The 70,604-nt window shown below is 31.8% G+C and overlaps 5 protein-coding genes and 1 non-coding gene across 14 annotated transcripts; 2 read left to right on the forward strand and 4 right to left on the reverse strand.

Annotated features, from left to right (window-relative positions):
* Positions 1-3,152: 3,152 nt before the first annotated feature.
* On the reverse strand, positions 3,153-3,259 carry LOC133032833 (small nucleolar RNA R71). Its single transcript, XR_009685421.1, has one exon. It is a non-coding gene; the product is annotated as a small nucleolar RNA R71 (small nucleolar RNA).
* Positions 3,260-8,892: 5,633 nt separating this feature from the next.
* Positions 8,893-14,948, reverse strand: LOC115702162 (probable LL-diaminopimelate aminotransferase, chloroplastic). The gene is made up of 10 exons (XM_030629619.2): positions 14,426-14,948; positions 14,285-14,316; positions 14,075-14,142; positions 13,864-13,980; positions 13,562-13,624; positions 12,762-12,866; positions 11,969-12,019; positions 10,531-10,857; positions 9,443-9,649; positions 8,893-9,344 (listed from the first exon to the last, which is right to left on the reverse strand). The coding sequence occupies exons 1-10, from the start codon at positions 14,500-14,502 to the stop codon at positions 9,051-9,053; spliced, it is 1,341 nt and encodes a 446-aa protein (XP_030485479.1). The 5' UTR covers positions 14,503-14,948; the 3' UTR covers positions 8,893-9,050.
* Positions 14,949-21,058: 6,110 nt separating this feature from the next.
* Positions 21,059-27,296, reverse strand: LOC115702171 (uncharacterized). The gene is made up of 14 exons (XM_030629626.2): positions 27,140-27,296; positions 26,865-27,028; positions 26,664-26,751; positions 26,461-26,560; positions 26,301-26,374; positions 26,108-26,179; positions 25,750-25,827; positions 24,960-25,084; positions 24,675-24,747; positions 23,483-23,544; positions 22,952-23,326; positions 22,325-22,427; positions 21,666-21,867; positions 21,059-21,262 (listed from the first exon to the last, which is right to left on the reverse strand). The coding sequence occupies exons 2-13, from the start codon at positions 26,957-26,959 to the stop codon at positions 21,670-21,672; spliced, it is 1,443 nt and encodes a 480-aa protein (XP_030485486.2). The 5' UTR covers positions 26,960-27,028; positions 27,140-27,296; the 3' UTR covers positions 21,059-21,262; positions 21,666-21,669.
* A 4,520-nt stretch (positions 27,297-31,816) lies between these two features.
* Positions 31,817-36,640, forward strand: LOC115702180 (uncharacterized). The gene is made up of 7 exons (XM_030629633.2): positions 31,817-32,013; positions 32,889-34,210; positions 34,322-34,377; positions 34,751-34,981; positions 35,079-35,370; positions 35,988-36,184; positions 36,318-36,640. Exons 2-7 carry the CDS (start codon positions 32,990-32,992, stop codon positions 36,469-36,471), a joined length of 2,151 nt encoding a protein of 716 aa, XP_030485493.2. The 5' UTR covers positions 31,817-32,013; positions 32,889-32,989; the 3' UTR covers positions 36,472-36,640.
* Positions 36,641-52,768: 16,128 nt separating this feature from the next.
* On the forward strand, positions 52,769-56,020 carry LOC115702189 (transcription factor TGA3). 9 transcript variants are annotated; one of them, XM_030629678.2, is made up of 10 exons: positions 52,769-52,963; positions 53,261-53,353; positions 53,593-53,775; positions 53,868-53,945; positions 54,038-54,091; positions 54,261-54,338; positions 54,439-54,490; positions 54,597-54,871; positions 55,168-55,395; positions 55,539-56,020. In XM_030629678.2, the coding sequence occupies exons 2-10, from the start codon at positions 53,351-53,353 to the stop codon at positions 55,692-55,694; spliced, it is 1,107 nt and encodes a 368-aa protein (XP_030485538.1). In that variant the 5' UTR covers positions 52,769-52,963; positions 53,261-53,350; the 3' UTR covers positions 55,695-56,020. The 9 variants fall into 9 exon arrangements, with proteins under 9 accessions (XP_030485538.1, XP_030485512.1, XP_030485499.1 ...); XM_030629652.2 differs by having other exon boundaries at positions 52,770-52,963; positions 53,586-53,775; positions 54,032-54,091; XM_030629639.2 differs by having other exon boundaries at positions 52,770-52,963; positions 54,032-54,091.
* Positions 56,021-59,626: 3,606 nt separating this feature from the next.
* On the reverse strand, positions 59,627-64,000 carry LOC115702238 (phosphopantothenate--cysteine ligase 2). Its single transcript, XM_030629692.2, has 10 exons — positions 63,774-64,000; positions 61,752-61,899; positions 61,507-61,630; positions 61,380-61,424; positions 61,167-61,252; positions 60,979-61,031; positions 60,751-60,810; positions 60,528-60,629; positions 60,196-60,315; positions 59,627-60,089 (listed from the first exon to the last, which is right to left on the reverse strand). The coding sequence occupies exons 2-10, from the start codon at positions 61,897-61,899 to the stop codon at positions 59,841-59,843; spliced, it is 987 nt and encodes a 328-aa protein (XP_030485552.1). The 5' UTR covers positions 63,774-64,000; the 3' UTR covers positions 59,627-59,840.
* Positions 64,001-70,604: the final 6,604 nt, after the last annotated feature.

Raw genomic sequence — 70,604 nt, forward strand, 5'->3', positions numbered from 1 at the left:
TTATTATATGGTCTAGTATTTGGATAGCAAGCACAACCAAATACTTTAAGTGTGGAATAGTCAGGTTTCTTATGGAACAATTTGTTAAGAGGAGTGTCATTGGCTGTGACAGGTGTGGGAAACCTGTTGATTATATAACAGGTTGTTCTCACAGCTTCATCCCAATAAGAAAGGGGCATAGAAGCCTGAGCAAGCAAAGTGAGGGCAGATTCAATTAAATGTATGTTTTTTCTTTCAACTACATTATTTTCTTGGTGAGTAGTTGGACAAGAGAGCCTATGAGAGATACCATTTTTGATTAAGTAGGGTTCTAAGGCTTGAAATTCATCCCCAATCAGACTGGACAGATACTATAGGTTGATTGAGTTCTTTTTCTATTTGAGTTCTAAAGTTGATAAAGGTTGGTAGAGCTTTTGATTTTGCTTTGAGAAGGAACACCCAAGTGTACCTAGAAAAAGTATCAATAAAGTGAATATACTACCTATAACCACAAGATGATAGCATGGAGAGGGCCCCCAAATGTTAGTGTGAACCAACTGAAGGGGTTTAGTGTACACAGTGGTAGAACTAGGAAAGGGGAATTTATGGATTTTGCCTTTACAACAAGCTTCACAAAAATCAGTGACACTTTTATTTCTTTGAGAGATATTACATTGGGCCATTATGGCAGATACAACTCTAGCAGAGGGATGAGCTAACTCTTTGTGCTATAAGATAAAAAGAGATTACACAAAGATGTAGAAGTAGAAGCTACATTTGCATTAATAACAGTGTGCACTTTATTGGAATTGACAGCGGAAATGGGATTGGATTTGGTGAGTTGTGAGGGATCTATGACATAGAGAGACCTTGCCTAAGTTGACCTTCCAGCAATGTCTCCTTTGAAACCTGATCTTTGATTAGACAATGGTCAGGATAAAACTCAAAATAGGCATTATTATTAGTAGCAAGCTGAGACACAGAGATTAAATGTTTTTTAATGTGTGGTACATGTAACATTTGGTTTAGAAACAAACTATAATTTGATGAATAGAAGAGAGTATTACTAATGTTTTGAATAGGAAAGTCAGCACCATCACCCATGTGCACCTGCTCTTGACCAAAGTAGGGTTGTTTCTAAGAGAAATTTGCAGCATTGGGAGTACAAGGAGAAGTGGCTCCTGAGTCTGGATACCAGGCTTCATCTGAGACTGTGTCTGCAGTTGCTATGTTAGCTATTTGTTTGGTGACATTGGTGTTAGGCTATTTTTAGCCTATGTTATGGATCCGATTTATGTGCATTCTTAGCTGTGTTGGGACGGAATTACGCTTGTTTTCTATGTTTTCAGGTTCTTTGGAGTAAAAGAGGTCTCGGGTGCAGAAATTCACTGAAAGACGTGCTGATGCCGAAGAAAAACTTCATATTTTGAGTTTTTGCATATCTGGCCGCGGCGATGAAGAGTCTCGCCGCGGCGAGATACGAGAAACAGAAACTGCCTAATTTTGGCACATTCTCGCCGCGGCGAGAGGAAGTGTGGCCGCGGCGAGATCCCGTACGGACCGGGGGTAATTTCGTCCATCGAACCCTAAAAATTAGATATAAATAGAAAACTGCGATTGGAAGTCAAAGGAGAGCGATTTGGAACCCTAAAACACAGCTGAGAGCGGCAGGAAGAGCGTAGAGATTCAAGTGAAGATCCAGAATTCACCCTTAAACAGTTCTTTTCTTTATTCCTCTTTAATTTATTAATGTTGAATATTGCTATAGGAATGGTTATGGATTTGTTTCTGAACTAAATTTCCCATTTAGGGAGGATGATGATTGTTGTTTAATGTTTTCCTAGTTAATGTTTAATTACCATTCCTCAATTCTTGTGTGTGTGAAATTATCTTAATTTGTGTTTAATTTCATGTTTAAGATTGATCACCTTGTGCATGCTCTATGATCTCAATTCAAAATCTGAAAAGTGAGAATTGAGAATGCTAAAATTAAGATAATCGATGTTCTATGTGAAACGAAAGTATTTACATGACTTATGTGACGAGTAGATTATTGCTTAATGCTGATTTCATGTTAGTTTAATTAAGGAATTAATTAGATAACATGTGATTTAGAATCTAGAAGATCTGAAAGGAGCTAGGTTATTTTATAATCTGTCATTCACCCCAAGAATAGGATAGTATTAATCATTAACAATTTGGGTAAACAACAACAGGATTCTCCTCCCTATTGTCTCATCTTGCTCAACTTTAAACTGTGTTATTAAGTTTTCTGAATTTCTTTCAAATTTTACTGTTTTTAAACCATAATTACTTTTGATTTACCGAATAGAATCATAAGTATAATTTAGTGGTACTTAATCCAATTCCCTGTGGGATCGACCTCACCTGTGTGAGATTTTACTACTTGATTGCGTATACTTGCGTAGCGTTTAAAAATATAGCAACAAGTTTTTGGCGCCGTTGCCGGGGAATTGTTAAAGATTAATATTACATAAAAATTATACTAACTTCTACTTTGGTATATTTTCTCTTGCTGATTTTTCTAACCTTTTTCTTGCAATAATTTTTTTGATCTATTTCAGGAATCCTAAGTGCATGCGCCGTCAAGGACAAACAGTCATATTACCAGTTGATCCTGAAATCGAGAAAACTTGCAGGAGGAATCGAAAGAACAAGAGGCAAGAAAGAGTTTCAAAGAATCGCCGAAACATCAGAAATCATGGCTGCCAATGTGAACAATAATGCTGGAAACAATGGGGGTAATAACGGTAATAATGGAGGTGCCGTGGAAGATCAAGCTAATGGCCGTAGCTTGAGAGATTACATTCTCCCTACTCTGACGGGAGTGCAACATGTATCGAGGCCACCCGGTGGATGCAAACAATTTCGAGATTAAGCCTCGCCATCCTTCAAATGGTGCGGTCTTCGCCCGGTTTGGTGGTCTCCCTTCTGAAGATCCTAATTTGCATCTCTCTAACTTCATGGAACTTTGTGAAACTTTTAAAGTTAATGGAGTTAGCGATGATGCCATTCGACTGAGGTTGTTCCCATTCTCGCTCAGAGAACGAGCCAAGAGTTGGTTGAATTCTTTGCCACCTAATTCTATTGCTACATGGAATGATCTGGCAACAAAATTCTTGTCAAAGTTCTTTCCTCCAGCTAAGTCTGCAAAGCTAAGAGGAGAAATCAATAATTTCTGCCAACAAGATAATGAATCTCTCCATGAGGCTTGGGAGAGGTTTAAAGATCTGATCAGGAGGTGTCCTCATCATGGTATAGAGAAGTGGATGCCGGTTCACAACTTTTATAACGGGCCGGGTTGGTAATACTAGAACTTTAATAGATGCAAGAATGGCGGAGCTTTTATGAGAAAAAGTGCTAATGAAGCGTATGATCTATTGGAGGAGATGGCTCTAAACAATCAGCAGTGGCCAACTGAAAGGAGTCAATCTAAGAAGGTAGCTGGTGTGTTAGAAGTTGATGCCATCACAAAGTTAACAGCTCAGGTTGAGGCATTGACAAAGCTGATTGCAGGGCAAGCTAAACAAGCCCAAGTTATTTGTGAGATATGTGGAGGCAACCATCACTTTTCAGAGTGTCAGGCAGATGTGGATAATTTGCCAATGGATCAAGCAAAAGCCATTGGGAACTACTCCCAAAATAATAATTATGGGCACAACCAACAGGGGTTCTACCAGCAGAGAAATCAGCCCAACAAAACCAACAACAAAGTCCTAGTGGCTCCAATATCCAAGCTGATTTATTGCTCCAATTCATGATGGAAACTAGAGCCTCTATTAAAACTCTAGAAACTCAAATGGAACAATTGGCTACTCAAGTGGCAAACCAAGCTCAAGGAAATTCAGCTAGCACTAGTGAGGCAAAAGGAAAAGAGCAATGTAAAGCAATTTCCTTGAGGAGTGGAAAGAATTATGATGGGCCTGATGTGGTACAACCATTCAATGAAGAAGTTAAAGATCAATCAACACCAACTCCAACATCAATAGAAAAGAAAACTACTGATAGCCCTGCACCACCACAACAAGCCTCCACCAATCGGCATTGATCATCATGTGAAGATACCTTATCCTCGTAGACTCCGAAAGACCAATCTAGACAAGCGCTTACAAAATTTCTAGAGGTTTTCAAAAGACTACACATCAACATTCCTTTTGTCAAGCCTTGGAACAAATGCCCCGTTATGTGAAGTTCATGAAGGAGATATTGTCTAAGAAGAGAAAAATGGAGGACTATGAAACAGTTGGCATTAACCGAGGAGTGTAGCGCCATTTTGCAAAAGAAACTACCGCCCAAGCTTAAAGATCCGGTAGTTTCAATATTCCATGCTCTATAGGGGGTTCAAAGTGGAAACTAAAGCTCTATGTGATCCGGGAGCAAGCATTAATCTAATGCCGTTGTCCGTCTTCAAAAGGCTAGGATTGGGAAAAGCAAAGCCCACAATGCTGACTCTACAACTAGCAGATCGTTCTCTAACTCATCCTCGTGGCATAATTGAAGATGTACTGGTGAAGGTTGGTAAGTTTATCTTCCCTGCTGATTTCTTAATTCTTGATATGGAGGAAGATTCAACTATTCCCATTATTTTGGGAAGACCATTCTTGGCCACGGGTCGAGCATTAATAGATGTTCAAAAGGGGGAGTTAAAGTTGCGAGTCCAAGATGAAGAGGTCAATTTTAATGTTTTTGCCCCAACTGACATTCCTACCTGTTGCAAGATTGAGGTGGTGAAGGGTTCTTTTGTTAAACCGATAAGAAGAAAGCAAAGCCTAAAGAGCGACTTCGAACGATTCAGCGTCGTTGGAAAAGATTGATGTGTGGTAGTTCTGAAGGTGAGCTTACTCTTGTGCAAAACTCTGAAATCAACACTATTGGTGGTAAATTTTCTTCATTTAGTGCGAGGGCTCTTTTGAATGCAAAGGGTGGACTTGATCCCTTCTAAGGGGCTCAGGTAAGTTTCTCTCACCCTGGTTTATTTTCACACATTGGGGACAATGTGCATTTTAGTTTGGGGGGGGAAACTTAATTTTTTTTTCGCGTTTATTTGTTTTAGTTAGTTTGTTTTAGTTTTTTTAGTCTTGTGTGATAGCTAAATTGAAAGATTGATTGAATTGTTGTTATTCACTTGTGCAATGGATTAAAACATAACTGTGTGCTTGACTTGCAACTGTTTGAATTAAGATGGATGTGTGCTAGGAAGTGATTCATGTAGACTTAAAACATTTGCTATTCTCACATATCACCTCTGTTCTATTTGGTTTGTGGAATGATTGATTGAACATGGAATAGAATTTGTTTGACATACTCTCTTGAAGCGAAATCCTTGATGATTTTTGTTTGGAAAGTGATTTAGGCAAGTTTTCTTTGGAACGATTGAGCCTTTCAAGCCTGCCTATGAATTTTTTACCATAGTATACCCAAAGTTGAGCCTTAGCCTGTTTTAAATTTTTTTTTTTACCGCTTAACTGAGCTGAATTCGTATCTTAAATTCTTTTCACCCTGAACGTAACTTATTATGCCATGAGCCTTGAAGCAAGTTTGGGGGGATAACTGCTGTAAGTGGAAAAATAGAGTGTAGGAATGAGAGATTGAAAAAAAAGAATAATATTGTGTGTTGTGCCTATGAAAAAGAAGAAAGAGAAAAAAAAAAGAAAAAAATGTGTCTTCTTGAAGAAAAAAAAAAGTTAAGAAAATTATGAGGTATACACATAAGAAAAATTGCAATCTCTTATTTCTGTTTTTGGGATATATGGAAAGAAAGCAAAATAAATGTCTAGGCTTGCTTGGTTAATAGTGCTTATGGTATAGTATAGCCTAAATGACTTCTCATCTACCCATGTACCTAAGCCATGTGATTTTAACCGAAAAAGACCTATTGATTCCAGGTAGAAATTTGTCAACATTAGTGGAGAGAGGTATGTCATTCAAACTTATTGATCATGTGTTAGTGGGATGTTGGAAAGTTAGAACAATTGTGATATTGATGGGAATTGCGATGCTTTATGTTTGTATGAATTACTTACTTGTAAACTGCACATTCAACTTAGTTCTTAGAGTTGGCAAGTTAAAATTCTGGTTATTGAAGGATTGAAGTTGTGCAGGTGGTGGTAACAATTTAATTGTTGGAAAGTTCAGCTATCATTTTTAGTTTTTTTTTTTTAGTTTAGTCTTAGTTTACTCGGGGACGAGTAAAGAGTCAGTTTGGGGGAGTTTGTTAGGCTATTTTTAGCCTATGTTATGGATCCGATTTATGTGCATTCTTAGCTGTGTTGGGACGGAATTACGCTTGTTTTCTATGTTTTCAGGTTCTTTGGAGTAAAAGAGGTCTCGGGTGCAGAAATTCACTGAAAGACGTGCTGATGCCGAAGAAAAACTTCATATTTTGAGTTTTTGCATATCTGGCCGCGGCGATGAAGAGTCTCGCCGCGGCGAGATACGAGAAACAGAAACTGCCTAATTTTGGCACATTCTCGCCGCGGCGAGAGGAAGTGTGGCCGCGGCGAGATCCCGTACGGACCGGGGGTAATTTCGTCCATCGAACCCTAAAAATTAGATATAAATAGAAAACTGCGATTGGAAGTCAAAGGAGAGCGATTTGGAACCCTAAAACACAGCTGAGAGCGGCAGGAAGAGCGTAGAGATTCAAGTGAAGATCCAGAATTCACCCTTAAACAGTTCTTTTCTTTATTCCTCTTTAATTTATTAATGTTGAATATTGCTATAGGAATGGTTATGGATTTGTTTCTGAACTAAATTTCCCATTTAGGGAGGATGATGATTGTTGTTTAATGTTTTCCTAGTTAATGTTTAATTACCATTCCTCAATTCTTGTGTGTGTGAAATTATCTTAATTTGTGTTTAATTTCATGTTTAAGATTGATCACCTTGTGCATGCTCTATGATCTCAATTCAAAATCTGAAAAGTGAGAATTGAGAATGCTAAAATTAAGATAATCGATGTTCTATGTGAAACGAAAGTATTTACATGACTTATGTGACGAGTAGATTATTGCTTAATGCTGATTTCATGTTAGTTTAATTAAGGAATTAATTAGATAACATGTGATTTAGAATCTAGAAGATCTGAAAGGAGCTAGGTTATTTTATAATCTGTCATTCACCCCAAGAATAGGATAGTATTAATCATTAACAATTTGGGTAAACAACAACAGGATTCTCCTCCCTATTGTCTCATCTTGCTCAACTTTAAACTGTGTTATTAAGTTTTCTGAATTTCTTTCAAATTTTACTGTTTTTAAACCATAATTACTTTTGATTTACCGAATAGAATCATAAGTATAATTTAATGGTACTTAATCCAATTCCCTGTGGGATCGACCTCACCTGTGTGAGATTTTACTACTTGATTGCGTATACTTGCGTAGCGTTTAAAAATATAGCAACAATTGGCAGCACCAACACCAGGAAAATCAAAGTTGAACCGTTGGTAGCAACGAGCTGGAAGATGACTAGTTCTGGAACAAAGTTGACATACTAGTTTGACTCCCATGAACATATTTGGAGATGCAGGAAAAGGGAGAAGAAACTCCATGACCTTGATTGGAACTGTTGTTCTTATATGGAGAGTGAGATTGTGCAGATCTGGATGAGACAACATATGGATTCCACGATCCACGCCCTTGATGAGAAGTATTAGTATCTGGATTATTGGAAAAAGGTGGAGTACTTTGTGGTTTTGGTCTAAAACCACGATTAGTAGCTAAATTAACAGAATCAAGATCCTTGTTATGACTCTCCATTTTGTGTTCTTGAGACAATAACAAGGTCTCTATTTCAGCAACAGTATAATTGTCATTTCGAGAATTGACAGAGATAACAAAGGTATCATATAGAGAAGGCAATCCTTTAAAGATTGCAGGTATATGTTCTTTAGTAGAGATTTTGTGACCAACATATCCAAGTTTATCAACAAGAGTTTTGATTCGAAGAAGATATTCATTGACAAATAGAGATCTTTTCTTACAATTCTGTAATTGAGTAGTATAGAGATCTATTTTGGCAGAAGTTTGAGTTATAAAATATACCTCCAAAGTTTTCTAGACTTGAGCAGAGGTTTCAGTTCCAACTATTCGAGTGAGGATAACATCGAACATGGACGACAGTAGCCATGAATACAGAAGTTGATCATGGACCTTCCACTCGGTGAATCGAGGATTTACTTGATCAAAAACTTCATCTTCTTGTGTGAGATATTTGCGCGGAGGTTGAAAGGATTCAGAGATGTAATCTTGTAGACGATGACCTCGGATTGCAGACAAGATCTGAGGTCGCCATAGCAGAAAGTTAGTATCATCAAGTTTAACAGAAATTTTGTCAGCCAAGACAACGGGATTGAATGCTTGAGTGTTTGGAGCAGCCATGGAAGCAAAGAATCAGAACGAAGAGGAAGAAAGCAGACACAATCACATGGATGAAAATGGCGAAGCAATAAAAATGCTCTTGATACCATGTTAAACAGAAAGATAGAGAACGAAGAAGAAGAAGAAGAATAGTGAAACTGAATCTTGAATATTTACAATTAACAATGAGTTCTATAAATACATGATACAAGAGTGTACATTTTAACTAACTAATAATACAAAACAGTTAAAGTTACAAAAAACAGAGATCCTAACTAACACTAACAGTAATAACTAAATATTACTTGACAGTTTTAATTGCTGTGTTTGTGAGGAATTTCTCTTGATTTGTAATTCGTTCATTTTGATTAATAGAAAATATTTTCTTGATAAAAGAAAAATGATTTGATCATACAATATTTTTTACAACATTACTAGAAGAACTGAGAACTTTTGAGATGTGATAATATATAGAAATATATTAAAGTACTTTATTGGAGTAGGTGGAGATATTCTAGCTAGAGAGCAAAAATAGTATGAAGTTTAATTTTTCAATAGAAAAATCTTATTACATTAATTGCATATGGGAAACTTATCTTATTGAGCCATGTACAGGACCACTTACACACAGAGTAGTGGTTATGACAATAAGAATAATATTATGTATATAGACTAGTACTAGTATAGTATTTAATTGTAAAGATTTCTTAGCCTTTGGGAGGCTTCAAGCACGGTTTGTCTATGGCCAAAAGCACTGAGTCTGATATAGCCTTGACCAGCAGGACCAAATCCAGTACCTGGAATGGTCATTATGTGTGTCTTGTTAAGAATTTCAGTGAAAACATCCCAAGAAGTCTGCCCTGGAAAATGTACCCAAATGTAAGGTGCATTATTTCCACCGTACACTTTCATCCCAAGTGATCTCATAGTTTCAGCTATTATTTTTGCATTTTCCTTGTAGTACTTAACCACATCCATCATTGCCTGTTCCAATTTTAATACAATATTATTATTTCATGCAACTAATTAATTAATTAATTATAATATATATGGAAATGCAATTAATTAATTATTAATATTACCTTGTAACCTTCTTGAGAAAGGCATGCGAGACCACCAGCCTGAGAAACACTGGCAGCACCATTGAAGCAAGTGCACATAATTCGATCAAAATCCTTTATGACAGGAAACCCATTGGAGTACTTTAACTCTTCTGGCACAATCGTCCAACCCAGCCGAACACCCGTGAAACCAGCACATTTCGAGAATGAAGAAACCTCTATTGCAACCTATACATACATACATATTCAATAATTAAATAGGTAATAATTTGTGGCAAAATCTTCTTTTGTTTTAGTTTGTATATTCTTAACCTTATGATCTTTGTTTTTCGCAGTAATACCTTCTTGATCTCACTTCAATTTGCAAATATGAAGTGTGGGTTAAATTTTACGAATAAATGTCAATTGAGATTGTCTATCATATTTTTATTAGCCTAACTAACACCTTATATTTGCAAACAAAAATAAAGTTAAAGAGTTATTTTATTGCCACCAAAAAAAATATTATTACGGGACACCAATATGTGATGTGAGGTGGTGTCATGAATTTTTTTTATAATTTTTATTAAAAATAAAATAAAACAAGTGAAACTTAATATTAAATTAAATAAATAGCGATATTATAATTTTTAAGACTGCTAAGTGCCTTACAAGAGTATTAGACATCATGAATGTCCTTTAGTATTTTAAAGAAAAAAAAAAAAAAAGAGAGAGAGAGAGAGTTAAATATTTTACAAATTAAAACAAGCATCTACAAACCATGCTCTCTAAATAGATGTCTTAACTAAAATAGGAGTGAGATTTAAAAAAAAATAAATTCCAACTATACAAAAAAAAAATACTCTCCATAATAAAAAATAGATAAATAACTCTCTAAACATAAAGAGTTCTTTATTTTTTTGTTAAAAGTTTTTAATAATAAGTACTATTACTTTGTTATTAATTTATATTTAATAAATTTAAATTATAAAATATTAATAAAATAATTAAATTGAGAAGCATTATTTGAGCAACAATAATAGAAAGAAGTCTGTATTTTAACTAAAATAATAAAGAGTAGGTAATTACTGATATAATAAATATGGAGTGAGAGAGAGAGATGGACGGACCTCTTTTGCCCCGGGAATTTCATAGATGGATCTGGGGCTGTCGTCGGATATAAAAGCAGCATACGAGGAGTCGTATATTATGATGGAACCGTTGGTTTTTGCAAATTCCACAAGTTGTTTCAGCTGCTGACGTGTCGCAGCGTTACCCGTTGGATTGTTTGGGGAGCAAAAGAAAATGACATCAGTTTTGGGTGTGTAATATGGTGATAGGTTGGGGAAGAAATTGTTCTCTGGACAGCATTTCATGTACGAAATGTTCCCATACTGCCCTGTTTTCTCTTCAAAATTCCCACCTCGCCCAAATATCACACTTGAATCGATATATGCCTGTCAATAATTGCCAATATATATTAATCATATATATTATAAATAAGCTAATAAGATTCATTCAATATATACTATTACAAACAAAGCACTATCTAACTAGTATAACACAAGAATTATCTCAATATATAATATTTTATGGTTAACATACATTATGTTATGATGATTTAGACATACAATAGTTGTTGGCAAAGTCGTATTAGACTTTTTTGAAATTTTCAATCAAGTATTGTATCATATCGAGTAAGTTTAAAAGAAACAAAGATAATTCATTCAAAGAAAAAAGAAACAAGATTACCAAATCAAAACAAAGTTTAGACAAGCAAAGCTCAAATGACAAAGCTCTCCGCGCGCGGCAGAGATAATAACTTATATCATATAAAAAAAATAATAAAAAAACTTATATCATATGATTCATATCATATCATGTCAAGTTTAAAAATTATTAATTCACAGTACAGTTATATTTTTTTATACATAAATGGTAGAAGTTATTTCATTATTTATTGTTTCTTCTCTACTCAAGAATCTAGTTTCAAGAAGAATCAAGACTGTTATTGAAATGATTTTAATTAAAATGAGTCACTCCTCTGAAGAAAAAAAAATGTTACTTTAATTTTGAAAGTATATCTGAAATTAATAAAATTATTTTAATATTTATACCCTTTTAATTGGATACCCTTTAATGGATTATGTATGGGCCAGATGGCCAACCAAGCTCATTTGCCTCAACTCCACATAAATTGATAAGTCATAATAATATATATGATATGATTATGACGGGTAAGAATTATTACGGACTTTGCTAAACCACTTATTTTTCTTTTTCATTCGGTCATCCTTGATAACTTATCATTATTTATACTTGCAAAAATAATATTTTAATTTTAAAAACTAAGCAGTAATAGGGACATGATTTTGTGCGTAATGTACTTTCACGTGATATATGTCAACCGTTAGAGGAAAGACTTATTTGATTTGAGAACTAAAGTTTATCCAGAGATAATTAGAGTTAAAAAAAAAATGAGCAATTTAAGTGAAAGAGAAGCTAGCAATGAAAACCACCCAATACATAAATATATAAATAAAACAAAAACATCTGAAACAACATTACCGGAAAAGACGGATCTTGCACAGCCACCGTGACATCAGATCCAAAAAGCATCTACAAATATTGTAAAAAATTAATGATAAATTATTATAGCCACAATAATCGTAAAACATTATTTTAATAATAATAACACTAATAAATACATGAAAAGAACAATTTTATTTTATATTTATATATTTATATATAAAAATTTGTTATCTAATTAATTTTATTAGTTTAGCAGAATATATTTTAAAAATAATTAAAAAAAATATATTTTATTAAATTTAACGGTATTAATAAAATTAATTTTATAAATAAATATAAATAATATTATTTATTTTAAATTAATTAAAAATATATAAATATTAATATATTATTTATAACATTATTATTTTTAATATTGGGAGTGTGTTTTATTTTAATATTTTTAAATTTATATTTATTTTTCTCAAATTTTTAAAATTTAAAAAAAAAATAAGAAATTAATAAATAGTTTCTTTTTAATTTATAAAATTTTAAAATACACATAATAAAAAAAATAAAAACTAAAAATATAATTAAATTTAAGTACATTAATAATAACCTTAGTATATATATAGGGCATTGCTAGCACTAGTTAGTGTCGTACGATGATTGTTTTACGCGGTTATTTTTTTTATACGTTAAATTATTTAGAATTTTTTAAAAATTTATAAGTAATACTAAATAGTAATTACAACTTAGAAGATCATGAAAAAATTATAATAATTTATAAACATATTATTTATTTGAACCTTAATCTTGATATTTTCCAAAAATATACTGTGTAATATACCTGAAGGCGAGAAATGTCACATTGTGCGCCGTCTGATACAAAAACTTCATTGCCTTTTACTCCCATATTTCTGTATAACTTTTCTGCGATTGCCACCCTTAATTCCTGTGTTCAATTTAATATTCATAACTTCTTACATCTTTTTTCTTGAAAATCCTCTGTTTTGGCTAATGTTCAAAACTAATTCTCTCTAAGATTATCTCATACAAAAATCAAAAAAATTCCAAATTCTCTCTAATATTATCTTATATACCATTTGATATTTGTGGGTCATAATCATCATGATATAATATATAATATATCAATATATTATATATTGATATATATTCTTTTCTTTTGAAAGAGATATTTTCCGTATTTGATTTTATTAATTTTTCATAAATCTTTAGCAAAAAGAAATAAACTTTATTGATCATAAATATAAAACTAAGTTTCTAAGAAAGTACCTAAAAAGAAGGCAAAATACTGAGAACATGTAACGAAATTTTGAAGTCATCATCTTATACGTACAAGGTTGATTTATTTAAGGAGTTGAAAATTGAGAAAAGTATTGTTTGACTTTGAAATTCAAAGCATATAAACTTGTACATTTTAAAATTATTTAAATCACGATGTTGATTAAATTAAGTTCATTACATATATGCAACATTATTAATGTGTACAAATTAAGACTTTATGGGCTACTATTAAGTTCAAATTTTTATTTTGCATTCTCCTTTTAGTTTTACTAATAAAGTTTTACTCTTTGGTACTTATTTTTAAAGAAAAAATGTGTAGAAGTTAAATGTATTTATTTATACCGTCTTGCCTTGCTCGGCTCCATATCCACTGTAGCCCTTCACGGTTGAGAGAGCGAGAGCATACTGCAAATGTGAGGTACGATCCATTAATTTATGTTAATATATCATAATTAATATAACAAAACTATATCATAATGTTTAATTATAAATATATTAAATAAATTAATAAATATTATATTTTCTGTGTCCATTAATTTCCTAAACAGCAACAGCAACAACAATAATAATAATAAAGGAAGACTGATGTGAAAAGAATAATAATGTGATATATACTTTCATATATAATTAATTAATTAAATTACCTCAGCCATGGACGATGTTATGATATCTGGTATAGGCTCCGTGGTATCACCGATACCAAGCCTAATCAACTTTTCTTGTGGGTATTTCTGTCTGTGCTCTAACTCCCGCTTTGTTATCTGTTTTTAATTAATTAATATTAATCCTATACATGTTATATATCAAATTAATTAATTAAGCCATATTTATATATATATATATATATATATATACCTCAGGAAACAGATATCCACTACGGAGGCTCTCCATATTCACACTGCGGGAGACACTTGTGCAATGACCTGACAATATTTATATTATTCATAATTAATAAATATAGTTTATATATACATATAATTAATTAGTTGAAGTAGAGATAGAGGATTTAATTATATGAATCGTTCAGTTCATAATTATATAAATATATATATTATATATATATACCTACTCCCCTTTCGTTGATGAACGGCACTGATCTGTGCATGATCACAATATAGATAAATATATAATTAGCAAAACAATAAATATTATATTAATTAAAACATATATAATTAACACAAAAACAAAGTATATATATATATATACCTGGTGAGATTTGGGACTGAAACTGCACAAGGGCGACAAATGGACGACATAGATGGTGGTTGAGAACAATGCATCATTTTTAACTTTAATTGATCACTTAATTACCTTTCCCTTGATCGATTAAGGTAAGAGAGTTTCTTTCTATGGAAAAAAAAAAAAAAAAACCAAGAGAAAATAGATGGCTATTTTTTTCCACTTTTTTCCAATAAGAACAAATAGTTAGAGTAATAATTCTTTCTTTTTGGATCAACCAAAAAGAAATAGACGATGACTCTATTTTTGCACTTAATCACACTACTATATATATATATATATATAGAGAGAGAGAGAGAGAAAAGAGGTTGGCTTGAGTAGTAGTACCTCTCTAGCTAGCTTAATTAAGGTACTTGTAATTTCCGTGAAGACTTATATAATGTACTATTTGGGTTCGTTTCATACTCAGAATAAGTTAAACTACATGTTATTTAGTTTGTTCCACGAAACAAACATAACAAGTTACAAGACTATAACCAAAACTGCTGATGCATATATCAAACAATAAGAAAAGAAACTGCTGATGCAATATATATCTATGCTAGGATTTTTATCTCTTCTGCCCCTTGAACTTTTAAGGTCGTTAAAAACAAAGACTTTTTTCGAATTTTAGTAAAAAAGTCTAACATGGATGAAAGTTCAGAGAGCATAATTTAATACATGTCAATGTTCGAGAGGCATGATTTGGTAGATATCAAAGTTTGAGAGCATGATTTAGTACATAAATAATTTTTGAAATAGTAAAATTGAATAAAATTTGACAAAAGCCCTTAAATCTAACAATTTTAATAGTTCAGGAAGCATTTTTAACGATGTTAAAAGTTCAAAAGACATGATTTGATACATGTTAAAATTCAGGGGCAAAAATCCAAATCAGTCTTTATATAATTGGTCAATGGAGTCTTTTTTTTTTTCTTTTCATCTCCAATAATTAGGAGTCAGCAATATTTTTAGTTTTATAATGGGACACCTGGTAAGAGTATAAGGTAAGACTATTAGTATTTTAATAAATTTAGTTAGTAACATATTATTAAAATATATAATTGTTAAAAAGTATACTAATTATTTTTATATGATTATGATAATCATGTTTAATCTAAAATATATTTGAAGTAACAATTAAAAAATGAAAATGTTTCTTCTCCGCAACTACACCCCAATAACTTCTTTTAATTGTCTTTCGAAAATTCTCTTACCCAACAAATAAATTCAGTTTCGAAATAATAATATTGTATTTTGTTTATTATTAAGAAAACGAAATCTATCCATACAGAAATTATTGTGTGGTTTTTTTTTTTTTTTTCTTCTTTTTAATGGACAGAAAAGAAGCATGACATAGAAAAAATGGGGTAGTAAATAATGGGGTGCCACCTGTAGGATAATGTAATATAAACTCGCTTTCAGAGCTTTTGTAAGTAGCAAAACGACGTCGTTATCAAATTTGTCTCATTCTTCCATACGTCGGCCGATTCTAATAAGACAAAAAGAATAAAAATTTGACCAACAGTTTTATTATACATATGCACCAAATTGTGTATAAGGCACGAGTACTACACTATACTTTTGGCTCCAATAGATAAATAATAATATATATAGACAAATTAAAGGCACATTATTAGGTACACTATTTTAGCATAATTTACACAAGAGACGTGAAACAATTTCTGAGGTGTTATGGACTTATAAAGTACATTTCTCATGTTTGGTATTTAGTTCCTTATTTGGTTTATATGATCATAATATTCATATTGGTGCACTACTCACTATATATTCAATATTGACAGGTAATTTCACCAAATTTGAATATGACACTTCTTCCACTATTTTGTATTTTCACTATTTACTCAAGTTATTATTAATATATTTAGCAAAAAAAAAATTATTATTATTATTATTATTATTAATACTTCTAGTATTAAAGAAACTCGTGTGTATGAGTTTGTCTTACATTATTAGTAATTTGTGGTATTTATATTATATTTGGTAATTACTAAATTTTAATTGTGTAATATAATTTTAGTATATATATTTTATAAAAATAATGTAATATATATTTCTTAAGCTTTGATATTTATTTTAACTTATTATTCTTACTTTTTTAGCTTAATTTTTGGAAGTTTTTTTTTTTTTTTTTTTTTGAATGGTTTGGAAGCTTTTTTCTTTTTTAAAAAATTAAAAAAGTGATGAAATTCTGTATTATTTCGGAATTAAAAAAAAAAAAGAAAAATAGAAAAACAGAAAAGGTTTACTAAACTAAAGCCACCCATGTGATCACTGCTTTGTTACGTTAATTAATGGGAAGTATAAAAGTGCTTTACGTAATTATGATCGCACCACAAACTCAACACTCCTCAATAATATATTCTTTCATTTATTATTATTATTATTATTATAGTCATTTAGAAAAACAAAAAAATGTTGATATTATTATAAAATACCGCATGGTAATTAACAAGAGAAGAGATAAGTGTTAATTAACCTCCTATTACAATTTTTTAGTCAATCTCCACATCCGAAATCACATGCCGAAATATTTGTTTTTAAATTTTTTTTCATAGGTATTTGTTATAGTTACAGTATCATCCTAGTAAATTTTTTAAAAATTCTGAATAGTTTACAGTACCGAAAACAGAGTTCCTGATATTTCAATTTACCACGCGCGTTCAAAGAACTTCAAACGTATTTTCGACACGGTAAACTATTTGAAATTTTTCAAAAATTTACAGGGATGATGTTGTAAGCATAACGAACACCCTCGTGAAAAAAAATTTGAAAAAAAAATATTCCGACATATATTTTCGAGTGTAGAAATTGACTAAGAAGTTATAACAGAAGGTTGACGGTAACACTCCTCCTAACAAAAAAAATTATAATTTGTTTATTCTGTCACTATATATTTTTCTTTATTAAACGACAGTAAAGATAAATAATTGCGAAGCTTCTCTCCTGTTTTTTTTTATATGATCACCAATAAATACATATATATTATATATTTATATATAATATAAGGACAGTAGAAAACTGGAACAAATTATCCACGTTTATAGTTTTAAGAAAGATTCTGTAGCTAAGAAACAAAAGGTAAGGAAGAGGGTTTCGAAAATGAAAAAAAAAAAACATGTGGAAGAACTTTCGGCAAAGTTTTTTGAAAAAGTAAAGCATGTATAATTAGAAGACAAAATGAAATAAATTAGGAGTCCATGGAAAAAAAAAACATATTCCAACGCTATTGATATGGAAAATTCTCTAATCTCCACAAATTAAAATTAGATATCAATCATCATCACCATCAAGAATTTATATTTAATTTATAAATAATTTTCATTCTCGATCTATGATTAAAGAAGATTCACGAGATTAGTTGGGAAGAATGAAATTATAGGAATATAAATAAGAATAAGAATAGAAATAAGAATGGAATGAAATAAAATTTAAAATGCACTAAAAAATTAATAAAAATTATTAATTTTTTTTCATGTTGCATTAGAATATGTAGAGATTAAAGAAAGGAAAGAAAAAAATGAATATCTCTTACTGATTAAAGAAGATGAATACATAGTTTATATATAGAGCTATATTGAGTTCAAACCAGAAAGATAACAAAATAACTAATTTTAACAAAAAATACTAACTGTACATAACTCCTAACCAACTCTAACTATAAGGTGCCAGCTTAGCTGGATTTGTGTTCTCAACAGCCCTCTTCAAACTTAGTGTGGTTGAGCAAGCCACACTAACTTTGTCTCTCAAAAAAGGAAACTTGGAGTTGAAAATTGGTTTTGTGAGTGAATCAACTAATTGATGGTCAGCAAGAACATGGTGAACAGAGTTTTCTTTCTTGAGCTTACCTGTAACAAAATAGAGATCAATTTCAATATGTTTAGTTCTGGCATGGAGCATTGGGTTGGCTGCAAGCATTATGGTGTTGAGATTGTCACACCAAGACAACCGGAGGAGTGGAAACTGGGATGTGAAATTCTGAAAAGAGGGACTGAAGCAAGCTTAATTCAGTCACAACAGAGGCAAGACTTCAAAACTTAGCTTCAGTGGAGGAGCGAGAGATAGTGTATTATTTCTTTGACTACCAATTGATCAAGTTATCATCACACCAAAAAATACAGAAACATGTAATGGACCTCTGATCATTCGGATCTGCGGCCCAGTCTGCATCACAATAAGCTTCCAAGTTGAAGTGAATTTCCTTTTTTAGGTGTAAACTGTAGTCTAGAGACCCTGTGAGATATCTTAGTATCCTTTTGACATCAACAAGGTGAGATTGCAGTGGGTTGTGCATAAACTGACAAACCTTGTTACACTGAAGGCAATGTTAGGTCTAGTAATAGTTGCATATTGGAGAGCACCAACGATAGACCTGTAGGCAGAAGGATCTAAGACAGGATCATTGCCTTAGTTTGAAAGCATAAGGCCATTGTTCATGGTGATGATGTGTTTTCACTCCCTGCATCCCAGCTTTGCACAGAGATCTTGAATGTACTTTCGTTGAGAAAGAATGATACCATCAGCAATAGGAACCACTTGAATTCTCAAGAAATAATCCACTGTACCCAAATCTTTCAAAGCAAATTTAGTACAGAGAGATGAGATTAAAGCAGGAACTTGTGAGCTATCACTTTCTGTGATTAAAATATCATCAACATATGCTAAAATATAGATGTAGGATTGAGAGGATATTTTGATAAACAGGGAGTGATTTGTTTTAGCTAAAGTAAACCCAAAGCTTGTTAAGGTAGAAGATAATTTTTCAAACCATGCTTGAGAAGCTTGTTTGAGGCCATATAATGTCTTGTGAAGCTTGTTGACTTTGTCAGGCTCATTTGAATCAATGAAACCAGAAGGTTGGGCCATATAAATTTCTTCTTGAAAGTCACCATTGAGAAAGGTATTGTTGACATGAAGTTGTCTAACAATCCATCCTTTTGTAACAGCAAAAGTTAGAATCACTCTAATTGTTATTGGCTTGACTACAGGGCTGAAAGTTTTATTGAAATCAAACCTAGCTTGTTGGTGGACGCCCTTAGCAACAAGTCTGGCTTTGAAAGTAGTGATAGTACCATTTGTATTTTCTTTAATTCTATAAATCCACTTGCAGCCTATTAGGGTTCTGTTTGGTGGAAGTTTAACCAAAGTCCAAGTCTTGTTCTTCTTTAGAGCTATGTTTTCTGTTTGCATAGCAACAAACCACTTGCGATCTTGCAAAGCCATGTTTGAGAGAGGGTGGACTGAGGGCTGCCATAAGCACCGTAGGTTTTTTGATGCGAGACTTGGCTCTGGTTTTCATTGGATGTTGATTGTTCAGTGTTACTGTTGGTGTAGTAGGAGCTACAGAGCCAAATTGACACTGAGATGCTCTAGCAACAATATCAGTCGAAGTAGATGAAGCTGGTTGAGTGATGATTGGAGCAAAAGCATCATTGTGGCATCTGTTGGATGAGGTAGGAAGAGAACCTGCAAGTAAATCATTAGTAACATAGGAATAATAGATGGATCTGCATGTGTGGTAACAGTTGGTTCAGTGTCAGATTGTGATGAAACACGTGGTGTAACATGTTGTGTTGGGATAAGGTCTGGTGAGACCAGTGGAGGAGATGGAATATGCACAACAGGTGGAACAACAGTTTTTGGAGGTGATACAGAAGATGAGGAAGGTGGAGAGGAGGGATTTTGAGAAGAAAGAAAGATATTCTCATCAAAGAGTACATCCCTGAAAATGTACATTCTGCATTTTTGGAAAGGCACTTATAAGTTATAGCCGTTGTGATAGAGATTATACCCAATAAAAGTGTAAGGTTGGGACCTGTACTGAAATTTTACTTTGTTGTAAGGTCTCAAGTTGAGATAACAATTATTTTTAAGAGTACTAATAGAAATAAGTAACAAAAATTTAGTTTTATAAATTTTTATTAAATTTAAAATTTAATTACTTTTATCTTAATAAAGTATAAAAGAAACTACAAGGTTGCTTTTTATTTTAGTTATTTTTTGTGATAAAAAATAATATGCTTATTACATGTCAAAATAATTTCCTTGAAATATACATCATGATACTATTTTCCAACCAAAATAGTTAATAGAGTTAATAGTGTAATCAGAATTTTTTTTAAAAATAATAGAATTGATTGAGAAAAAGAGAGGAAGAGAGAAAATTAATAAAAAAAAATTATAGAAACTTAGGTCACAGTTGGGAAAAAAAAAAGAAAAGGACAAATAGAACGAGAAAAAGAATAAAAGGAAAGAAAGAATATGCTCAATTAATTTTATCATAGTTATATTTTAGATTTAATGTGTTTTCACTATGCAAATTTATACTTAAAAGATATTTTGTAATAGACAGATCTTTAAGCTAATTTTTTAGCTTATCTCCTTCATTGTTTCCAAGAGATTGTGAAATACAAAATAATAAAGCTATTTTTTAACTTTCCAAAACATCTTAAATCAGCTCATTTCGAGTGTGAACGGGAAAGGAAAGTGGAAGTATTTTACCATATCTCTAATAATAAGTATTGCTATTATAGTCCACATTTTTTTTTCACATTTCACCGAGCCCACATCTATTTTCTGATTTGAATTAAGAATAATAAGTAACCCTGAACATACAAAATATATTATAATTTAACAATATGAATATATTATAAATATAACAATATGAAGTTACTTTCTATACACAAGACATCTAAATGTTTTCTATTTACAATCAAATAAGTCTTCAAACATGCCACAAAAGTTTATATAACTTAGTCTTCCACTCAGCCTTGGTTTCAGTTTGGTGTCTTTCTTCTTACCAATCTGTAGAAAGGAAAGCATAAGGATATGTTGGTAGCCAGATGGTGAAGATATGACAAAGTGAAAAACACACAAGAATATTAAGAAGACAAAAACAGGCTAGAATATTAAGTTGCAGCATAGAACTACATTCCTAAATAACCTGGTACCAAATTCTCAAGATTGGTATAAGACACCATAGATATGGTACCATAAATGTTTTATTTTGATTTGAATTCGGCTATTCACAATGTATGAGAGAGGGTTCCCCAATCCCCACTAAGAATCCTTAGCTGAAAGGTTAAGGGACCAAATCACAATTTGGTGAGTTCGTAGGTTAATGAGAAAATCTCATCTCTAGTTCTCAATGAAATAATTCACATTCTTACTTTACTTGCAATAAGTGTCAAAAAAAAAATACACATACCAAATTATCTCTTATTAGCGTCAATGAACATGGCTCGAGTCCAGTGCTCAACATCCTCAAAATCTGATGGAGGAGGAGGAAAAGTTGCATGCTCTACGAGATCCCATCCTTCAAATAAGCTTTCATTCTTTCCAGCCTCGGACAACTCCGTGGCATAAAGAAAGCTGGTGGCAGGATTAGGAAGGTTATTTTCACAAATGATCTGCAAGCATGGAATTTTTTTCTTTTTTAGACGATCAAGTTTTGTATTCTCACACCCAAAATACAGAAGAGCGTGATGTTTCTCATTTCCCTAACGTTGTAAAAATTCATAATCAAAAAAATCTGACTCAAAACCCAAGAACATGCGCACAGTACAAAACTGATACAGAGGACTTAAAATACTTCACTGCCTCGTTAGATTTTGGACAGTAACAGAAGTAGGCCTATTTGCTGTTCTTTTAAAGATCACCTTGTTGATAAACAATCAATTTTACATGATAAAACTTCATTGATCAGATTCTTGGGAGGGTACCCAAAAAATTACTACCAAAGAGGAAAGAATACCCAATGCAGGAAAACAAAGCATAGAAAGAATGAAATATTATGATAATTTGAAAGTAAATAGAATTAGACATGAAGAGGAAAAAAAGTATTAGAAATGGAAGCAAGCTCTGTACCGTGGATGTCATTGCATGTGCACTGTCCAGTATCGAGGCAGATGAAAAAGCAGAATTCACATTCCATACAGATTTATTTAGTTGTTGAACTTGCTTATTGGACCTGAAAATTCCAAAGAAAGATTGCTTTAAGATGAAAAATAGAATCTGATCAACTGTCTCTCTATAATTCTTTAACTAGCAACCTAAAATTAAGATGGTATCTAGGAAATGGCATGGAAATAAAACGTTAAAAAGTAATCAAAACCCGTTGTAAGACTTTTTATGGAACTGGCTCCTTGCCTAACCCTACAATATTTGGGGACCAAGAAATTAGTAATTTCTATGAGCTTACTCAGGAGGAACTTGAACCTCATACTTTGTGAGAGCACACCACATGTCTCACCGTTCGAGCTATCATCCTTGGGTCAAACCTAAAATTCTAAACTTGAGAGGCTAGGATAAGGAAATTTCTCTACAAAATTAAATTTGCCTAAACCCAGAGCAACAAGGATTGTGTATCCCTCCCTCACAATAATATACAGGCATAGAGAAGGCAAATAAAATATGGAAAAGAGAAAAAAAAAAACAAATGATGATGATGATGTTCCGACAGCATTCAAATTAAGATATTTGTGTGTAATGTACCTCGAACAAGCTAACTTTATGGAGCAAACAGAACGGAGTTCCTTAGATGAAGATAATGTAGCTAATAACTTTCCAAATGCCTCAAAAGTGGATGCCTCCGATGGGACATCCAGACCCAATGAATTATAGCAATATGTTGTTAAGCATGCCACGCTTTTCTTGAGAAGTGCTATGCCCTTCTGCAAGTCCTTGTGAGTCTCAACAGAATGTGGAGATGCAGAAGAATAGTTAAAGCTTCCTGAAGAATCTAGGCGGGCCTTCCTCTCCGATTGTATTGAAGTTACACCAAAATTACTTGAGCTTCTATCTGACCATGAATTTTCTCCAGTAGTGGTGCAATAGTTTTGACGCGGGATAAATAGGGGATATTCATAACTGCATAACACTAAATTAATTTAGTCCAGTAATCTGAGAAACCCAAGTGCTCCATGCTATGAAACAATTTCATTACTGCATAACACTAAGTTAATTTAGTCCAACAATCTGAGAAAGCCAAGTGCTCCATGCTATATAGCAATTACAATCACATACCTTCGTGAAGAAGGACGTGCATTCCAATAAGAATCTCTTTGCCAAATCCGAGAGCAAGAACCCTGAGAAACAGTATATAAATTTAACACAAAGAAAATCCATACATGAATATTTGATGGCATTGAAGAACCTTCAGATGTTTGTTTAAGAAAAAGCTCTAAAAGTTATGCATACCAAGTTATTGGTTAAACTCCAACACAAGTTATGAAGGCTAGAGAGAATATATATATCTATATATAATTATTTAAGATTAAGAAGCATTTTTGGGTAGGAATTATTTTTAAATTACTATTTATAGGTACTTTTAGTATTTTTGGTACTCAGATAAATTACAACTTCATTTTTTTTACATGACGGTGTATAATGTATTTATAGGGACTTCTCACAAATTGTTAGGAAAATAGGATTCACACAACTTTTTGCATGCGTGCTTGTTCCGATATTTATAAGCACACACAACAAGTTGTTTTAATACTAATTTCGATATCTTTATTTATCCGGAATTTCCTAAAAATTTGTAGGAGGTCAACTGTAGCTACATTATACCGTTATGTAAAAAAATGGAGTTACAACTTGTACATGTACCAATAACACCAAAAGTACCTACATGTAATGATAAAAACAACCACTATGATAGTGGGCCCATTATTTTAAGAGGATAGGAGACTTCAATGAATAGTAACTTATTAAGTTTCTTCAACACTTTTCGAAAGGCAAGAATAAGATCATAGTTGCTTGTTGTATCAAATATAATCAGTTAGTACAAAACTGGAAATCATTGACAGAAAAATATGCACATGATCAACCTCATTATGCTGTGCAATTAATCTCAACCATGGATATTTTTAAGTGGAGACTACATCATATTTAATTGTATAGTTGAAATTAATAGCACATCATAGTGTGTAATGAGTGTGTAATTGAGAGTATCTATCAATACTCGATAGCATAATATATATATTGAACTCATACAATATGTCGGATGTATTTCCATACGAAAACAACAACCAAACATTCAAAACAATAACATGACACAACCAAGAATTATGGATAGTCAAATGCAAAAGAATCACATCATTACTCCCAAAGCCCACATTAAGTTCATCAATGGTAAAACTCAACACTAAAGAAATCAAATTATTGTCTTGTCATTTCTCTTCATAAAAAACATGGAGAATCCAGCATAGCTTACCGCAAAACCTGAATTATGAAGAGATGGAGCAGCCAAGATTTGAACAACAAGATTAAGGAGTTGCACCATATATCTGTTACCCAACCGTGGTCAGCAATAAATAGAGTCAGACACATGAATAACAAAACTAGCATAGTGCATAATAGCATTATTTAGTAACTTAAAAGTGAAGGAATCGCAGAAGGAAAACACGAAAAATTGCAAGTTGTCTAGTGGAAGGATGACAGATAGTAGACATAGGCAACAAACAATATAGTAATAGCCTAATAGAGAATAAAGGAATACCCCAATGAGGCAGCAAGTTCTTCTGATGGAACAGAGTGTGGATCGAGCCCTTTCGGTAACCGTGAATTGCAAATCTGATCATATTGTTCACTTGACTCATTTATCTTCTCTCCATTCATAATCACCTAAACAACAAATGAGTAACCTTATATTTCAGAAAATATCAGTGTCTGTAAAAACTTAACTCTAATGCAGCCTTGCAAAGGCACTCCAAACTATAGATTGAACTAGAAAATAATAACATACTAAAACTGTAATGTTACATGTCATGCTACCTATGTTTCTGTAATTTTACCATGAACCAGTCTAATCGATCCAGTCTTTAAGATCTAATAGCAACTCTACTTCGAAATAACTACGATTAGTGTAGGCACTTTTATAGTAACAGGTGAGTTCAGACCAAACCATGCAGCTAAGTGTCTTAGAAGAGAGAGGGGAAAACAAAGATTACTTATTTTAAGGAAAGTGGCTAGAACTATCAAAAGCTAACCTACATAAGTTGAAAACTAAAGGATTCAACTTTTAAGAGAGATATAATCTTTTCTTTCCAATAAATTTAAATGATAATCAAGTTAATCACAATAGTTCTCTCCTACCCAGCAAACAAAAATAATATATATATACATCAATATATATAAATTTATACACAGAAACTATAAGCCGTATAATCCTTCCAGCGAACATAAATAAATACACAAAACAGAAACTTAGTCCTACACAGGGATATATGTATACACACAAATGTAGCTTGTACTAATATCAAGATAAATCCATCATCAGAAGTGCTTACACGGCGTTGAGGAAACAATTTGCATATTTGTTTTATAACCACAGACTGCTTATGAAGACGTTCAGAAGTAATTGCCATCTGCATTAAAAAAAATTAAAATAGAAAATTTGTGTAGGACACTAGAAGAATTTCAAATACCAACGTACAAATGTGGCAGAAGTTTGACTTTCAAACAAAATGAACACTGAACTGAACAACTATATTAACAAACAAAATTACAAGCAAGTTAAGCTTCAAAAGTTCCTATAAGATTAGCATATAGTGTCCTTCCTTCCCAGGTAATTCTTCTTTTGGTTTTTTGTCTTTTATAAGAAAAACTGAAAAAGAACATCATAAAAGTTAGCAATAGAATATTTACATGCCCCAAGGTCTGAGTGCAAATAAAATTAGGATAGAACTTCTCCAGCTGTTCCACGCGGTTGTTCTCCAACTGCAAAGAGGAAAACGATGCACATAGCTTAGCAAAAAATGGTAGCTTTACTCCCTTTATCCCATAAGGAGATTGATTAAACAATAATTACAAGCATTAAACAGAAAAAGGTCCTTGATACCATGGAAAGAGATGACTCAAGTACTCCAGACTTTACTTTAAGATCATAACGAATCTTCTCAGCCCTAGCCTTCCCTATAAAAAAATAGAAGTTGTTCTGAAGTGACAATATCGGTAAAACTAAAATGTATTAAAGTAGAGCTGTGAATGCCGACCGTTACCTTGCACGAGTTGTTCCTTAGAACGGCGGAGCTTCTCCTTTAAATTCGCAATTTTTTCTTTTTGAGACACTCTCCAATTCACTTGATCATCTGCTTTCCCCTGTTGAACCCACCATATATATATACAGATTTTATATGAGCTAAATTTCAGCTCTTGATTCTAATTATATTTATTTATTTATATCAGAAAGATTGAAGCAAACCTTTGCTAGAAGAACTTGTTCCAATCGAGAAAATAACGAATCGCGACGACTCTTGGAAGCTCTTAAAATATTGTAGTGATCAGCTAATCTGGTTGACACAACATTGATTTGGATGCAAATTATATTCAAAATAAATAACTCCAAAAAAAAAATCATAAATTTGTGAAGTATAAGAGAAGAAGATGATGATGATGATCATACCTATAATTTACACAATTGACACAAATAGAAGCGAGATTGCAATTCTCGCAAATGGCACAACAATTGGTTTTCCGGATCATTGTCGTACTTCTCATCCAATCCTTTATTTTGATTAATTTAATTTAAGTTTTTATTCATTCATTCCCCTTTTTCTTTGCCTTTTCCTGAGAAAATCAAATTTCAAACTCATCAAGGGGAAATGAAACTCAGAAAAAAGGAAAACCTAAGATGAGATTTTGAATTTGAACAAACAATTATGAGAGTTAAGTACTCACATGAGATGAAGGAGTAATTGGAAGGAGAGTTGGAATTTGCTTGGCCGAACAGAAGAGATAACTTGAGAAAGCATATAAGTTTATAAAGCTACGCCACTCACATGTTTTGAGTTTCGTTCCTTTGCTTCTTCCTTTGTTGTTTTTGGCTCTCCCCTCTTACAAATATAATATAATAAACGGTAAATACCATTTTAGACGTTGTGTTTTACAAAAGTTACCGATTGTACCTTGTGTTTTGTTAAATGATAAAATAGATTCTATATTTTTTAAAATGGTAAAAATAGTACCTTGAGTTTAATTTTTGATAATTTTTTTAATATAACCAACTTGAAGACAATTCTCACAAAAAATGTAAACAGTTTTGCCATAGCACTTTTAGATCGGATTATAATTTAATTTTTTTTTTGACAAAAAATCAATTCAGGGTCCTATTTGTACCATTTTAGAAAATAAAGGGTCTATTTTATCATTTAATAAAACAGAGGGTCCAATTAATAACTTTTATAAAACACATGGTTCAAAATGGTATTTACCCTATAGCAAACACAAAAATGAAATTACATTTTACCAAATGGCAATTGGCAACGATGCCATAATTATAAGGATTACTTTGGTATTTTGGATTGGATTAATTTTGGTTAAACTGAATTATTAATTGGAAATTTATACATTTTTGGTAAAAAAATTTATATGTTTAAATATTTTTTATATATATTTTTATAGTGTTTTATAAAAATAACACAGAAATAACATAAAAAAATTACATTGAAGAATAGTAAAACAATATCTAAATAACATAAAAGTAATATACAAATGTTAACTCCCAAAAATTATTAAGTGTAATTTTTGAAGATCTATAAATTAGTGAGAGGAAAAATCCAAAATATACTTTACAACAAAAGAAGATGTCAACTATCATGGCGGGACACCACACAAGAGGGGGAGCCAACATGAGGAAGGGCCAAGGCACGGGTTGAGCTCCCTGCGTGAGGAGCTTCCCGCTCCGCTCTCTCTCCCCACTCCTCTTTCTCTCTATTCCACTCTCTCTCTCCCTTGATCACTTACTCACTTACTCCCCTTAGTCACCACTCTCTCTCTCTCTTGCTCCCTTACTCACTCACTCCCCTTAGTCACCACCTAATACACCCTCATCTATACAAATGAGCAAGAACACTTAGAGTATATATGTTACATTGGAGTAACTCCGAAAGGGATGAGGAGGAAGTTCTTATTAAGTTTGAACAACAAGTCTCACTTCTCATAGACCCATTAGTACTTAAGTGTTATACATGCATCATGAGCGTAAGCTATAAAGAGAGGAACGTTATTGCAACGTACAACAAAAGATGGAGTCGTTAAAGCATGCACGCCTCTGAGGAAGTAGAGGTTGTACAACAAGCACAAGTAGTGGAGACCCAATAACTATTTGTCTCACTCAGAGTATCAACTGACACCCAACAACTATCTCACCACTACCCATCTGACGTGTTGATCTTCATGGTATAAAAGTAATTTTGTCCCCCAACTTTTGGGACCACTTGTATTTTGGAGCCATTAGAGCTCCCTATAAATACCTCTCTCTTCCACTGAATAAAGGGTTGGAAAATAATCATTTGTAAGTGAATTTATAGATTCAATACAACACTATTTTTCTCCATTAATGTTTTGAGTTCCTCTTAAGCTTTTCATCTTCACCCTTTTGCATTTAATTTTCTATCTAAAGTTTAGATGACAAGGTTTTTCCATCAACAGACTAGCATCATTTGTGGGAACGACAAGCTCTAGCTACGATAATTCCTAAACCATTCACCATCCTTTTCGAGATGTCAAGACATTCCCATCGTCTCCAAGAAAATGGAGTTCACTCAGATGAAAACCAGCTAGCCACCATCGTAAGAGGACATCAACTCCTGTCGTCAGAGAGGGCTAAAGGAAGAATAACCAAAGTGTGGAACACTAAGCAAACACTCAAAGAGGCCCTCCAGCACTACGTGACTTGATAACGACATTGATGGCCAACCCCATCGATAGAAGTATTCAACTACTGAGAAAGCCATCTCTGGTATGGTGCCTTCCACCATCTGTGCCATCAAACCCTGACCCTTTAAAGCGTGGACCTAAAAAGGAAAAGCATGTGTGCTCGATGAGTCCAAGCTCTCGAGCTCACTATTATGAAGAAGAAGTAAGCGACCTCTTCCAAAAGGACAAGAGGCTAGAAACTACTGTAGCTGGTATGCTAAAAGTGTTGAAAGATATACTCAAAGGCAAAACCTAAGCCTCACATTTCTGTCACAAAAGCCACCAAATGGGAAACGAGATCTCAACTGGCCGATGCTAGCAAAGGTGATTCCATGCCATCCACTAATAGCACCCCAAGAGATGAACATGGAAGGAACCTATCCTGAGACAAGAGCCCAACGAACCAGTTAAAATAACTCGAGCCTATCCACCATAAGGAGATTTCACTGAGGGAAACACCCATAACCTAAGGAAGAGACTTCACCCAAGAGGTCTTATACTGAGGGCACCTCGCCTAGGGCTCCTCCCCAAGAGCAATGCCTAGTAAAAACCATACAAAAAACCCAAGTTCCACTTGCTAACCCCCGAGAGAGGATGAGAAAGGATGGAGTTGGAGGCAGAAATGCAAGAGCTATGTCAAAAGATAGTTATTGCCACGCAGGGGAGACTTGAATGATGATGAGTAGTTTGATGATGAATCCCTTCTCTCGAGGGATATTCAAATGAAACCACTTCCACTGAACTTCGAGGAGCTAAAGATGACACCATATGATGGTACCATTGACCCAAAGTACCATCTTGGTGCATTTAATGAGCTAATGAAGATGAAAAAGGTGTCATGTAAGGCAAGGTGTCAATATTTCATGATCACATTAAAAGGAGCCGCCTATAAATGGTTCGCATGGCCAAGACCGAGGATGATCACATCTTGGAAGCAACTTTCAAACGAATTCTTCTAACAACATTAGGCTGCATGTGATAACATTATGCCTATCACAAGTATCACCAATGTGAAGCAAAGGGGCAAGAAAGTTTATAAAGCTACATTCAGGGCTTCAACATCGAAGTTACCAAAGTAGGAAAAGTGTCCAAAGATGAGCTTAAGTTCACTATAGCCGCAGGGGTGCACCCTGGAGGTGGGCTATGGGAAAATATGTTAAAAAGAGAGTTGGATGGCTTAGACAATTTCTACAAAAAGAGCGGAGAAATACTTCCGCGTGGATGAAGGAAACCTTCACATGTAACTCCCACCCCATTGTAAAAGCCTCTTACCACAAGTCGAAACCTTCACATGAACTGGTTGTCCCCAAAATAATATCCTGAGCAGATGTTTTCTCAAAATAAAATTTAATAATAACCTGATCTAGAGGTGTTATGATAAGGCTATGTATATTTTCTATATTTGTTCGTTTTAGAATTTATTTTCAAATTAGTAATATTAAAAATAAAATTATCGAAATCGAGCTCATGGTATTGTTTTGTACCATTTTTAAAAATATAAGGTCCAATTTATCACTTAAAACAAATAAAAAGTTCATTCGGTAATTTTTACAAAATATAACATCTAAAATAGTATTAACTCAAAAAATATTTGAAAGAGCAACTTGTCAAAGTTTATAAATAATATTAAAAAATGTATATACATACCAGTCCTTGAAAACAAATTATTGAAAAATTTTACGATGCACCTTTTTAGGGAGAGTGCACCGATGCACTCCTATTTATTTCGGTATTAGGAAAATTTTTACTCTATTTTTTTCATAGTTATGAATATTGTAGTTATTTAAGACATCATGTAAAATTATGAAAAATTCAAAAAAGAAAAAAAAAGAAATTAAAACATCGAATATAGGGTTCAAACAGTTTGTTGCACTTGTGATTCTTTTATTTTATACATGTGTAAAATAGATTGTTTGAAGTTTGAACACTACTTTCTATATTATAAATTATTTCGAATTTCTTAAATTTTACTAGATGTCTTAAATAACTACAACGTACACGATCATGAAAAAAAATTAGACTAACAACTAACAAGTTCTTTTCGAATACTGAAACAGATAGGGATACATTGTTGCACCAATTTTAGGGGTGCATTGTAGAATTTTCTATTTTTTTTGTGTTTTTTAGGCTAATTAGAATTTTTTGCCTCCTGAACATTGACATGTACCAAATCATAACTCGTGAACTTTGAAGACCGTTAAAATTCCTCATTGAATTATTTAGATTGTTAGATTTGAGGATTTTTGTCTAATTTTAGTAAGAAAAGTCTAACATGGATGAAAGTTCAGGAGCATGATTTGGCACATGTCAAAGTTCGAGGGACATAATTTGGTAGATAACAAAATTCGGAAAGTATGATTTAGTACATGGATAATCACCGAATTAGTAAAATTGAATGAAATTGAACAAAAATCCTTAAATCAACAATTTTAATAGTTCAGGAAGAATTTTTAACTTCTAAAAAAAATTAAAAGAACATAATTTGGTACATGTCAAAGTTCATGGAGTAAAAATCTTAATTAACCTTTTTCTTAAAAACAAATTGTAATTTTGTAAATATTTGGAAGAATGAAGGGTGAAATAGAGAAAATGAAGATGAGGGGACACGTGTATGAAATCCATTAGGATAACAAAGTCAAAAAAGAATAAGATTATTCACCAAAATTTCATGTTAATTTTCAGCCCACGGACTTCCCGCTTCTCTCTCTCTCTCTCTCCTGTGGTTTCCAATTTTAATACAAATATTGAAACTTTCAGACAATTAATGCGTTATATATAATATATATATATTCGTTACTGCATTGGGACCATTCTCCAATCTTCAACCACAAATCATCATCACTTCTTTCAGATCTGTAAGCTTTCTTTCGTCTTTTCTTTCTTTCTTTCTTTCTTTTGGGTGAGTTATTTTGTTTGTTTCATTGTTTACTTTTCATGTTCTTGAGTTTCATTTCATGCATCACAATTTGTGGACATTGACACCCGATCAATTTGTTATTTTTCCACCTAATATCTCATAAGTTGAAAAATTTGAGTAAAGAACAGGGTTTTGAGTTGTGGTTTTATTTTAGGGATGAAGAATTTGAATAAATGTTACTTCTTTTATGGTCTCTGTTGATTTAGACAATGATGAGGGACTATTGGGGGTGAGAAGTTAAACATAAAAAGATGGGTACTGTTTCAAGTTGAAGTTACATTATTTTCATGATGGAGAAGTAACAATTATTTCAAGATACTATGCTGTATTTAGTAGCTGATTGGGAACCTACCGTTGAATTATTTAATACCCTTTTGTTGTTTTAGGCATGTATTATATATCTTAATTTTGAATCAAGATTTCAGTTTATCTTTAAAGAAAGTAAAATGATTGCAAATAAGCTTAATCAAAATGGGTTAATTTGTATTTTAATTTGGATTATGCATTCATGTATGGCGTTGGTTTAATCGTTGCACACAAATCCGTTTTTGTTACCCGGCTGACGTTATGCTAGCTATTTCTTAAGCACTCTTTTCGTTAAGTGATTTACCTTTTTTTTTTTTTTTTTTTTCCAGATTTTTGTTAGTTTAGAGCTTATTAAGTATGTAAATTCATTTATTTATTTTTTTTAAAAAATAAAGTGAAATTTTGTCACTTGATGTGTTGATAGAAATATCTGATGCATTTGGAATTTCGCAAGTTATGACATTGCTGTTGTTGTTGTTCTTCTTCTTCTTCTTCTTCTTATTGCAGGATCTACATAACTCTATTGAGTCACAGACTACAAGTGTATTAACACATATAGGGCTTTGTTTTCATGAGTTAGAACTAAGATTATTTATCTAGTTGGCTTTATGGAAACAAAAGAATCAATGAAGGAAGAAATCACAAGTCCTCTTGCTGCTGAGAAGTTGGAGGGAGAAGCACTTGTTGTTGAAAAAAATGAACCTGTATCAGAAATGAAATCTCTGGACATAGAGGCTGATGAGAAACAAAAGGACTATGCTGATGAGAGGAATGACTGTGTGAAAATTGAGACCCAAGTTCAAGAAGAAGACAATGATGGGAAAAATAATAATTTGGAGCAGAAGATAGTTGAAAGCAAGGCTCTGGAATCTACTGATGAAGATTGTGCATCAACATCTCAAAAAGAGACAAATGAAACTACAGAGGAGACTCTTGGAGAGGAGAATGAGCAAGAGCCGGTTTTTGATGGAACAGAGGTTCCTGGGATGGAGGCTAGCAGAAGCACATCTACCCGATCTTTAGATCTTGATTCTGAGACCCAAAAGGTAGTTGATAAGGCGGTGGCATTAAAAAACCTTGTGAAGGAGAAGGGTGCAGTTGCGGTGTCAACTTTTTTGCGTCGCCTTTCTGGTAAAAAAGATGAAGATGGACATGATGTTTCTGAGAATCAAGATAAGAATGTTTCAGAGTCTGCTAAAGTTGATGGAGCCGAAGAAGCTTCTCAGAAAACAGCAGAAAAGTCTGCATGGAATCCCCTTACTTATATTACCTTGTCTCGTGATGTTGATCCAACAAACTCTGAAGAGAAGAATGCAGTCAATGAAGGACCACCACAGCACTTAGCTATGAAAGGAAGAGCTATACTGTACACAAGGTTAGGGTGCCAAGACTGCAAAGAGGCTAGGCTATTTTTGCACAGGAAGAAGCTTAAATATGTTGAGATTAATATTGATATCTACACCGGTAGAAAGCAGGAGCTAGAGAAGATTGCTGGGTCTTCTGCTGTTCCAAAGGTGTTCTTTAATGAAATCCTGATCGGAGGCCTGATTGATCTAAAGAGTCTGGAGGAGTCAGGAAAGCTTGATGAGAAAATTGATTATCTGATTACTGAAGAACCATCATTTGAAGCACCTTTGCCTCCACTTTCTGGTGAAGATGATCTGTCCAGTAGTGGAGCTATTGATGAACAAGCTTTAATTGTCCGGAAAATGAAAGAGTCTGTGGCCGTCAAGGACCGATTTTATAAGATGCGTAGGTTCACTAGCTGTTTTCTGGGTTCGCAAGCGGTGGATTTCTTTTCAGAAGATCAGTATCTGGAAAGGGAAGAGGTTAGTAGGAAAATTGAATGTTTTTCTTCAGCAGACTAATATATGTGTTTCAGGTTTATTTTTGTTCTTATCTGTTTCCCTTTTTTCTTGTTCTCCTGTATTGTGAGCCAGGCTACTGAGTTTGGGAGAAATCTAGCAGACCAACTCTTTTTTCAACATGTTCTTGGGTGAGTCATCAATTTGAATGAGTGGTTGACTTATTTGTATTATTAAGAAGCTTTTACAAGGAAGTATTAGAGTAGAGTAAGATTAAAATAAAATTAATATATTCTTGATGTAAACTATAGGTTTTTAGGAGAAGTTTATGTAATAAGGTATCAATTTTGTTATGATGTATTTCTTTTTTTAAAAAAGAAATTATTTATTTTAAATGGCTGATGATAATCAAGGGGGCATCAGTTTCTCCAGGAATCATGATTTGTAGCTAATTAAATGAAACAACTTTGTTTCACATTATGTAAAATGTTTTTTTTTTTCCATTAGTATGTTTGTCTTTGTATTTTTATATGGGTTCTCATCAGTGGTTTTTGCTTATTCCAGTGAAAATCTATTTGAGGATGGTAACCACCTTTACCGGTTCTTAGATGATGATCCTATTGTTTCTGAATGTCACAACATTCCAAGGGGTTTAACTGATGTGAAGCCAAAGCCTATTACAGAAATTGCATCAAGATTGAGGTTTTTGTCTTATGCAATTTTTGAAGCCTACACATCAGAAGATGGAATGCATGTTGATTATGTTAGTATTTATGGCAGTGAGGAGTTTGCAAGGTTTGTTTAATGGTCTAGGCTGTGGGAATAGCAGCTTTATTTTTCGTTAGCATATGTGGTATTGTACTGTACTTAAGTAATTTGTTATGATTCACAGGTATTTGAGAATAGTGGAGGAGCTTCAAAGAGTTGAATTACTGGAAATGCCAAGAGAAGAGAAACTTGCTTTCTTTATAAATCTATACAATATGATGGCCATCCATGCGATATTGTTGTGGGGTCATCCAACTGGAGCCCTAGAAAGAAGAAGATTGTTTGGAGACTTTAGGTATGTTATTGGTGGATCCACATTTTCCCTTTCAGCTATTCAAAATGGAATTTTAAGGGGTAACCAGCGACCACCGTACAATCTCATGAAGCCATTTAATGCAAAAGATAAACGTTCCAAGGTATGATTCCATTTTTCATAGTCAAGTAACATGAAAGTCATTTTCTCTTTTCTTCTTTTAATGGGGTTGGGTCTTTTGTATTGATATGTTATCATGGTACGAGTCTAATTGACAAGATTGTTAGATACGTAATTATGTACAATTTCCCCTTGAGCAAAATTATGTATCAATTTTCAAGCTTCTGTCATAAACTAAAAGTTATTCTGGCCCCTTGTGAGTTCATCTGTATATTTCTAGGAATTACTATTAAGCAAGTCCATATTGCTTCCTATGTAGCCTGTGATGCAGATTGATATAGATATACTTATACTATACTATATACTATCATTTACTGATGCAGAGTAGTATTACTAAGTATATATAATGTCATTTACTTATGTTTTGTCATTTTATGCATATGTCGTTGTGTATAGCTTTTATTAATTGTGTCGTTTGAGTCAATAATTCATTAAATAGCTTTTTCACTATGGCTTTTCCCAGTCCATTTCTTCACTGTCATAACTCTTGAACTTGTAGACCACCAGGGCCAGGAAAATAAACTCTTTAAAGATAAATAGTATTCCCAGTCACTTTATTTATATAGACACTCATCCTTTTTATTGTCTTTGTAATTTTAGGTGGCTCTTCCTCATCCAGAACCTCTTGTTCACTTTGCGCTTGTTTCTGGTAACCAATCTGGGCCTGCTCTTAGATGCTACTCGCCCGAAAACATTGACAAAGAGTTGATGGAATCAGCCTGTAATTTTCTAAGGAGGGGTGGAGTTATCATTGATTTTGAAGCCAAAGTAGCATCACTTAGCAAGATGCTGAAATGGTAAGTTTGTTACTATGTGTTTCCAATGATAACATGTGTTTTATACTTTTCTTTTGTTTTCCCCATTTTGTTTGATCATGCAGTCTTTCTTACATATTGCCTAATATTATCTCCTTCATCATGGGATTCTCAGGTTTAGTGTAGATTTCGGTAAGAATGAGATAGAAGTACTCAAGTTTGTTTCGAACTACTTGGACCCGGCTGTGTCGGAAGCTCTAGTAGAGCCTCTTGCTAACTCTCAGCTGAAGGTGACATATCAACCTTACGACTGGCGTTTGAACTGTTGAGTTTTGTAGTTTTTTTTTTTTCTTATAGTTACAATATACCTCGATACATAAAATTCTCCTTGTTAAAGAAAAGAAGATGGAGTCTTGTACTAGTTCATTTGAAATCTTTTAAGAACATTAAATACAATTGGAATTTATGTTAAACTTAAAAAAAAAAGTATGATTCAAAGTTGAATGCCCTTGTAAAATTATTTCAGAATTCTACCTTGTTTCTTTCTAGTAGTTTTAACTTTCAACCAAGAGATAATAATGCAAAGAGCTGCAATAATAAATTATAAAATGTTATATTCGTTGGAATACCATATTACCATCTAAAATTTTCGTGCCCACGTAAAATGTAGTTTTTTCTTCCCTGTCTTAGAAACATGTTTTTGGTTTAAAGATTTGGTATACACACATTATAGTATGTCGCTAATTTTTCCTATAATTATGGAAAAACTTTTTTTTTTTCATTCCAAAAATTCAAATATATGTTTTTTTTTTTATACATATATATATATGTTTAATATATATGGATGAATTGTTTTTAATAAAAATAATCATTAAGAAAGTCTAAGGTTCTCTCTGAAATTGAGAGTTTGTCGCCAATTGAGATTTCTTTTCTCCTTTCTGGCCTTGGCTTGCCAACCTGTTTGTGGGTTTGGTAGTGGCTATGGTATGGTTGGCGGGTGTTTGATTGTACATTTGAAGGAAAGAGTTATCTGAGGGTGGATCGATATTTTTTGGTGTTGGATTTTGGGGTTTTTGCTTGGAAGTTGGTGATTCGTCGGGGTTGAGCTTCACGGTAGAGATACTGGGTGCTTCTTCTATTAGTTGTAGGGTTGATCTGCGTGGTTGTGGCGGCGCCCCAATTTTTGATGTGTTGGTGTTTGGTGATCCCATTATTCTTCTTTGGTGATTTTCCTTTCCTGTTTTATTTTTCAGCAATTATTTATTTTATTGTCTTATGCTTTTAATGGGTATTGTTGTTTTTATTCCGAGTGAGGTTTCTCTGCTCAGTGGTCAGATACGGGGATTCTTAGATTGTTATTAATCCCTTGTTCTATGCAATGGTCTTTCAATATGTTTGTCCTTAGTTTGGTTAGTTTTGTTATTCTCCTTTATTCTAGTTTCAAAATTAGGGTGTCTCTACCAAATTTTTATTGGAAGATCTTTGGCTGATTGTCATTGATAAGAATGATCTGTCACGTATTCATTCAAGATAAAAATTTAACTTTCTTCAAATTCTTGTGATGCTTCGCAGATGGTGACTTATTAGTCATTTAGTTGAAGATGTTGTTCGAATATTTTTTCCTATTTATTGTAATTGTTAACCTATTATTGTTGATCTTGCTTGATGAGAAATATGTGTATGTAATGGACTATGTCCAATGGTCATTCCATTTACCTTCAAAAAAAAAAAAACCATATAGAATGCGCAAAATGTATATTGTATATGCGTGATAAAAGAGTGACTTATGCATCTTATATATGGTATTATGTTCTCATGGATTCTAATAATATTAAAAAGTGTGTAGTGTCTTTATTTTAATAAAAGTAAAAATTACTGTCAATTTTTTATTTTATTCTTTTCTCAACTTTTGCATCCAAAAATACATATTAGAGTATTCTTTTTCAAATTTTAAAGATTAGAAAATATAAAATAAAATAAAAATACTTAGGCATATATTTTTTAAGGCTAAGTCCAATAGAACTCTAAAATGTTAAACTCATTGAGAATTTTACACTTCCAACCATATTCTAAAATTTATGCTATATATAATATTATTTATAGTCTCCTACTAATATTAGTGTTACACTATAAATTATACCAATTATTTCTTAATGTTTTTAGTCGTAAATAATATATTTTTAATTAAACTTTTCAATATATATTATTTGTATTTATTTATAATTTACTAAAATAATATGATAATCAAAAGTATAATTTTAGTGTTGTGATTGAAATAGAAAAAAATGTAGCGATAAAATTCTATCTTTTTTGCGTTGCTTGAAATAAGAATTTTAATTATTACTCTTATAAAAATAAATTCTCCTTATGACATTTAGAGCTTGTTCTCTTTCTCTTTCTCTTTCTCTTTTTCTCTCTCTCTCTCTACTTTGCTAATAATAAGTTGATGCCGATATCCCATTTTTATATTGGATATATTACTACATTAGGATACCTAAATAGAGATTAAGAAAATAAAATAATGAACGTCATTATCTCTAAATTCCATATAATGTAAATACCCAAACATAAGAAAGGCTACAATATAATGTCTCCTTTCAATAGAATTTCTGATTCCATACTTACAAAAATGATGTCTATACACTATTATGACGTGGTAAGTAAGAGACGTGAAAGGCCTACTACGTCACTTTTTGTCCTATTTTATTTTTGAAGAAAAAAATACTTTAAATTTGTTCATTCAAACGTTATAAGGTGACGATTTGTTCATGTAGAAGTAACATTAGAAGTTTCTTTAGAAGATAAATAAATAATTTTGTTTTATTTTACATACTAAACTTGTAGAAGTAATTTGTTCATGTCGAAGTAACGTAAAAAGTTTCATGTAGAAGTAATAATTATTTTACATAATAAATAATTTGTTTATTCAAACACGTCATATTTTAAAGGTAACGTTTTGTTCATGTAAAAGTAACGTTAAAAGATTTTTTAGAAGATAAATAAATAATTTTATTTTACACATACTACTTACAACATTACGATATGTCATCAATCTTAATCAATTAAATACTTTCATGTTCTCTCCCCCCCCCCCCCCCCAAAAAAAAAAAAAATACTTTCATATCGCCAAAAAAGTCACAAATAAATATTCTCATTATGATTTGTTTTTTTAAAAAAAATTAAATGAAGTAGCAATTTTTGATATTCCAATTACGTGTGACGTGTGTTAGCTAATTAAAAAATAGAGAAGAAACGGGTCGTCGGGTAGAGACCCCTTTATCCCTTTTATTTCTCACCTGGTGGAGTCCCGTGGCCTTATCAATATGCACATCCAAGGGGATATGATGACTTGGGACAACCACCGGTCGGGAGAGAACCATGTGAAGTCGACCCTTGATAAAGGCATTGTGAATGGTGCCTGGCTTCACCTGTTCCCCAAAGCTATTCTCTGTTCTGTCCAGACTAGTACTTCTGACCATAGACCGTTGTGTCTTGATACGGTAGGGACAGTGTCTAAATTTAAGAGGTGCTTCAAATTTGAGGAAAGTTGGACGAGGGATGTTAGAAGCAACCTTGTTGTTGCCAACGCTTGGGATTTGGTGGGCCATCCTTGGGCTCTCGCCCGCATTTTTAAAAAGTTAGGAGCTACTTGGGTGGCTCTTCTTCAGTGGAAAAGAACGCAATTTGGGAAAATTGATGAGGTTATTAAAGATTTGGAGCTAGAACTTGATAGAATTCAGCTGTTGCCTGCTGGTACTAGAGATTGGAAGTTGGAGTGTGACATCAGACGTAACCTGAATGAAGCAAGAACCAGGAAAGCTGTTTACTGGAAACAAAGGGCGAGAATTGAGTGGCTTAAGGATGGTGATAAATGCTCCAAATTCTTCTTTCTCTCTGCTGCTATTAGAGGAAGGAGAAATGCCATTGAGTGCATTTTGAATAAACATAATGTCTGGATAAATGAGGGGGAATTAATTGGTCAGGAATTCTTGGATTTTTTCAAGGGTATTTTCTTTGGATCTAATCATGACAGGCCATTGGATTGTGGCCATTTGTTTAGGGAAATGGTTTCTCTTGAGGACCAGGTCGAGGTTGTTGGGTGCCCCTCCCGCGAAGAAATAAGAAGTATTCTATTTGCCATGAGTAATCATAAAGCCCAGGACCTGATGGAATGTCCGTTTTATTCTTCAAATACTATTGGGAGTCAGTTGGGGATGATTTCTGTGATGCTGTCACTAATTTCTTTGTCAAAGGAAGAATGCACAAGGGTGTGAATTCTACGAATGTTGTGCTGATTCCAAAAGTGCAAAACCCGAAGAGACCAAATCAATTTAGACCCATCTCTCTTTGCAATGTGATGTATAAGGTCATTTCTAAAATTATTGCAAATAGAATTAAGCCTATCCTCCCCTCTCTTATCTGCCCTACTCAAGCTGCTTTCGTTCCAGGAAGGAATATTCAAGATAATAATGTTTTGGTGCAAGAGATTATCCACTCCTTCAATAGGAAGAAAGGAAAAGAGGGCTTCTTTGCGATCAAGATAGACCTTGTTAAAGCTTATGATAGGCTGAGTTGGACTTTTATAGATCATGTTCTTGGTTGTTTTGGATTCCCTCAAAAATTTTGTAGTTGGGTCTCTCAGTGCATTTCCACCACCTCACTCAATATTTGTCTTAATGGTGGTCCGGTTGGCAAGATCATGCCTTCTTGCGGTCTTCGCCAGGGTGACCCATTATCCCCCTACCTCTTCATCTGCGCAGCGGAAGTGTTTTTTAGACTATTAGAAGAAGTGCTTGGGAACAGAATTATTCAAGGGATAAAGCTAAGTAGGGGGGTCCAGTGCTATCCCATATTTTCTTTGCTGATGACCTCATCTTGGTTGGTCGGGCTAATAAATGAAGCTAAATTCTTTTGGACTTGTCTGGAAAAGTTCTGTTCGTGGTCTGAGCAGAAGGTCAATAAACTCAAAACATCAATATTCTTTAGCAAAAATACCCTGGTTGGAATGAGGAGAGGAATTAAGGAAGCTCTGGGTATAGACACTCCCGAAGGGGTTATTAAGTATTTGGGGTTGCCTCTCTTCAGATCAAGACAAAAAGATGCTGACTTTAATTTCATTCTTGAGAATCTCACATCTAAACTTCAGGGGTGGAAGGCTAAAACATTATCAAAAGCGGGCAGGGCTACCCTTATTAAGTCTGTGGGACTGTCTTTGCCCATCTATGCCATGCAAACCACCAAATTGATGGTTTGATTCGCGATTTCTGGTGGGGCTTTGAAAGGAACCATGGCCTTTGTCTCAAAGCCTGGGATAAACTTTGCCTTCCCAAGTATTTAGGGGGACTGGGATTTCGGAAAACAAAAGAAATGAACCTTGCCTTTTTGGCTAAGTAGGGGTGGAATTTACTAACTGGGAGTCAGTCGTTATGTTGCAAGATTCTGGAGGCTAAATACCTTAGGGGAAAGTATTTTCTCAACTGCAAGTACAAAGACTCTGATTCCTGGTTTTGGAAGAATGCTGTAAAAGCTAGTGCAATCCTCCGGAAAGGGGCATGCAAGAGGGTTGCTGATGGAAGAGACACTAGTATTTGGAGGGACCCTTGGATCCCTCACTTGAAAGGTTTCGTCCCGAAACCAAATGGAAGTGTAGTTACAGATAATAATTGTGTGGCTGATCTCTTGTCTCCTAGGGGTGGGTGGGATATTCATAAGCTAAAAAATCTTTTTGATCATGAGACTGTTTTAGCTATTCTGAAAGATGGAACACCCCTAGATTGGGAAAGGACAGTTGGTTATGGACCTTGGAGAGTAATGGGCGTTTCTCTTGTAAATCGGCTTATCTGACTCAGGCCTTGGAGAGAGCACCCCAATGTAATGTCACCCCTGCTCTTTGGAATAAACTTTGGAATAGTAGCATAATGGAGCGTCATAAGGTTCTTTGGTAGTGCATCCTCTCTCAAGCTCTCCCCATTCGAGCAGTGATTAAAAGAAGATTTCAGATTGAAGATACTAGTTGTCTGTTTTGTGGTTTGGGTGAGGAAACTATAGAACATTTGTTTCTTACCTGCGATGTAGCGATGCACTTGTGGCGCTCTTTTCCGTGGGAAATCTTCCCTGTGTGTGATACTGGTATTCGAGTTTGGGATTGGGTGAAGTTCATTTGGAGCCTTAATAAGAGGGGTATCCGAGTAGAGGATGTTTTTCTTTATGCTTCAATTGTTGTTGACAATATGGAGAATGCGTAATGAGGTGGTACACAATAATTTTCCTAAAATGTATTGACCAAATTTGTTCTTCATTTGCAGAGTCACATACTTCTCTCATGCCTAGTCCTTCGCCACCTGTGAAGGATTGCTGGACGCCTCCACCTCTGGATTGGATAAAATTAAATTGTGATGTTTGAGTGGGTTTGGAGAGTATGTGCACAACTGTTGTGTTAAGAATCACCTGGGGATGGTGATTTCTATTCATGCGTCCTGATTGGATTTCTCGGAGGCTCTTTGTGGAGAAGCGGCGGTCTGTTATTGCTTGGCGGTGTCTGTTGCTTTAGATTTGAAGTATAAGTATGTTATTGTGGAGAGTGACTCGAGATTAGCAATCAATGCTCCCAATGGGAAGGCGTCCCATTGGGCTCTAGAGAACTATGTTTCCTTTTGTACTAAATCTTCTCATTATTTCATTTGTTGTAATTTTTCGAATGTTAGTAGGAACTGTAACTTTGCGGCCCACAATGTCGCTAAGTGGGCTTTCACCCACCAGGTATATGGATCGATCCCGATCAACTCTGTACCGAAGAAAATATTGTGTAACGACCATGAGGTCTAGTTTTCTTTAATATATATCTACGCTTATTTTCAAAATAAATTAATAAATAAATAAACTATAAGGTACTAAATTTGTATACAGCCGATTAATCACTTCCTACGATCAAATATATTATGCTTAATCAAACATCAATCTAGCTAATGTATTTTTCTAAAAGTGTATTGATGATGGAAATACTTGCCGGTAACCAGGGGTTATTAATTTATTTATATTGATAAAGTTTAATAATTAAATATACATTTATGTATCTTCCAGTCTATGAAATTCATTACATACATATACTTATATAAATAAATTGTTAATTATGATTTTTGTCCTCGAATTTTAACATGTCAAATATTGCGCGGAAACTTTTTAGGCCATTAAAAATTCTCTCCAAATAACTATTAAAATTGTTCAATTCAAGGATTTTTGTCCAAGTTAAATTTTACTGATGTTGGTGATTGTCCATGTACCAAATCGTGCTCTTGAACTTTAATATGTACCAAATTGTGCCTCCCGAACTTTTACACGTACTAAATCTCCTGAACTTTCATCTATATTAGGCACCCGTTAGTAAAATTAAATAAAAGTTCTTAAATCTAAAAATTTCAATAATAGTACCTAGGCATTCCTATTTGTGCAAAGAGAATTCCAGTTGCAGAATGTGAGGTAATTATTGAAATGATGGTTCAAAGAATTTGAGTTTGGAGTTCTAGGATAGCTATCCTATACCGGAAAAGTAACTCTTGTTGATTCGGTTCGTTTAGCTATCCTGGGCACAAATTATGATAATACCTAAAAAGATCCTGTATAAAGTGAATGCTATTTGTAGGAAATTCTTATGAAAATGTATGGTAGACTCTAATGGCTCGAGAAGTGTTGAACAAAGAGTGAAGGACGACTGGAATTTAGGAGTATTAATTTCCAAATGGAATGAGGCTGCCATTGGAAAATATGCTTGGATGGTAGCAACGAAACATGACATGCTTTGGGTTTGGTTATAAGTTCATATAGTCTATTTTGGAACAGATGATTGGTGGGCCTATACAGTCCCAAATACCAGCAGTTGGTACTGGAGACAGGTTGTTATAGAGTGAAAGAGAAATACAAGAAACTTAATATGGTACTGCAATCATTCATGAATGGGAAAGTGTGGAATAGAATTACAATACCGAAGTATAGATATATTTTATGGCTTGGCTTTCAGTGCTGGACAAATTGCACATGATCAAAGAAAGATTGTTCAATCAAATTTAATTAAGATAGTGCAAGATGATCAATGTTTGTTATGTGGAATGAACAAAGAAACAAGAGACCACTTTGTTTTTCGACTGTCAGTACTTGAGCGCTCTATGCTGGACTCATATCGGAAGTTGGCTGGGTTGGAGAACCTCTGCCTCCACAATTCCAAGGCTATATATTGAGGTAGATAGCTCAGGCAAAGCTCTCTAAATTTACGAAGTAAGTTTTATCATCGGCATTGTTGTTGAGTAAATTTCGCAACACCAAAATGTATTATTTAATTAATATAAAAAGAGAATTTTCAGAGAAGTGACAAGTGCGAGTATTCGACCTAGAATGTCGAGTACTCGACTGGGAATGCAAGAACAATCAACAAGGCTGGAAAAATATCAATAAGACAAAGAATTATAGTGGTTCAGTCAGATTGTGATCTGCTTAGTCCACTGTAGCAAAGGATTCGTAAGTGCCATTTTCATGGTGGATCACCCCTTTATATACAAAGTAGGTGTCCAATCGGTTACATAAGGATCACATTCATTGTTAATCCATTATTTACATATTGAATTGCAATAATTAAACCCAAACAACGTTAACATTAATAAATGAGTGACAGTTACTAAGTCCATCAACGTATGCGTCTTCCGCATCTGCGAGTTGACTGTTCATGTTCCGTTTATTGAGCTCGCAAGGTTATTATCGCGTTAGGGACTGTCCGAGTCTTTAAGCAATCGCCTCTTGTAGACCTCGCATATCGAGCTGATAGAAACTAGACATGTGAGCCTATAGCGGTTTATCAAGGCTATTGGGTCGTTGGGACCAGATTCGCACCATAGAGAGTTGACCTCTATGCTTTTGCAGAAGTATAGAGGGGATACTCGCATATGTCCTGACACATACGAGTTGGATCTACCCTGCATAATGCGAATTACGGTTACGTGATTCGACTTAGGTCGTACTCGCAGTATCTCGCTGGTTTTATCCTGCGCGAGGTCTAAACTTCGAGAAGTCTCTCACGGACATTTCAGCTTTCATTGAAAATCTGAATACACGTGTCATTTAAATAGGAGTCTGGTCTTGAGTTTCTAGGTGAGAGAAATCTCACTATAACACGCATAGGCAGCAGTGGCATCTATGGGCATGCCCAAATAAACTAATTAAAGAATCTCTAGCTACAGTTCAAGTGTTACCAAAGAGAATTAAACAAGATGTTAAAAAATAGAGTTATAGGCCATGTTCTTTTGGTGCTGTATAGAATGTACATAATTGTTTAAGAAAAATTTTAAACCGTCTCAAAAGTTTAGAAAACAAAGTTCAATAAATGTCAAGGGAGCAAAAATATCCTAATAACTTAAATAATAAATATACACAAAGAAATCACAGCATCTTTTGATATGGATTTTTCAATGGCTTTTGACGAGTAATAATAGGTAGAATATAATTTGCAAATACATACATGCAATTTAGTGATGACTTAATTAAGTTTTCCTTTTTCTTTTTTCGTTTTCAAAGGTCTCTCCAGTGTTAATGGTGGAGAATGAATCTATATAGTTTTGTTGGGTTGGGAAGTAGGAAGAAAAAATGTCAATATTCTCTTGATGCTTTCCTTAGGTTTTCATTAAAATATTTAATTGGAATCGTTGATAGTGATCAATATTTATATATAAATATACAATTTTTCTTTAGTTTATTAATTATGCCATGGCTACTATACACTAGTCAATTATATATGTCCTCACCAATATCTTTGTACACTTTGCGTGTACTTTAAATATTTGTGCCATCAATTTCTTTTTCTCCATGCCAAAAACAAATAATATTTTAGAATTTATAAATTTTATATTTATATATTTAAAGATTGAGAAAAAAAAGGTAGGCAAAGATGGAGGTTAATCCAAACCAAACCAAACCCTATGCGTATATAGCTTTTACTAATTGCCTAGAAAGGAAGATTCATTTTATTTTATGATATATATATATATATATATATATATATAATATTTATATAGAAGTACTTTTGACTAGGTAATAACTATTAATAGTTACTACAAAAAATATTTATAAATATTAAATTATTAAATTTTATTTAACGACTAATAATAAAAAAAATTAAACTTCTATACTTATTAATTTAACTATGTAATTAAAAAAAATATGAAAAAACTTACACTATATCAAAATATATTTTATATAAAAAATATTCAACTTAAACTTTTATTAAATATTTGAGCAACAACCTCAAACCAGAAGTTTTTTTTTCTTTTTAATAGATAACAAAATTAAGCATATAAATTTAATTTTTTCAAATAGTACATTAATAATACCCATTAAAAGTATTATACATATTATTTATTTTTATTTTTATTTTTTTTGGCCAAGAATTATACATATTATTTATGTTATCGTTAAAATACTTGATATGTGTTTTGGCTTGGCATCAGCACTATAAGAAAAGATCACTTTATAATAAAAATCTATCTCATAAGTGATATGGGATGAAAAAGTAGATGCTACTTAAATATGACAACTTAAAAAAAGAAAACAAAACCAATTTGATCCACTTTTGAAGCATTAATAAAGGTAAAGTTAAAGTCTTTTTTAATTTCCTTTATTATTTATTTTTTTGTATTAGTGAACCCTTTTAATGGACCTAATTTTTGCTTCTTTTTTGTTTACTGATCGGTTATTTTATTTTTTTATATATATATTTATACACTCATCTCCTATCAACTTTAACTAAACTAATATCAAAAGGATCTTGCTTAAAATGAATCAAAATCTCTTTGTTTAATAGGATAAGATGGCAAATATATATAACATATATATGTAAGAAGTATTCTGTAGTTATTGAACCCATTAAGCAAAGCCATTATGTACCATATAAGTAAGTTTCTTTTTTTTTTTTTTTTTTTGGAAAGGCTCATAGAATAATTAAATTTTTGTCAAGTATATATATCTTTTTAATTACCAAATTAATAAATAAAAATATTTAAAATCATACTCCAATAATTGGTGGTCACCTCAGTGGTGATCATGTAACGAAAAGCCCTACATTTCCAAATTAATTGCCAACTCTCTCTCATGCATACTCCACTTGGCCCTTTTAATTTTTTATTTTCTTATTATAGTAGTTATAATATATATAAATTTGTACTTTTATTCTAAAATATTATTTTCTACTTTTTCTTTATACCTTCAATGCAAAGTTGACACAGCATAATTTCGTCTGACATGGGGTGTCAAAAGGAAGAAAAATAAAACGAAGGAAGGAAGGAAAGAATATACTGCCACAATATTCTATATATTATGTTTTTGCATGGCAACTTTATTAGTTTATTTATATGAAGAAAAAAAATATATTGTAGAAAAGAAATAAATAAATGCACTAATAAATCTAGTTAATAAGGGGATTTAAAATTGATTAGAGATATAAAATTAAATTTACCACTTCAGCTTTAATTAATTAAATTGATTGGTATATAAATTATAGGCAGAATCTAATAATTAATTAATTAATGATCTATTATGTAATCAAATTTCATGGGTGTTTTGGATATATATATATATGTCTCGAGTATATAGCTTTTATAAATTGGATGGGAATTAAAAAGGAGACCATGCACACTTTTTATCAATTATTTTCTTTTGTTCACATTATATAATTAAAATTATTGTCTCATCGATCTTTAATTATTTGAGATAATGCATCACTAAAAATGATCATTATGTCAAAAGTGAGGTACATGTTCTAGATACCTAAAGAAATTTGTCACTACTTTTTTGGGTCTTCTACTGACAATTATATATATATATATATATCCTATTTGAAATATTTAACCCTAGTTTAACTTGTTATCTAGAGTCTATACACTAAACAAAGTGCTTTCACTGAACAATACTAATAATAAAAACAAATTCTAACAGATAAACCAACCAATATTTTGTTTAGGAGTAAAAAGTTACCTCATTTTAGGTTTGATTCAGTAGTACTAAATTAAATGAATACTATGTAACATGAAAGGATTGTGTTTACATTACAGCCAAAAGAAAAAGAAAAGAAATTAAATATGCTCTCCTTTAAAAAAAAAATAGTGTATTGTACCTCCCTTTTTAGGACAGCACCCGAAACTCTCTATAAAGCAAGAGTCGGTTATACATTTAGGTAACGTTTAGTTGGGAGAAATAAAAATGAGAATATGAATATAAATAAGAATAAGAATGAAAAAAATTATTAAATTTTTTCTTATTTTGTATTAGAAATTTTAATACTTTAAAATGCAACTAAAGAAATAAAATGTAAATTGTTTCATTTTTATTTCATTACCTCCAACTAAACGCTAACTAAGTACGTGCATGTTTGGTTAGAGAGGATCAAAGTTATATGAAATTTCATAGTATGATTTGTCTTTGAATTTTTTGTATTAATTACCTATCCATGCTAATTATTATTACACTACGAAATATAGTCTTACAATCTTATACCATGTAATAAGTTTTACATTATTAGGAAAATATGGAACTGAACTTGTATCCTTTATTTCTCTTTTCAAATATTTCATTCTAATATATTACACATTTTATTAGTTTTTATACAATTTATGTAAAAATATGGCTATGTTACTTTTAAAAAAATATATTTTATAGAAAAAATTTAAAAAAATAAAAAATATGGGAAAAAATTATAAGATAATTGGTTACCCATCTAGTTATCTTAAACTTTTTCTTATCATTTTTACTTTTTCTTTTTTTGAATTTTCTTATAAAATAATTTTTTTTAAAAAAAATAACCATATTTTTATTAAAGCAGCATCTCTAACCATGTTTTCTAAACACACTCTTTATCTAAAATAAGGAATAGACTTTAAGGTGGCGTTTGGTTGGAAGTAATGAAATGGAATGGAATGGAAAGGAAACAATTTTCATTCCATTCCTTTGTTTGGTTGCATTTTAAAGTATTGGAATGACATTCCAATAGAATGCTCTTTCCACCATTTTGGTGGAATGGCTATTCCATTTTAAAAAGAATGGAATCACCATTCCAATGTAACAAGAAAAAAAATTTAATTATTTTTTTATCAATTTTTTTATGCATTTTAAATTTTATTCCATTCCATTCCTATTCCTATTCCCATTCCCATTCCTATTCCTATATTTTCATTCCTCCCAACTAAACGCCTCCTAAAAGAATAAGCTCCAACCATACAAAAAGTGATTCAGAATGGATAAAAAGTTCTCTATTTTTTTACTAATTTTTTAAATAGTATTTTAATTAAAAACATTATTATTTTTTATTATTTTATTAAATTAATTTATATATAATAAATTTAAATTATAAAATATTTTTAAAATAATCAAACACTAATTAAAATAGAGAGTATAATTAGAGCAAAAATAGAAAAATTACTTTCTATTTTAACTTTTTAGCTATTTTAATTAAAATTTAGCTAAAAAAATAGAGAAAGTGGTTGGAGATACTTATATAACAAAAATTACTAAAAATGATATGAATGAAAGACAAAATAAAATATTATATTGTGATATTATGTAGACATTTTAAGCATCTTTTAGAGTTGCTTAGGATTGGAGAGATATTTTGATATTATATCATTTGTCATTTTAAGCATCTAAGGGATTATATTATATAATAAAGGAATAATAACTAAAGTAACATTTTTAATATTCTAGTTAAATATTTAGACATAAACTTTCTACCATAGAAATAATTTCGAGGATATGTTTGATGTATATAATAGAGTTTATTATACAATAGTAGAATTAGTCAAGATAATCAGGGTTGGTTTATAGATTCATTCAAATTTTGTAAAAGGGGGCTTAATTAGTTTCTTAATTTGACAGGTGTTAGAGCTTGTTGTAATGGTTTTTCGTGCAATATATTCTTGGGATTTTTCTAAAAATATTTATTTTTTTGTTATTTTCATATTTTTACTGTGATATTTTTTTTTTATATTTTTACTGTGTTAAATTTCCATAAACATTGTCTTAAAGTTTCAAATTTACATAATGTTAAGTATCTTTAAAAATTATTAAAATAATATTATATATAATTATTTAATAAACATTAAATGATTACATTTTTTAGTTTATGAAAAATAATAAAAGAAAGAGAAGATAGAAATGATACTATTTCTAAGCAATTTATTTCTTTATTTTTTCTTCACTCTAATATGGTAAGCATCTTATATGTCCACTGCATTTTTTAAAGCTTCACATGTTGGTTTCATGTAATTAATGTCATATAATAGCTTAGGAATCTTATAACTATGGAAAGACGTACGATAGCTGAATGAATATTCATAATATTAATGGGTTGATTAAACTATTTTTTAATTACCGAAAAAGTTAAAAAATCTTAATAAATTTATTTTTTAAAAAAAAAAAAAAAATTCCAAAGGAATCCCACTGAAAAATAAAATAAAATCATTTAATGGAATCTAAATACTGTCGTATTAGTCGTGTTGTTTCTTAACATAATTGTAAATAATTGACAAAAAGTTGGAACTTAATGGAAATTAAATTAGTGTAATAATTTTTATAAAATTGCCACTATTACTAAATAGTGTCATATTATTAGTTGGTACTTTTAACTTAATAAAATTTTAAATTAAAGGAAGAAAATCAAAGGTAAAAAGAGCATCTAAGACAGATGGGACGCGTGTTACACCCTCCTTGGGTATTGACACATCAGCATATGTATATAGTATGCCATCAACCAATAATGATACTTCTTTTTAATAGAACTTCAAGATCGAGTTTGGTAAATTGTATTACGAGCATTGTGATAGATATTTTAGAGTAGTATTTTCTAAACGTGTTGTTTTATGATTGGCTGACGATATTTTTTAAAGAGTTATTATATTAGACTATAAAGGATCTAATACTTAGTTAAACTAATAATAATATTGACACATATAAATATACTAGGTACTACTAGTGTCTTTTAATATTTTTTTAATTGTATTATATAATATTATATCTCATATTTTTATATAATATTATGTTTAATATTTACTTATATATACATACACATATACTATATTTTGATATAAATCAAAATTTCATATAATATTATACAAATATATTGTTGGGGTATTAACCCAAGTCCCACATTGAAAGAATAGGTAAGAGTTGTCTTGAATATAAGTGTTCTACCTACTCTATTATATGAGATCTTTTGGGAAGGTGCCAAAAACAAAATCGTGAGGGCTTAGGCCCAAAGTGGACAATATCATACTAATTTGGGAGTCAATGTGAGGTAGTGGCCCAATAAGGTGGAAAAGATAGACCCAACAAGTGGTATCAGAGCCAAATGTTTATGAGCACTAGGATAGTGGATTGCATTTGCGATGTGTGGGAGAAGCCTTCAATGTGATGACCTCGCGATTGAAGATCTATATAGTGCCTTGTATCGAAAGTCTAAGGTAGTTTCGCTGGAGGGGGAGGCCATGAGATCGAGAGTCTAAGGTAGTTTCGTTGGAGGGGAGGCCACGAGTATGTGGTCCTTGGTTTGAGGGGAGGATTGTTGGGTATCAACCCAAGTCCCACATTAGAAGAATAGGCAAGAATTGTTTTGAATATAAGTGTTCTACCAACTCCATTAGTATGAGGCTTTTTGGGAAGGTGCCCAAAAATAAAACCGTGAGGGCTATCATACTAATGTGGGAGGCAAAATGAAGTAGTGACTTGACAAAATAGAAGAACGGAGCCCAACATATATAATATTCAACACATTTTAATATAATATTATACACAAACAAATCAATACAATCTCCAATCTACACTCTTTTGTGTTGTTGGCTTTCGGTAAAAGCGACAAAATAATAAGTTAGACACTATAATATGATTTGAAATTTCAGCAAAATAAATATATTAATTTATTTGGGTTATTTTTAAGTTACAAGATTAGTATACAATTATATTTATTATGTTTCGGCATCTAAAAAAAATTAAACTAATTTTTTTTTATTACCAAAACACCTTTAAAGATGTGTAGTGTACTACACAAATATCCTATCATTTTATATATGAAATTTGTAATATAATTAAAAAGAATTAAAAAAGAAATGTTTTGTATATTTTTCAAAAGACTAATTAAGATTTTTTTCTCCTTACACTTTGACATGTAGCCTCCTAAATTTTTCTGGCCGTTAAAAATTCCTTATGAATTATAACGATTATTAGATTTAAAGACTTTTGTCTAACAATTATATTCTATATAGTATATTGACGGGTCCAATATCATCAACCACCTGAATCTGTACACGTGTCACTACCCGATTTTCACTTAGTGGACCCATGAATACATCTCAACCACACATTACGACATGATATGATGGCACCGGTGATGTCAACAAATTTTCCTAATATGAATTTTTTTTTCTTCCTTATTTATTTTTTCGTATAAAAAAACAAAATAAAAAGTGAAGAGTGGCAATGAGACACATCAGTGACTTGGTACGAAGTAGGGACAATGGCTACACAAACGGGTTTACTGTACCACTTTGGCAAAAGAAGCTGAATTATTTTAATGGAGCAAGTTTCTATCCTTTCTTTTATTTTATTTAATAATAATAATTTGGTGACAATTGCTTTTAGTTTTGCTTTATAATATCCTTAGCAGTCTCATTCTCTGAAGTTTTTGTTTTGGGTTCCCAAAATCCAGGACTGTTTAATAGTCAATACTACAATTACACTCTGTCTTAATTCATTCTCTCATCTCTCATTCTTCACTTGGGCCCATTGCATTTCATTCCTAAGGTTAGTTGGTTTTGTGCTTCTCTTCTTCTTTTATTGAATTCCTCTGTTTTGTTCTGTTCAACTCTTGATTGATTGGTTACTGAGAAAGTGAGATGGAAAATGAGAAACAAAAAAAGAAAAAAAAAAAAAGAAGAAGAAGAAGAAGAAAAGAAAGATAAACAACACATGATTTCAAAGTTCAGACCTTTATTATAGTGTTGTTCTTCTTCTTCAGCTATTATATCTGTATATATATACATACATAAATAGCTTTTTTTTTCCTTATTATATTTTGGGTCTTGATGATTTTTATTTTAGATGTTTCAGGTCTTATTGGGTGGTGATTTTGTAGTCATCCAGTTTTGCAAACAAGGCCTCTGACTGAAGGATTTTATCAGAGGTGATAATATGGTAGTTTATCTTTCCTTGTTGAACAAATAAAAATAAAAGATATGAGTTTTCCCAATTGTTTAATGCTATAAAGTAAATAAATGTATATTAGTTTTGGAGTTGTGGTTGTGAAATGGTGAACCCAACATTTAATAAACCTATATATATATATATAAGATCACACCCAAATGAAATCATACCAAAGAAAGGGCATATATTGATTAATAGTAGTAATTATAATGATGTTAATTAGTTGACAGGGTATGAGCTCTTCTTCATCAACTGTACAGTTTGAAAGGTCAAGAGAAATGGGGATATATGAGCCATTCAGACAGGTTCCCATGGCCATGTGGAAAAACTCCTTTGAAAATGATAATAATAACATCTTATACACACCCAATTCAACTATTGTTGAGGAGGTGGTTCCTAGTCAAGAAACCAAGGTATTTATTTATATTAATCAAAGACTATATATATTAAACTACTTTGTTTGATACATGTGATAATTATCTTTTTGGACATCTTTCTTTTCTAGCTTGAGTTTATATCTCATGAATCGGTAGGACCTTCAGAAAATGACCAAGAAGCTCATAAATTTACTGATGATAACAAGGTTACGTATTGTGCATATAAGTGATAATATTCCTTTTCTTTATATGTATATGAATATGAATATGTAAACGTATATTTTCTTTTTAGGTGCAGAGAAGATTGGCACAAAATCGTGAAGCTGCAAGAAAAAGTCGTTTGCGGAAAAAGGTTAAAAGAAACTTGTTTTATTTTGATGCTCATGATTTGACTGATATATATATATATAAATATTCAAAAATAATCTGTAATAAAACTTGTTCAATTAATTCATAATGAACAAGTGGCATGTATATTAAATGGGCTAATTAAATTATTATAACTATTACATTATGTATAGGCTTATGTTCAACAATTAGAATCAAGCCGTATGAAACTAGCCCAATTGGAGCAAGAACTTGAGAGATCTAGGAAGCAGGTAAGGTGAATTCATTATTATTATTATCAATATTGCTACATGATGATATATAGTACATCATACATAACATCTAATTTATATATCTTGTAATAATGAACAGGGTGCAGCATTCATAGGCAGTAATACTAATAGCTCATCAAGTTTGAACTCAGGTTTGGAAAGTATAGTATTTTCATTCAAATAAAAAAGAGTGAGTGGGAGTTGATTGATTTGTTGAAAATGGTTTTTTCATTTTTTTTTTTTAAATTTAATTTTCAGAAATGGTAGCATTTGATAATAAATACGGGTATTGGGTGGAAGAGCTAAACAGACAGAACGGTGAGCTAAGAAATGCACTGCAAGCTAGAGTAGCATCGGATGTAGAACTTGGTATGTTAGTAGAGAATGGTTTGAACCATTACTACAATCTTTTCCAGATGAAAGAAGAGGCTGCCAAGTCAGACATTTTCTATTTAATGTCTGGAATATGGAGAACCCCAGCTGAACGTTTTTTCCTCTGGATTGGAGGATTTCGTCCCTCTGACCTTCTTAAGGTAATTAACTTTATATTTTCTTTTTTTCTTTAAGAAAAGAGATCACCTGTTGCAGATTCCTTCTCTACTCCTTCGGTAGTTTAGATAATCTCACGAATCACGTGCTAGCTATAAGAGCCTTATACCTAATCCAATCTCGAGAGTTCTCATCTTAGCATAAACCTGTTTATGAGGGGTTGTGGTGAGATTTGAACCCTTAACCCAAACAAGTTAGGATGCGAGGAAAGGCGGGATGCCACTAAAAAAGAATTAATTGATTGGTTGGTTGTGATGAGTGATGTGTTTTGTATAACCAGGTTGTGATGCCACATATCGAGCCAATGAACGATCAACAAGTGGCAGGTGTAAATAACCTTAGGCAATCATCACAGCAAGCTGAAGATGCTCTGTCACAAGGAATAGATAAACTTCACCAGAATCTGGCCTTTAATATGGCAGCTGATCCCATAACTGAAGCTGCTTATGAATCTATAATGGCCGATGCTATAGAGAAGTTGGAAGCACTTGAGATTTTTGTGAACCAGGTAAAAATAAAAGTTAATGAATTTATCATTTTTTATTATTATTTTGAGATTTAATTGTATAATTATTAGTTTTTGTTGGATGGTTGGTTACATATATATGTATATGTATGTATACATACATTATTGGATTGGAATAAATGTAGGCTGATCACCTTAGGCTACAAACAATGAGGCAAATGGCTCGTATTCTAAGGCCCAACCAAGCTGCACGGGCATTGCTCGCCTTAGGGGACTACTTTCACCGTCTGCGCGCGCTTAGCTCACTTTGGTCTGCTCGTCCTCGTCACTCCTCCGCATAATTACTTGTTCCATCTTAATTATAATATCACTACTCAAATATATGCATATTTTCATTTTTATATGTATACATATGCACTAAATCTTCTCAAATGAACAATTAATATATGGGATTCAACATGCATGTATGTGCATACAGCATATATATATATATGCAATGAAAGATCGATCATGTTGAATTATGTTTTGTAGGTTAAAAAGTCTTAAACGACGGCTTTTTTATTTTTATGGTCCAATGATGAATTAGTACTAAATCTAGTGCTACTTAGTTAATTTGTAAAGTTAATTAAAGAAGTTGTTTAATGAAATGGTTGCTACTTGCTACCAATATTTATTGGTGCTTCTTTTCTTTATTATTTCCTTTTTGTTATCCATAGATTAGATGTTGTTTTGAATCATCGTTACTAGTCGAAATGGTTATCCTTTATATAAAGTATTAGTAACATAACTATATGCCCCTTTGATATGATAATAAAAACCAATGATGTTTCTTTCAGCAAAAGTCTAACTTTAACAATCGATCTAACATTTAGGTGGAATGTGTCAAAGGCACACCATAGAATGTGAAATTAGTAAAATATAACTTCATTATCATTATAAAATATATGAAGGCCACTATCTAATAAATGTTATTAAGCACTAGTGTCCAGTGGTGTTCAACACTTTCTATTAATAGCCTTTTACGATTAGATTAGTTAGTGATACTATTTAAAAGTTATTTTCTTAAATTACATGAGATCCAATACTTAATTATACCAATAACAGTATGACACTGAAAAAAATATTAGACACTAATAACTAAGTGTCTTTTCGCATCTTTAGTAAAGTAAAGAGCTCTAAATAGTAAATATTGCCTCTTAAAATATTACAGCCGTATAAAAATAGGGACCATACCGCATTGTGTGAAATTTTGATGGATCCGTACCGAACTTTAAAAGGCCGGTCCAATTTCAGGGACGGAACTACTTGTCTCTTCCCCAAGAAAATATTTTGACTTTTCTTTCAATTGTTTTAGTTATAGTTTTGTAAAATTTTGTTTTTCACGTCAAACCCACGTGTCCATTTTATAAGTCAACTTGTTTTCTTATAATTCGAACTCTACTTTCTCATTTTATTTTTTTAATATATATCATTTTTAATTATTTTTATATATTTTTTAATAATACTTTACACACAATTAAGAGTAATATAATTATAAGAATTTAAATACTTGTTAATAAATAGGGTTTTTTTTTTAAAATTTTTATACTTCAAAACAGTTTTTTTTTTTACACTTTTACAGAATTCTACATAGAAACAACTCGCGTTGCAACTACTTAAAAATCCAAACCGTAAATTTAAAAAAAAGTTAAAAAATAGTATATGGGGTAATTCCCTATAAATATTCATATATTTAACTCATAAATTAATATAGTTTTAATATTGTATTTTCTAATAGTTTTATTGTTTCATCATATATAATTAAATTATTATTATTATTATTATTATTATTATTATTAATGTCAAATTATAAAGTTTTCTAATATATCGTACTTTTAAATTAGTTCATTTATGTGTCGTGTCGTACTTAAGATTATATTTTTCTTATTATATCGTGCTAATTTGTAACATCCTATCGTATCTAATCCATGCCCATATTTTTATTTAATGTCATGCTCATGCCTCCTAGGTTTGCGCCAATTTTATGTCATCGAAAAGTCCAATCTATATTTACAGACCTACTATAAATATCTCTTTTTTTCTTTGCATCAATTAATAACGTTGACAAATGTTATGAAAACACAAAAATTTCACATTCTTCGCAATTTCTTTTTAAAAAATAATCATAATCTTTGCATTTTAAAGTCTAGCTTTTGTGGCACCATAAACTACAATATCGTGGTTAAACAATCAATGTGCTGACTCAAGGTGGTTGTGCTAAGGAAGGCGCAAGTTGGGGCTGGATTCTGAAGGCGTTCTAAGGTAGAGAGAAGGAGAGGAGCTTGAAATCGAAGTATATATTTGAGTTTCATTTTAAATTTTATGTTTTTGTGTTGCGATCATTGATTGTGATTTTTATTTTGGATTTGAAGTTTTAGATTTGTAAGGAATATGAATTAGTTGGCATGGGTTTCATGAACCTTTGAAATTGAATCTCGGTTTGTAGATAATAATCATATGTACAAATTTTTATTTAGTTTTATATTAATACTAGGAAACATTTGCACGAGCAAGGCATGTGTTGCGTAGTATTTACTAAATACCAGAAAATACTTATAATATTGAGATTGCACCATAATGTAGTTACAGAAAAAATGAAGAGTTTTTTCCCTTGAAGAAAGATTATTGTATGTAACTTTAAGGTATATATGCTTAACTAATTTATAAGTTGCATTATTAAAATATCACTAACATGAAAAAGAAATATATATCTTAGAAGATTGAACAATAAAGTCTTAATGTTGTTAGCAAAATAACTCATTATTTATTATTGTACATGTTGCAGTTATCTAACATTAAGGGACACAATTGTGTTATGAGAAAAATTAGTTGCAGCAGTGTTGTGAGAAAAAATAGCTATAACAAAACTGTGAAAAAAAACTAAGTTGAGTATGATAAATTATAAATTTTAAAGTACTGAGAGTTGTTAAGATTCTATTATAATATGATAATCTAGTTCATTATAATCACAAATATATATATATAATATGTTATATAAATTTTTTATTTTTTATATACTTTTAATTATTTTTTCTCAGTAGTATAAATTTATAGCCTAAATTTATATACATTTGATTAAAATAATTTATAATATTTTTAAATTAAATTTTGATCACTTGTAAAAAAAATTGTAGTTTATAAGAAATTCGGTTAATATTGTTTTTTTTATATTAGGAGGGGGATTGAAACTTGGGACCTCCTTTTTGTGAGGAGAAATGTGAAACCACTATGCTATACTTATGACTACATTATGTTGTTTGTTAATAATAAAAATATAAGGTTAATTAGGAATTTTTTCCCTCAAACTTTGACATGTACCAAATTATGCCTCTTGAACTTTTTTGGCCGTTAAAAATTCTCCCTGAACTATTGAGATTGTTAGATTTAAGGACTTTTGTCTAATTTCATTCAATTTTACTGTTTCATTGATTGTTTATGTACTAAACCATACTCCACAGACTTTGATATCTACTAAATCATGCCCCTCAAACTTTGATATATACTAAATCATACCTCCTGAACTTTTATCCATGTTAGAATTTTTTTACTAAAGTTAGACAAAAGTCCTTAAATCTAACAATCTCAATAGTTCATGGGAAATTTTTAACAGCCAAAAAGTTCAGGAGGCATGATTTGGTACATGTTAAAGTTCAGGAAAAAAAATCCTAATTAGCCAAAATATAAATATAAATATAAAATATTTTTTAAAACGAAATAAAAAATAAGAAATTTAAATATTATTTATGTTAAATATTTTTTTAATTATTTTTGTAATATATAATACATAATTAAATATATTTTTAGTATAAAACTAATTTATTATAATCTTTTAATCAAAATAATTTTTTCTAAAAGTTGAATTGAACCAACTTTAACTTTTAAGATAAATTATTTAATAAGATATTTTTTTACTGTTTACCAAATACTTTTTTATCACAGTTTTTTTAAAAAGCAATTTTTAACTTTCTCAAAAACGGTGCAAAATGGATCCTAAGTCAAAAAAGAAAATTATATATTATACTATATCTTATTAGAGTTTTTACACCATATACTAAATTTTTTTACTTTTTTTCTTCTTTTAATGTGGGGCAAATTTTTTTTTCTAAAATACTATATATATATTTTTTAAAAAAATACTAAGAAAATACTGTGTGTTTTTTATATTTGTGTTAAATTTTCACTGTTATTTTTAATTATTTTATTTTATTATTTTACGGTTGTTTTATAAAAAAACAGTATTTTTGTAAAAAAAAAATAAAATTATAAACTTTTGTCTAAAATATAATATTTTTTTGTAAAAACCCCTATCTTATTTCCTCAATAAATTCAAAGAGAAACATTTTATTGTTGCTAGTGACAATAACTGCAAACTTGCTTAGTTGCTTGTCACTGCAAATAATACAAACCCCAAATCCAATACAAATTAGTAATTTTGAGACTAAGATATATCATTGAACATAAGAAGAATTGGTGTTAATATGTGTTGAATGCCTTCCAACAAGAAGTTGAATTAGGGGATCTTCCACGTCATCAACACCTTCATTCTTGTCTCTACGAACTGTAATATTTTCACTGCTTGTGACAACCACAACCTCCTCCTTGCGAGTTAACAGCTCGTTTGCTACCACCATATCCATTTTGTACTTTTCAAGAGCTGCAGTTGCCTTCTTCAAAAGAATCTTTGAATCTGTCTCTAGCTGTTGCCATCACATTTTCTTTTAGTCCAACCAAAATTAATCCATTTTAATCATTGACAATACTAATAAATTTTGAATAATAAGTTTATGCATTTAAGGTAGTGACCTTGAATGAAATGAGAAAAGCCTTTGGAGCCCACTCTTGCCTAAGCACTGGTAACATCTTTGGCACTTGAGCAAGTTGCATGTTCAAAGGGCCAGATGCTGATTGAATCTTATGTTCTGCCTGCAAAGTGATGTAAAAAGAAAAAATAAAAAAAAAAAAAGACAGGAAAATGTTAAGGAGTAAAAGAATTAGTCCATGATTCTATCATCACTACAACGAGCGACCAAATTTCTAATTGCTCCTCTATAAATACAACATATTACATAGACACGACAATTCCGTTGTTGAAAAGGATTAGTATTATTATTATTATTATGGTAAATAACACCAACCATGCTTTGCCAAGGAACATAGAAGTCAGAAACGGCAGCTGCAAGATAAAACATTGCATTTGGTCCGAGATTACTGGTAGACAAAGCAATCATTCGTAACATCTGACCAATGACAAAGAGCATGTAATAAATACACATAGAATACTGGTGTAATGGAAGAGTGTATGAGTTTTCAGACAAAAAACTAGCACGAACAATTGAAAAAAACCCAACTCAATCTAACCTGAAGATACTCAAATATAGTTGTGAAAGGAAGTTTCAACAAGAATCCTTTTTTCACAGCCTGCAATATAACCATATTCCTACCACATGATGAGTTCAAGGTTAAATTGAGCATATTCAACCGTTACATAATTCCCTAGAGAGCCAAAAGTGAAATGGAGCAAAAATAAATAAAACAGAAAATGAATTAGAGACAAAAAAATAAACAGAAAGAAGAAGCTATCCATACAGAATGATGCTCAGCAATGGCCCTTTCTACTGCTTCAGAATATGAATCTTGTACTGAAGGTGAAATGAACTTTAGTCATTCTCAGTGTCAAAAGACTCCTAAGAGTAAAATTTTATAATAAGAAAAATGACACACATTTCTTTCAAAAATACAAGCAATAATTTGCTGGGCCATCACAATCTACTAACCTTTAATGTTTGATCCATCAATTGACTCGAAACATTCTAGCAAGGGATCATCCGGAAGAGACCGACAAAAGGGTTGGAAGGTTCCCCTGCAAAAAAGTAAGGCATGATGTTCAAGATATGACTTGTAATTGTTATAATACGTATTGTACACCTTTTCCAGTGATTAAATTGAAAATGAACAAACAAAAAATTATGCTAGAAACAGGAAATCACCTCCGATGTAGAAAGATAACCGCATATCCAGCCTTCACAAAATACCTGAATATTACAAGTGAGATTAAGAACTATTTAGAAGTAATAAAGACGGCATAGATAATTTGAGGATGGTATACAAATGTACTCTGTGGATGTTGCTCCTCTGTGGCCTGAGCTGAAATTATCAATGTACCGAACACATCGTTGCTCTAGGGGAACAGTGGTTCCACCAGATGTTACACACACAACCCTCCTAGCTCCTCCATTTCCTGTATTTATCAATCGAAATTTGAAATGATCAGCACAAAGGAAATGGGACAAAAGCAACCCAAAGCAACCCTATAGATTGCATACAAGTATCTATGTGATAGAACCAAAAAGTGAACTTGCCAGATGCCATCTCATTTATTTTGATAAAATTCTCTAGCTTTTCTCTGATATCAGCACTGTTCCTTAAAGGAGGAGCCAAGTTGAAAAAAGATTCGATTTCCCCATTTCCGTTGGTTTGAGTAGCTTCAGTTGTGCTTTCTAAATCCATCTGAAATTGCCAAACCCATGATGAGATTTCATACGCAAAACAATTCTTGAAACCAACATGCAAAGGTAATACATCCATCCAATATTTTGTAACACCTAGGGTCCTAGGAAAGCTTACCCTACATGACTCTGATCACAGATAAAATGGTAATTCAAAAGCTACAGAATTCATCAATTGTATATAGACAGAAAACATGAGAAGATGGCTCAAAGTCTCCTCCCTTCGTTACAAATTAAAGGTACAACATTTCACGACATGGCAATACTAAATAAGTCATTAATGGGTTGCAGATGATGTTAGGACAAGACACACTACGAATTAAAACAAAGTAACACATATATAGTATTGAACAAAACAGTAACAATATAAGACTGCTAAATAAGCCTAGAATATCGAGGAGGCAGATCCTTTAAAAGAAAGGCTAGAGACAATCTCCTAACACCGTAACAAATCAAATCCAGGCAAGTAGAGAATACATCAGTTGCCCCCCTCCAGTGCATTGCACTAAATTACACTCAATAAGTAACTGAAATGAGACACGAAAGCACAAGAGCAGGTCTATGAGACATACTGCTAACCACTGAAGGCACCAACCAAAGTGTAAACAAGCACATACTCTAATTATTTTTTGGTTTCTAATGTTAAATCATTCACTTAAAAATTGCAATAAGTTGACGCATTCAATTATGTAATGTTGAGCCAATCCAAAGACACAACACTGATTTTAGACAATTAGACCCCCCATAAAAATTAAAAGAAGAAGAAGACTAATGACAAAATCGAAAAGTTAATGGAAACGTTGGTGGCTTATTAGACCCTTAGTTGAGGTTGTTGTTAAGGTTTTCTTTTATTTTATTTTAAACGGCTTGATAAGCCTATTATTGTTGATTTTGCTCTACGAGCCTATATTTTCATGTAATGGATTTTATCTGATTTGTCTATTAATGAATATTTCTATTTTCTCTCAAAAAAATGATGGAAATAAACAAAATCAAAACTCAGCCAAAAACAAAAATCAGGATTGAACATAAAGAAAAAGAAATAGCAGATTGAGAATTTGAAAACCAAATCATATTTGTTAGACATCCTTAAGAAGTTAATAGAATTTCTAGATCTCCACCCCTACCAAAAATCAAAGAATTAAATTTAACATTATTAGATACAAATTAAAACAAATATGTAAAGTTTATAACACTGGCAAAACCAAAACCAAAAATTTGCTCTGACAAAAAACACATAAGCCACTACAGCACACAATAAGCACCAATGAAAACAAAACAACGATGAATAATCGATGCATGATAGTGAAACCATATTTCCATATCTCAATCGTAATTACCTTACTTCAATTTTAAGAAATAAAAAGAACTAATTTTGAATAGCAATAGTCATATTTAAGTCATTGTAAAACCAATTTAATACAAGCTAAGGCGAGAAATGAGGTAGGAAGAAGTGAAATGTATATTGAGAAACCACAAACCAGGTCATTTCAAACTCAAAATGAGTGAGGTCTTTTTGTGTGTATGGTAGTTTTGAGTAACTGTTAATACTTTTTCTACTCAAAAATATGAGAAATGAAAGCTTGATATACATACATATATTTAACATAGATTTAAGGAGTAACTAAGGAAAAAGACACAATAATCTAACACAATTCAGGTTTTATAACTAGAGCTATCTATTTCAGACGCATTGAAGTTTCAGGAGGTGGAATCATAAATTTAAATTGATTGTGAGATCAATCAATAGAAGAACAATGAGTTAAAGTTTCATATATCATGATAAATAAAATAATGATGTAATTTGACATAATAATAAAGAGATTATCAATGGTCCCTCAAAGTGAGAAACCAAGAAAGAACATAGATATTTACCGGGGCAGAGGAGCGGCGGTTGGAGGAGTGGTCTGAGGACAAGAAGAAGAAGAAGAAGAAGAGAGGGGTTTCAGATTTGAGGCAGTGGATTTAATTTAATTTAATTTGGGAAGTAGAAGGATTTTTGTGGCGTTATTTATAGAGTTTGTTTTCAAATAAGCAAATAAAGGCCATAGGCTGCCTTTTAAGACTTAATAAAATGTAATTATTATATCCTCACTTGTATTTGTATGTATGGTTTATCTCTATCTATCTATTTATTGTTTGGCACCAAGGAGTTAGGTTAGGTCGGTAGGAAGGATATGGATGGAGTGAGAGTTTTGGACACTTATATAGAATACATAAAAAAAAAAAAAGGATAAATAGTGCATAACTACCTAAAATTTTGGATTTATAAGCGTCGTAACCCTAATGATTTTTTTAGCGGCATAAGTACCAAATGTTTATAAATTGTAAATTTCTTCCAGTTTTATCAGTACAAACTCTGTTATTATCTTAAACAGGACACATATAAGACCTAAATTTTAGATTATTTGGTCTGGACGAAAATATGTAGTATTAGTTACTTCTAAATCTTTTTTTAATAAATTTAAAACGGAGTCTCTACTGACGAAAATAGAGAAAATTACAGTTTTACAAACATTTGGTACTTATGCCACTAAAAAAAATCATTGGGTTTATGCCGCTTACAAACTTAAAACTTTAGGTACTTATGCCTGTATTTACCCAAAAAGATATGTTAAAAGACACATAGTGCCTAGTACTCTCCAATATCATACTATTGATATAAAGAATAATTCTTACTGTTTTTACTTTGCTTGGACTTAACCTTCAAAATTTAAATTTTAGCGGCAAAACTTCTAAAACCACGATATCGTTAGCAGTTTACTACTTCCATCCAATTTTGACGGTAAACTGCCATGCTGAATTATTCACGTGTACACAGTATACACGTGGCACAATTTTATTGGTCCACATAAAATTTTATAATTTAATTATTTAAATAATATAAAATTTATTTTAAAAAATTATAAATTAAAAAAAATAAGACTTTAATAAATAAATAAAAAAACTCATATTTCCTATTGAAAAAAACGCATTCTCTTTCTTCTTAAAAAACCCAAAACGATTTCATCTCTCTGCCTCGCTCTCTTTTTGCCATGGTGAGCTCTGCAAGGGTGGCTCAGCCTCCAGATCAGTTTCTTCGTTGTCAGAGGAGACAACAACATCTTCTGGAAGATCTTTTTCAGAAGAAAAGGACTTAATTTTGGACTCAGAGTTGTCAGAAGACACTTTCATGGGTTCTTCTTCACCATCAGAACTCGTGGAGGCTGAGGGAGGATTCAGCTTAAGCTTTTTGGCAGCAGAAATAGGTTTGTCATGGCGCCTTTTGGTGCGAGCTTCCTTCTCAAGAGAAGCTTGTTCGGCACGGGTCCGAGAGGAAGGGTCCTTTGGAGTTGATGTCGTAGAAGCAACACCAGTTGCAGCAGGAGGAGACTCAGTGCCTTGATAAGGAGATTCATTATTAGTCGAAGATGAAGACTTCGAATCGGACCTGGACAATTTGGGTAATCGGACGGATCTCACTAATTTTTGAGCTACGATTTTGGGAGCCCTTTTTCTAAAAGTGGAAATGGAAGAAGAAGCTTTCTTTACAGCCACATTCTTTGATTCACGCCGAGGAGGCAATGAATCCTCTGGAGTTGAAGCAGTTGCAGCAGCACGAGGTGATTTTGAAGGCACATGTGAAGCATTTCAGGGAGCAGTTTCTGAATCCACCATTTTGCTTGGATGCCCTAAGTTCTTTGTCTTAGCCATGAAATTTTGAAAAAGAAAATAAAGAACAAAGAGATAAGAAACCAACAAAGAGGGATCGGGTAGAAGAGAAGATGGTGAGATTTAAATGACAAAAGAATTGGTTTAAATAAATATATGAAAGAGGAGCAAAAAGGAAACCAATTTAAATGGAAACAAAAATTAACTGCCTTGCCCACTAACAAAGAGGAAACCGCCCCACTCTTTTTCCTTTAATTTATTTTAAAAATAAATAAATAAAAAGAAACAAGAATAAATCATGATACTTTCCAAAAATAGGCCAATTAAAAAAAATCATTCAAGATTAACAAATAATCAAAATACAATGAATAAGATATCAAACTTTAAAAGGAAACTCAACATAATAAATCAATTAGAGCAAACATTAATACTTAGCAAACAAATCAAGAACTAAATTTCATTAACCCACAAGTCAAGTCACAAGCGCCTCCTTCCTTTTTTTTTTATTTTTTTTATATAAAAATTCGAATAACTAAAAATAAATTGATAAGAAAAACAAGTTATTCTAGAGCAATTAACTAATCAAATTTCATAAAAGGAGACAAATACACATGTTATGCTTTCAAAAGATGATAAATAATTAGTATCTCAAATACCAATCACACATAAATGTTGAGAGAAAAAAGACAAGTTACAAATAATGTGAATTAGGGTAATTTTTAATTTTATTCGAGTAGAGGAGACTTACACTCTTGTATTCACTTATCAGACATAAGTGTGTGCAGTGAAAATATGATCATTATCCTTTGCAATATTTTTATTTTTTGCCTTTTCAATTTCATCATCGCACTCATTTTCAGAACTTTCTTTTTAGCAACATTTAAAGCGATACCCTTTCCTCTATCAGTGTTAGACCTAGGTCTATCTTTCTGTTTGATTTGTTGATTTAATTTAAAAGTGCGCAAAGAACCCATTAACTCCTCCACTTTCATCTTGCTAAAATCCTTAGCTTCTTCCATAGCCAAGAGTTTAGTGTCAAACCTGTCTCGAAGAACTCTAACAATTTTTCTCATAAGAACAAATTTATTAAGCTTTTCACTAAGAGCAAAATATTCATTAGCTATATTAGACAATCTTTCATAAAATTTAGACAGAGTTTCAGTTTCAGACATTCTAAGATCATTAAATTTGATCTGAAGAATAATAAACCTAGAACGCTTAACATCAAAAGTTCCTTCAAATCGTGTTTAAGGAATTTACCAAGCATCTTTAGCAGATTCACATGAAGATATAAGTTTAATAAAACTCTAACCTACTCCATCAAATATAGCATGCAATGCCTTATTATTGTAAGCAAACAAATTATCATCTTCATGAGACCATTCAAGTTCAGGTTTAAGTTTTTCATTACCTTCTGAATCTGTCACAACTTGATGGGACCAACCTGATAATATGGATCTCCAAGCTTTTTCGCTTGAGACTTGATGAAAGCTCCCATCCTCACCTTTCAGTAAGGATAGTTAGAGTCATTGAGAAGAGGTGGACGAGAAATAAAACTTTCTTCTACAAAGAACGACATTTTTCACAAAAAATAAGAAACAGGTTAAAGAACCACATTAAGAGTTTAGTGTCCCGCTCTAATACCAATTAAAAAACTGTGTTTTTGAGTATGTCAATTTATTTCTTTAGAAACTGTAATTAAAAAGTGGCAGTAACACTTGCCAGTAATCTTATTACAGGAGAACACAGAAATACAATAGAAAAATAGAAACAAAAAATAAATTGTGTAGAAAATAAAACTTGACACAAGAGAATTGTACATGTTATCAGTATTCTTTTGAACACTCCTAGTCCACGGGGTCACGCCTAGAGAAAGAAATCAATTAGTAAAGTCTTAAACAATTACAAATACAATTGACTTAAATAAGTTTAGACTCGCTCTAAAGCTTTGTCGCAATCCTTTGTAATTTACTTTGCTAATATGAATTCTGAGCAGACCAAATACTGAATTCCCTTTGTCTTTGATGTGTGTGCTTACTTCCTCTCGAAGTAAAGCTTAAGCAAGTATTCTCCCGAAGACATTTCTCTTGTTCAAAGATGTTCTTCAACTTATTCTAAGACCAGAATAAGAATAAGATAACAAAGACTAAAACCTAGTTGAACACACTAAGTTTTCACAAAAGAAATTCCCTCCTCGCAAATATAAACATATGCAAAATGAGACTTAGAAGAGGTGAGAACATTTGGCTACTCTCTAGGTCCCATTTATAGATCATAGAAACTTTGGAGACAATCACAAATACGTTTTCACAGTTGTATAAAAGTTTTCTAAAATAATCTCTAATTTGTTGCAACGCAATTGGAATCTGTAATGGCAAATTGGGTCAAATAAGGAAACTTTCCATACAAGTCCAAGACCACGATTTAGACTTTATTTCTTGGCATAAAAAGGTTAAAAAATTTGCTCTATTTATAGTCAATACAAAATTATTAATTATAATATAATTAGAGACAACTATACCAAAAATATATTAATTTAGATAAACTTTCCATAAAGAGATTTCTTCATCTTTTATATAAAGTTTCCTAAAAGAAAAATACAGTCATGAAAACGTAATCTACACAAGAAACATAATATTTTGATAACTAATATTTTCAAAAAACGACTTAACAATTTACAATATGTTTGTTGTTCAAAAAAAAAAAAATTGATGGCAATCGATTAACATAATTACAAAAAATTATAAACATGTTGCATATATAGATGGTCATTAAAAGTTTGTAAACGTTGTGATTAAAAATATTACATACTCTTTCTTTTTGTTTTATATATGTGAAGAGATAAAAATTATTAATTTAATGTTAATAATAAAATTTTATCCTTTAAATTTTGATATATACCAAATCATGACCCATAAACTTTTAAGATCGTTAAAAATTTCCCTTGAACTATTGAGATTGTTAAATTGAAGGTCTTTTATCTAATTTTAGCAGGAACGCCTAACATAGATGAAAATTTAGGGGTATGATTTAGTACATACTAAAGTTCGAGGGGCGTGATTTGGTAGATATCAAAGTCTGGAGAGTGTGATTCAGAACATAAAACAATCACTGAATTAGTAAAATTGAATGAAATTAGACCAAAGTCCTTAAATTCAACAATATCTTAATAGTTCAAGGGAAATTTTTAATGGCCAAAAAAGTTCAGGGGCATAATTTAATACATGTCTAAGTTTAGGGGAAAAAAATACTAATTAGCCTAATAAAAATATTAATGCTGAAACTTAGCTCAACAATAAATTTATGTTTCTACTTCGAATTCTTTACACTAGAATTATCCCAATCATAATGAACATCTATACTTTATTACATTATTCTTCCAAGATCAAGTGTGTTTTGAAATTGTAATTCGATAGAGTTTTGATTAGGTTAGTTTGATCGAATCTGTGCCGTTTTAGAATGATGGAGTTTCTTATTTATAGGCAAGAAGAGATGTCATGTGATTCATTTCCTTTGCTCGAAATGGTCCACGTGGATCCGTTCTCCTCACTTCCTCGCGCACTTTCCCTCTTGCTCCTCTCATTGAGCTCGGTTCTCCAAACTATCCTTAGCGCTGCTCTTCTGCCTTACAAAAAATAAATCTAATTCAATTCTATCATATTATTTTAAATATACAAATTTAATTAAAAATATAATATTTAAATTTTAATTTTGTCATATTTTTTTTCAAAAAAATTAAGTTCTTTCATACTTTTTAAATTTTAAATTTTTTATAACGATATTAGCTTTAACTGTTAAATTTAAATGAAAAATAACAAAAAACTGTCAAATTAATAATTTCGTTAAATAACCAAATTTTATTTATAAAAATAAAGATATATTTAGAAAGAAATACATATATAAATTAACAACTAACATAACACTATAGCATCTTTTTTTTTTATCTAAATTTGTAAATTTCTCCTACATAATGGTTGTTAGTATTAGGGGTGTTCATCAAATTCCTAAAATTGCTCAAACAGTCGCACCGTATCACACTACAAAAAAAATACGGTTTGAAATTATTTGCAGCACGGTCACAATTTGAATTTTTCCTAAACCGCGCGGTACGGTGCGGTTTGCAATTTTGAATTGTTAATATGCGATTCAAACTGCACTGCACCACACATTATAAAAATATTAATTTTTATATTTATTTAGGTCCAATATGTGAATGTTCAACCTAAAGTCCACTAATTATTTTATTGTTGAAACTTAATTTTTTTTTCATATTTATTTTCAAGCCTTACGGTATTTTTGACAAGTGTTGCACAAGTTTTGTTGTATTTGTGATAGTTTAGTTATTTAGTGATAGTCCAAACTGCAGAAACTGCAAAAACTGCACCGACCCGCACTATTTTTTACGGTGCGGTTTTTTAGTTTCACGGTACGGGTGTGGTTTGAGAAATTAGAAAAACCGCATGTGCAGGTTGGTTTGAAAAAATAGTCAAAAACCGCACCACCCGCACCGCGAACACTCCTAGTTAACATGATTAAACAATTTTAACACTTAATTTTGTGAGTTTGGATTTCTCTTTCTTACCTTATTTATTTGATAGTTGTCTTTGGAAATACTTTTTATTTTTAATTTTTTAAATTATAAAAGTTACAGTAGAATTTTTGTTTTCATTTTTAAAAAATAAAAAATGTGTTTTTTAACTACTTCTATTTTTTAAAAGGGGAATTACCACATATACTATTTTTTTTAATTTTTTTTTTTAAATTTACAGTTTGGGTTTCTAAAGTCGTTGCAGCGATAGTTGAAATAGGAGTTTCTATGTAGAATTTCGTAAAAATACAAAAAAAAAACTGTTTTGAAGTATAAAAATGAAAAAGCCTCTTTTTAAAATTGTAAAAACAAAAGCAAAAGTATGTTTAGTAAATTTTGTTTTTATTTATGTTTTTTGTTTTCATTTGAGGAATAAGAAAGTGGGTCGGGGTTCGGCACCAGGGTCTGGGGTCAATAGCATTATTGGGTTTGGGGTTCAGTTGGGGTCGTGTTAAGTTTCGGGGTTT

This window comes from Cannabis sativa, chromosome X, assembly GCF_029168945.1.
Source record: "Cannabis sativa cultivar Pink pepper isolate KNU-18-1 chromosome X, ASM2916894v1, whole genome shotgun sequence".
Classification (NCBI taxonomy): Eukaryota; Viridiplantae; Streptophyta; class Magnoliopsida; order Rosales; family Cannabaceae; genus Cannabis; species Cannabis sativa.

What these genes read in the sequence shown, in the direction of transcription:
- LOC115702189 (XM_030629639.2), top strand. An exon ending in TTCCTAGTCAAGAAACCAAG is followed by an intron (nt 53,776 to 53,867) that starts GTATTTATTTAT and finishes TTTCTTTTCTAG; the next exon opens with CTTGAGTTTATATCTCATGA. An exon ending in CTCATCAAGTTTGAACTCAG is followed by an intron (nt 54,491 to 54,596) that starts GTTTGGAAAGTA and finishes TTTAATTTTCAG; the next exon opens with AAATGGTAGCATTTGATAAT.
- LOC115702171 (XM_030629626.2), bottom strand. Translation starts at nt 26,959, where the DNA reads ATGAGAAGTACGACAATGATCCGGAAAACCAATTGTTGTGCCATTTGC. An exon ending in TAAGGAACAACTCGTGCAAG is followed by an intron (nt 26,375 to 26,460) that starts GTAACGGTCGGC and finishes ATTTTTTTATAG; the next exon opens with GGAAGGCTAGGGCTGAGAAG. An exon ending in CACATGCAATGACATCCACG is followed by an intron (nt 21,868 to 22,324) that starts GTACAGAGCTTG and finishes CCATGCTTGCAG; the next exon opens with ATCATTTGTGAAAATAACCT.
- LOC115702180 (XM_030629633.2), top strand. Translation starts at nt 32,990, where the DNA reads ATGGAAACAAAAGAATCAATGAAGGAAGAAATCACAAGTCCTCTTGCT. An exon ending in GGCAGTGAGGAGTTTGCAAG is followed by an intron (nt 34,982 to 35,078) that starts GTTTGTTTAATG and finishes TATGATTCACAG; the next exon opens with GTATTTGAGAATAGTGGAGG. An exon ending in CTTAGCAAGATGCTGAAATG is followed by an intron (nt 36,185 to 36,317) that starts GTAAGTTTGTTA and finishes TGGGATTCTCAG; the next exon opens with GTTTAGTGTAGATTTCGGTA.
- LOC115702238 (XM_030629692.2), bottom strand. Translation starts at nt 61,899, where the DNA reads ATGGATTTAGAAAGCACAACTGAAGCTACTCAAACCAACGGAAATGGG. An exon ending in TGATGGATCAAACATTAAAG is followed by an intron (nt 61,032 to 61,166) that starts GTTAGTAGATTG and finishes TTTCACCTTCAG; the next exon opens with TACAAGATTCATATTCTGAA. An exon ending in ATGTTCCTTGGCAAAGCATG is followed by an intron (nt 60,316 to 60,527) that starts GTTGGTGTTATT and finishes ATCACTTTGCAG; the next exon opens with GCAGAACATAAGATTCAATC.
- LOC115702162 (XM_030629619.2), bottom strand. Translation starts at nt 14,502, where the DNA reads ATGATGCATTGTTCTCAACCACCATCTATGTCGTCCATTTGTCGCCCT. An exon ending in TCAGTCCCAAATCTCACCAG is followed by an intron (nt 14,317 to 14,425) that starts GTATATATATAT and finishes GATCATGCACAG; the next exon opens with ATCAGTGCCGTTCATCAACG. An exon ending in TTTCTCAAGAAGGTTACAAG is followed by an intron (nt 9,345 to 9,442) that starts GTAATATTAATA and finishes AAATTGGAACAG; the next exon opens with GCAATGATGGATGTGGTTAA.